At 42.2% G+C, this 60,948-nt stretch overlaps 4 protein-coding genes and 1 long non-coding RNA gene across 9 annotated transcripts; 3 read left to right on the top strand and 2 right to left on the bottom strand.

Annotated features, from left to right (window-relative positions):
* Positions 1 to 481: 481 nt before the first annotated feature.
* Positions 482 to 35,442, bottom strand: LOC132996841 (peripheral plasma membrane protein CASK). Of its 4 annotated transcripts, XM_061067206.1 has the most exons (28): positions 35,140 to 35,442; positions 26,265 to 26,377; positions 22,304 to 22,409; positions 21,219 to 21,296; positions 21,036 to 21,108; positions 16,370 to 16,472; positions 15,313 to 15,488; positions 14,628 to 14,750; positions 14,280 to 14,363; positions 13,706 to 13,805; positions 12,564 to 12,581; positions 10,763 to 10,884; positions 9,984 to 10,061; positions 9,800 to 9,880; positions 8,050 to 8,238; positions 7,892 to 7,970; positions 7,522 to 7,607; positions 7,048 to 7,116; positions 6,883 to 6,951; positions 6,608 to 6,643; positions 6,050 to 6,091; positions 5,574 to 5,770; positions 4,466 to 4,581; positions 3,721 to 3,801; positions 2,390 to 2,470; positions 2,098 to 2,300; positions 1,752 to 1,835; positions 482 to 1,179 (listed from the first exon to the last, which is right to left on the bottom strand). In XM_061067206.1, the coding sequence occupies exons 1-28, from the start codon at positions 35,202 to 35,204 to the stop codon at positions 1,003 to 1,005; spliced, it is 2,829 nt and encodes a 942-aa protein (XP_060923189.1). In that variant the 5' UTR covers positions 35,205 to 35,442; the 3' UTR covers positions 482 to 1,002. The 4 variants fall into 4 exon arrangements, with proteins under 4 accessions (XP_060923189.1, XP_060923190.1, XP_060923191.1 ...); XM_061067207.1 differs by lacking the exon at positions 6,050 to 6,091; XM_061067208.1 differs by lacking the exons at positions 6,050 to 6,091; positions 12,564 to 12,581.
* Positions 17,968 to 20,008, top strand: LOC132996843 (probable G-protein coupled receptor 34). The gene is made up of 2 exons (XM_061067209.1): positions 17,968 to 18,036; positions 18,429 to 20,008. Exon 2 carries the CDS (start codon positions 18,470 to 18,472, stop codon positions 19,715 to 19,717), a length of 1,248 nt encoding a protein of 415 aa, XP_060923192.1. The 5' UTR covers positions 17,968 to 18,036; positions 18,429 to 18,469; the 3' UTR covers positions 19,718 to 20,008.
* Positions 35,443 to 38,346: 2,904 nt separating the features above from the next.
* Positions 38,347 to 41,574, bottom strand: LOC132996815 (uncharacterized). 2 transcript variants are annotated; one of them, XR_009677136.1, is made up of 4 exons: positions 41,342 to 41,574; positions 39,396 to 39,559; positions 38,732 to 38,842; positions 38,347 to 38,607 (listed from the first exon to the last, which is right to left on the bottom strand). It is a non-coding gene; the product is annotated as an uncharacterized LOC132996815 (long non-coding RNA). The 2 variants fall into 2 exon arrangements; XR_009677137.1 differs by lacking the exon at positions 41,342 to 41,574 and adding an exon at positions 41,080 to 41,309.
* Positions 41,575 to 47,282: 5,708 nt separating this feature from the next.
* Positions 47,283 to 49,781, top strand: LOC132997022 (Golgi integral membrane protein 4-like). Its single transcript, XM_061067393.1, has one exon. The coding sequence runs from the start codon at positions 47,283 to 47,285 to the stop codon at positions 49,779 to 49,781; it is 2,499 nt and encodes an 832-aa protein (XP_060923376.1).
* A 3,105-nt stretch (positions 49,782 to 52,886) lies between these two features.
* LOC132996619 (chloride intracellular channel protein 4) lies at positions 52,887 to 57,719 on the top strand. The gene is made up of 6 exons (XM_061066930.1): positions 52,887 to 53,136; positions 54,345 to 54,454; positions 55,241 to 55,366; positions 56,763 to 56,869; positions 56,985 to 57,166; positions 57,286 to 57,719. Exons 1-6 carry the CDS (start codon positions 53,074 to 53,076, stop codon positions 57,445 to 57,447), a joined length of 750 nt encoding a protein of 249 aa, XP_060922913.1. The 5' UTR covers positions 52,887 to 53,073; the 3' UTR covers positions 57,448 to 57,719.
* Positions 57,720 to 60,948: the final 3,229 nt, after the last annotated feature.

Genomic DNA, 60,948 nt, shown 5'->3' with positions numbered 1-60,948 from the left:
TATGCTGTCGGTGCAGCGGCATCCTGCACTTGTGGAGCATACCGAGCTTCTTTTGAGGTTCATATACACTGGCTCTTGGGATTCACTCGTATGACACCACTGGAACATTACACACAATGTAGTTATTCTCTCCCTCCAAAAACAGGAATACTCCTTTTTATATTTTCAAAGACAACAGTTAACACTTTCCAAAACATTTGGCTTAGATGGAAGCATGTCTTGATTTGAACAAGCCTGAGTGAGGAACAAGCTGTTTCATTTGCTCACTTCAGATGTTCCAGATCCGTTGACCGCTGATTAGTACGGAGGGGGGCGGGGTTTGTGAGGACAAGAGGCGAGACAAAATGAAAATGGCCAGGTGAGCGACAATTGCATTTCTTCATAGTCCATTTTGTGCAACGGAGATGTAAACAAAGATTGTCCGGGGGGGGGGGGGGGAGTGTGCTACTTCAACAGACTGACAGGCACAGGAGGCCGGTGAAATAAATAAGGGGGGAAGGAGAAACTGCCAAGTTTCCTGTGCTTTATTTTCTTTTCTTCACTCAGTTGCATTCCGAGCTGAGGGAGTCAAGTTGTCGCCACTATAGCAGCTTCCAATGTGCTTCAGAGTTCGGCTTGTTGGTCACAGGGGCCGAGGTTAGGGGGGGGGGTCAGACACCTTAAAGGTCGCCACACAGGCACCCACATAAGGTCATGCTCACTAGAACCAGTCATTGATTAGAAAAGAAAAATACAAAATATCTACCTCCTCACTTGGACCATTTTCACGTACTTTTTTCAACATTTCTATATATATGTATATGTACACAACAAAGTACGCCTTTCAGGCTGTTGAGAAAAGTGGCGAGGGGCAGGATGAAGTCTGGAGTGTCAGAGTTTCTTCATTTCCGTCTTTTTCAACAAGTTTATCTACAGAGAATGGTATGGTCCTGACGAGTGACATGGATCCAGGGTTCTGATCAAAGTTTCACAGCCACGTGGATCAGAGGTAACCGTCGCGTGTCAGTACACCCAGGAGACAGGCACCCACTGGGAGGTGGTGGACACCAGGTCCACGGCCTCCTCCAGATGGCGGATGGTGTCGTCGATCTCATTGTTGATGATGGTCTGGTCAAAGTAGTGAGCGTAGGTGTGCTGCAGCATCTCCGACTCCTTCTGGAGCCGCTCCAAGGAGTCGTCCTGAGGGGGAAGGGGTTGGGGGAGAAAAGACAGGTTCAGTTCTCTGTGGTCACACTTAAAATTCCAAAAAATATTAAACTATTAAATTGTCCTGTCAAAGTTGAAAGTCTGTTTATGTGACGTAAAATAAGCAATTGTTTAACTGTCATTTAAAAGTATATGCTAATTAGAATAGTAAAATGTACATTTCAATGACGATCATAAAGTAACAAGCTGGCAAATACAAAACGACCAAGGGAAAGTTGCACATCAGAGACAACACAAAGTGCAGAGGATATTTGAGGGATTAGGAGAATGAAAAGGAAAGAGGAGGACAACGACACAACTACAACGTGAATTCCCACCATTGAATACTTACGGGCAGTTTCCTGCACCATTTTGGAACCTCGAGTGCAAATGAAAATAGGCATGCCAAAGAAAACAAGCAGACTTAAAGCAAACGGCATGCAGCGAGAGAAACAAGTCAAGGCACATTTCAGTGGAAGCAAGCTTGCAAAGTGCAATGATAGTTAACAGTCCCACTGGAGGTGAACATGCAGATACGGAGGGGGGCAGAGTTTTTGTGACTGTACCTCGGTCATGCCTGGGGTGATGGTGGGAGCTGCGATGAAGACCACGTAAGGAGCAAACTCTGCGGTCCTGAGGATCTTTAGTGCCTGATGACAGAGAGAGAGAGAGCATTGTTTAACCTGTACTTCTTCCACCTTAACTGGCCACGATGTGACATTTCAAAGTCAACCTGGTTTTGTTCCAGCCTTCAGACATGGAAGTCTTGGGCCAAAAACAAACCCCATGTCATTTAAACTGAGTTTTGCTGGTAAAGTCCTTCACAAAACTACCAAACAAACAGCCATGAGGAATATTGCACTGGTTGTAATTCTGGTCCCTCTATTTCAAGTCTCATATTAAGTACAATACCTGTGGTTCAACGTCCAGGATGGAGATCATGCCCTGCACGTGGATCTGCCGGATGGTCTCCAGCCTGGTGCCGTACATGGCGTCCTCGTGGCTTCCGTACTCCAGGTAGTCGTTGTTGCTGATGTCCTGCATCATCTGCTCGTGAGTCACAAAGAAGTAGTTCTTCCCATTCTCCTCGTCCTTCTTCGGAGGTCGAGTCGTGTCTGAGCAGAGGGAAAGATGGACAGCAAACCGTTTTGTATTTGTCTCTAATATATGCAAGTGGATGAAGCTTGTGCGAGTGTCTCCTTACGGGGGATGGGGTAGGCGAACAAGTCCGGATGTTTGGTGATGAGTGTGTTCTTGATGTGCCTCCTTCCAACGCCGTGTGCACCTGAAAGACAACAGCAGAGAATCCTCTAAATTCTGACTTGTGACGAGAGAAACGTGCAGCTTCTGGGTAAAAGACAATAGTTTTATTTGACTTAGGTCTTTCCCCAATGGATAACTGCCTCTTATGTTACAGCTCAGAAAACTCTGTCTTTTTACAGATGGCTTTAAGGTGTTGATCGCCTGCTGGTCAAAACCTGTTCCTGACTACATTGAATGTGGTTGAAGTTGTGGTGGAGTGCAACTTTAATCTTTCTTTATGCTACTGTCTGGCTTCTGGTGAACATGGTGTCACAAAACGTGAATCTGTTTGCTACAATGTGGGAGATGAGGATTCCAGATTAGTATAGTGGGTCCCCGTGGAGGATCAAACAGTGCAGGTTAAGAGCTGTTAGCTGATTGATCCTGAGGTTTAAAAGGCTGGCTGTGTGTGTGTACTCTTCCTCAGTGCAGTAGGGTATGTCACACTACAAGTCTGCTAGGATTTCATCAGAGTAGAAATTGGCTCTCTGCTTGTCTGATCTGTTAGTGACGCCTTCAATTGCAAGAGCTTTAGGGTTAAAGACAAGCATTTAGGGTTCAAGAGTGCATTTGTATTCAATTCTATGACTTTGGCCTTCAGGTGGGAAGAGTGATGGATGAACCAATGGCCAAGCAGCGTGTGCTGGAGGCGGCCTTGGGTGAAAAAGTAACGTGCGAGCTTGAAGCGTCTTCCAGGGGAGGCTGACAGGGGTTGTTTAGTAACTTTGTGCACATTAATGTTTGGTAATTTGTGTGCTGCACAATCACATGGTAGATGCATATATACACTGTGTATTTCTTTGATCAAATTATTTTTTTCTTCACTCTATAATTGTAATGGTAAGTTTACTGCAACAGTGAGACATATCGTAAAAAAACAATCCTGAAAATCACATATAAAAGTGTATAAATGGATTTGCATTTGATTGTGTGAAATAAGTATTTCAACCCCAAGGTACTTTCTTGGTGCAAGATAACTAATCTAACTGGTGTGGGGGAGCCAAAAGTCTTGCTGGTTGGTAGGGGAACAAATACTTATTTCACTCAATCAAAGCAAAGCATATGTATGTATATTCAGGCCATGGCCTGCAGGAAAGTATTCATTTGTCATTTACAGAAATTGGTTAAAAGTACACCTTCATAAATGGTTGGTAAAATGGTAAATTATCTTTAACAGCATCAGCATTTGTTTACAATAAACACCCACAGATTGAATCCGCTGTCTTTACTCACCGAGCAACACCAGTGTTTTCCTCTTGAACGATGGCAGTTTCACTACTTCCTCATAAGTCACCAGGTCTAGTTGGTCAAACACTGTCAAGGACAAAGTTTACATTTAACACCGTAAATTTTAGGTAAATTAGCAGGATAGACCTAATTTTGTAAACAACTTATGTCAATGCTAGTTACATTTGCTGCAATTCTAATGTTTTATCCCACAGCTTACATCCTGAGCCACATTTGTGTTGGACTATCTGAATATACAAAATATTTGAATTATTGTAATTATTTAACACAACAGCTACTTCAGACTGGGTTAAAACCTGTCTATTTGCACTAACCTTGGTTGGACAAAAGCCAAACTATGCCAACACAACTAACATCTGCTTAATTTACTCAATCAAAAGTCAAGGAGACGTAAGGAAGAGGAGGTACAAGCAGAGAGAGGATAATAACACAGAAGCTGTCTGGGGTTACTTACATGCAGCCATATCATTGGGTAAGAGACAGCATGAAACATGGACAGAGGGTGGGAGTGGAAGGGTTAATAAAGACAAATTGATTAACACACCATAACAGGTTTTTAAAACATCTAAAGCTGTTCATTGCAACAGTGTTAGTCACTGAAATTGAGACAACAGTAGGAGAGGTATGTCAGAGGGAGAAACAACAGAGCATGCAGCAGTTATACAAATTTAAAATCTTTCTTTAGTTTGAACTTATTGTACCTTGTTTTCTACAACATCTCACGTCTTACCTGCATTGTGCTTTGCCAGATACTTGTCCTTGTACTGTTTTTTCTTTTTGCCAAACCAGGTACAGCTGGCCTGCTGTTCCTGTTTGGTCTTCTCCATGGCTATGCAAGCCACACGCCTGAAGACACAGGGGAGGTAAATGCAGTCAATTACAACAGCTAACATCTGATTGGTATAAGGACTTTCTTAGCCAGGACTATTCCAGCACGGTCAGAAGAATCACAAAGCAACAGGCTACAACGGAACCTGCAGCTGCTGCAAGACAAATCAGACTCTGTTATTTCACTGAACAGAGGCTACGTGAACACCTTCACGTCATACAAAACAGAACCAATTAATTAGAATTTAGTTTTGGCTTAAGATAATGAGTGAACAATCATTTTTTGTTGATGTATCCATTATCACCACTATGCTGATGGAGGCGGGGGTGAACAGCATTGCTGACAAATCCAAATACTATCTACCTAAACAGTGTCTGTTGTTTTAAGAAGTAGTCAAACAACATTTCATGCCACATGGGTGTCTTTCAAGTGAGCCCAATGTCAAAACTACATGTTTTTTACCTGAATGTCCACTGTTAGCCACTTTCACATTAACAACCACTATGCTCTCAAACGAGGGGCACAAGATGACATCAGCAATACTCACCAGAGCTTATTTGCATGTGGTTCCAGGGTAGGATCTCAAGGGACATTAAGGATAAAAACATGGTGTAGATGATACCGCAGGAGCAGTATGGAGGCAATTCATGTTTTTCTTACATTTTAAGGCATGGTCCCAGTTGCATCAATTGTATTCGTTTTGGCTGCAATGCTGTTCACCCCTGAAACTCCAAAGTTGATGTGTGGTCTTAAACTGATTGAGGCCTTAGCTATGACAGATACAAGTTTGATTAGCTTTGTAGTGAAGCCATTCCTGAACTCCTGTGTTGTACTGGTAATTATTACCAATACAACACAACTCATTTAATATGTCATTCTGAACTGAACTATGTGCCAAATCTGACAGAATAACCAGGTTCAACTCCTGCCAGGCTTTACAATTTGATCATGTCTCTTTAATACTGTTTACTTTGATACAATATTTTTTCGTTTTAGTAGTTTTGCTCACCACTCCTGCAGCTCGGGCGAGGGGATGAGCCCAGCAGTGGCGTTCTTGGTGTTCTCCAGCTTTCCCTGCCACCAGTTGTGGTCATCCTTGGAGATGATCTGAATGATGTCGCCCACCTGGAAGCGAATGCCCGCCTCCCTGCACGGAATGAGGTCATCTTTCGTCGGGTCGTATTCAAACTGAGCGCGTACGTAGATCTGGGACAGAGACAGAAGACAAATTGTTGCAAACGGGGAAGAAGAGGATCAAGAGAAGCCGCCGCTCACTTGTAATTAGAGGAGAGCAAGGAGCAAGTAAGCTGAAGCAGGAAACGGCACAGACATTGAAATACAGCACGATAAACTTTGCACTTTTTCCGTTGCGCGTTCATAGCCAGCATGGGATCTAGACACAACTACGATGAGGAACCAAACGCTGCGATGGGGGGGGTTGGGGATCTAGTACGTCTACAGAGGCTCCACTCAGACACATCTTACCTTGATGGACAATTTGTCCTTGATAGTAGGAGTTCGGGAGATCTATGGGGTTGAGAGCATCACACTTACACATATATCATGCAGTAGATAATGTTGGAGGGGCGATGAAGGACCCACAATCGGATGCTGAATTTAGAATATTACGACTGTACTGCTTTTTTATACAGTCCAGGCTGCAAATATGTTGACCATAACGCACATTTTTTGCTCTTCAGACTGAAATCTAAAAAAAACTAAATATGTGTAACTGTCAAAATACTTGACGTCAGGACTGCATGTGTGTGTGATCTTAGACACATCGTGCAGCAGGCAAAAATGGCCCAAATGAACAAATGTGACAAGTTAAGGGACGCGTCGACGAGGCAGACTTCCAAACACTTTAAATCTCTAATTATTTACGCATAACAGACGGAGCAAGAAATGCAGCCGGTCCTCAGCTACAATCATCTGCTTCTTTTTAGAGCAGTGAAGGAATCCTTATCAGATCGAGGGGAGTTAGAATCCCACATTGTAGAATAATGGAAAGAATTCATGATGTTAAAGAGGAGGAAATCTCACCTGACGGCCTTTGGGCTGAATCGTCGATGGCAGATCCTAGTTGGGATGACAATAACGGTGAATGTAAGTCTTTGTTTCGCAGGATTGGATTGTCAGAATATGCCTTTATTATGACACTGCTTTGAATCTAAGATATGGTGATCTGATAACACATTCTTTTATTGTAGTTGTCATCAAGTTCCAACACAGATGAGTCAGACTGTATTTACTTTAATATGTTGTTGCTGGTGGATCTGTTAAGGAGTGTGAGACTCAAAGGTGGAGCAGTAACATACCAGGATGGAGCTGGTGACACTAGCATGACCATTAGGAGGCGACTGTTGAGACAAATCGGGCGACTCTTTCTGCAACGGAAAATACAAGGACTTTTTTTTTTTTCTTCACCATGTCCACTCTGCAGATAACCATCAAATCAAATGTGTGTGTATTCAATGTCATACCTCACAGGACATGGACTGGGACCTGTAACTGGGCACAATCTTGAAGGTAATGCTTCCCCTCATCTCTTTCTGTGGGGAAAACACAAAATACATGCGTTTACAATGGTAGCAGAATTTTGCAAAACCTCAACTAAACTTCACCAACAAAGTGCTTCTTCTGCTTGCCACCATGATTTTGATATTTTAGGTACAGAACCAAAGGCCTTTTCTTTCTGGAACAAACTCTTTGAGTATTCTAACTAGTATTTAACATCGATGTGATCAGTATCATGCAAACAACAATCTCTGGCGAGCAGATGAGGGCCACAACCTAGTGTTAACACACTCTGCACCACACATAACATGTGATGATGAGGCCTTTAGCTTCTATAGTATTTATTTTAGATCAAGTTCAACAGTCAATCGTTTGTTTTCTGAGGGTTAAGTAAATTCTTCAACATTCTACAAGTTCTGATTAACGTCTGTGGAACTTACCAGCATCTTTTGGAGCTGTTCTACCGTCTGATTGGCAACGCTGATGCCATTAATTTCCCGGATCTCATCTCCAACATGCAGAGTCCCTGAGGCGGAGCAGAAATAATGAATTAATAATGCCTACAAATTAGACTCTTAAGGGAGGAAACCTCACCGCTTCGCAGAGCAGTGGCCAGAAACCCCAGGGGTTATTGAGACGGCTCGAGGGGGAGCCCAGCTAAACAAGAGCTACATTTCATTATTTCATTTAGCAGATATTTGGAAATCTCTCGACTCGATTTTATTTGGAGAGTACAGCTCAACAGATTGACATTTACTGAGTTAACCAATCAAACATGCATGAGTGGTGAGAGTTTGCATGAGTGCTTACCCTGTCGATGAATCATTCCACCGTGCATGATGCGGGCCACGATGCAGTGGTTGAGTTCGTTCATTTTCAGAGTGATGCCCTGGGAGAGACAGACGGGGGGTCAGAGTGTAAACTGACGACACAAAACAATGTGACTTGAGCTGCAGCTCGCTACGCACCATGGGCTCATCAGTGTTCTTCTGAAACTGCACCAGGCGAACCCTGGTGACGTTCTCCAGGTCCATGTCTCCGTTGGTGCTGTCCGGGGAGTCTCCGTTCAAGTATGGAGAAGTGGGCGGGGGAGTCACCCTCAGCGCATCGTCGCTGTAGACCTCGTGGGCAACGACATCGTGGGTCTGCAGCAGAGCCTGAAAATACACACAGGGCCATAAATCGAAAATAGTCTTGGATCCAACTGCAAAGGTGTGTTTTCTGTTTTTAGTTCTGTTGCTTAACCCAGTGGAGAAGGAAGACCATTAGCATTGCGAGTATAAATGCCATGCTGGGGACATTTCCCACAGCCACAACATATGTCATTTTGTGATTTTTGTAAAATTATGTGATGTTGAGGAAAAGGAATCAGACAAGCTCCTATTAAATATAACCTTATTTTCCTTTACCCTTAAGAGTTGACGAAGATTCACTCTTGTTAAGGATGCCCCACTATCTGTACGTCAAGTTTCGCATAATTTTACTGCAGATATTCTGAGAAGCCTTATTTTCATTATGGCATCAATAACTTGCTACTATTAAATGTGTTTTCTTTTTACATCCTTAAGTGAAGAACAGTTCTAACTTTACTCTTGTTTAGGATGACCCCTCACTGTCTATACATCACGTTTCAATGTAGTAATTTTATTTTGTCTGAACATGCGCTGGTTAAGACCTGACAGGCTCGGGGTCAAGTATCCACTCTCTAGATGGAACATGTGGTTGTACACACACAAACACACTATCACTGTGTGCTGGCACAGCTCCATCGTTGGAAAGAGCATGGCTTACACTAAATCCTCCTCTTTGGCCACTGACCATGTCACTGACACACTGCGTTTGTAGTAAAACACACATTGTTTGCCAAACGATCACATCTGCTCATAATAGCAGCAACGTGTACATGCACGGTGATGACACATGACAGTCATGGAGACTCGATCAGCTGGAAAACATCCTGAATCCTTATACACCAAACAGAAACAAGTGAACTGATTGATGAGGACGAAATGTTCCCTCCCGTGTGCTAAAGCCCTCACATGCACTCTGCTGGCAGCGACGCTAAATGTCTGTGGCAAGATGAGAAACCCAACAGGTCAGAGATCAGGACGCGCTAATTGGATTGAACGAAAATTTAAAGCGTGACAACAGACAGACGGAACTCCTCATCGTCCAACATTTAGCTACTGCGCTGTTTTCTAAGTGACAATAAATCAGAAGAGGACTACAAAGACTTTACAGTAGAGAAGGCAAATAACAAGCCTACTCTTCCTGAACTAATTGCTTTTGTACTGTTGTGTTCTAAACTAATGAAGCAAGCAACACTATCTGTGAGGCAATTACAGGCTCCGAAATGCTTACACCTTTACGTGAGGTCTCAACTTACAGTATCCTCCAAAGTTCTTCTGCTAGCCTCAGCTCTTTTCAGGCCACTACTCTCGCAGGTGATAGCAGTGAAAGTGATTATATATCCACAGTGGAGTCCCTCAGCACATTCCTCCTACTGCGTCCGTCTCCTCTGCACAAGTCTCTCCCTGCCCGAGGGCTCGCCAAGCTCAGGTGCTAAGCAGCTTTGGGGCCAAGGGAGTTATGTGGATGCCAACAACCCAACTTCTAACACAGGAGGTTGGAGTGTCACAAAGCAGCAAGCTCTCCATACACAGACAACACAACCTGTCACAGTGACTAAGGAAGTGTGTGTGTTGTGCATTATCGAACCATAAAGTGTGGCTGCGTGAGGATCCTCCTGAGCTCCTTGGCCTCCATGTTGTCTGTGTAGCAGGAGATGGTTTCCAGTACCTGGTGAGGGGAAAAATCAGATGTCATCGTTTAGTATTTCATTCTGCACAGATATGATAAAACATCTGATTCGTGCACTAGAGTTGACATGGGATTTCCTCACCTCTTTAGCTCTCTGCACTCCGTCACTCGGAGGGTTCCTGATCTGAGGAGACGACCTGGTGTTGATTTTGTCATAAAGCTGAAACAACGACAAACACCTCAGTTAAGACCCACAAGGATTTGCTGGAGATGTTTATCACGCTCAATGATGTAAAACAAAGACAAATAAAGGTGCACTCAGGTAAGTAGATACAGAGGCAGCAAAAAGTTTGGCCACACCTACTACAACTTGTGATGCTTAGAATAGTCCTTAGGACCGGCTGATAATGCTAATTTCAAAGCTTTACAAAAACTCTGTCTCCTCAAACCTTTTACAAATTATCTGCAGCCACTCTTAGAAGCCAAGTCTGATAATTTAAATGTATAATGTGATGGCCACAAAGCAAGACAGAAGAAAAACAACAGAGGAAAGAAACCTAATTATAACGTAATGAATAGCAACAGAAAACTCTGAGGCAGAACTTCTTGTGCGATTGGTAGACATATAAATTGTTGGAGTGGTGTACTACGGTGGAGTGATGCATTTCTGTTTATTACATTATTAAAGTGAAAAAGGTGAAATAAAATAAGTAGTTTGGCAGAAAATATTAAAGAAATTTGTCTTCTTTCACTATTTGCCTTTTTGAAACCAGGTCATCTTCTACTCACGTCACAGTGACAGAAATTTCTCCAGGTTTAACTAAATCGTTTTTCTGCCACTGTACCCGGCCGACTCTTGACTCGGCCTGACACCTGCTGGACATTTCTGCTACTACAGAGGGGGCGCTGCGTTTTACTCACGTCCAGCAGGGTGTGGAGGTGCTGATCCTCAAAGACACTGTGCAGGAAGTCCATGTCTTTCTCGCTGCAGTCCGTCAACGCGTGAATCTCCTCTAGACTGTCCAAAACCTGCGACACTGCCCCTGCACGCACGCACACACACAGAGGTTACACTCAAACACACAAAGACTGAATCACAAGTACACCAAGCAGTCCCTGCAAACGTTCCACACAACACAAAGTGCAAACACTGAACAAGACAAACACGTTACCTGTGACACAAATACAAAGACACAAGCAAATAATAATCACAGACAACAGAAGGCACGACAGGAAACACACAAAACACGCACGTACACAAACACTCAGAACTGTTTAACCCGAAGTACCTGCTGCATCGCCCACACATGCAGCAAAAGCAGAGAAACAGCAGCAACATGGAATCAATAGAACATCGGGAGAAAGTCACTTCAGTAAGTCACAGTGTGGATTATGGATTAGGAGCAGTACACTCAAGGGAAAATAGCAATAAATAAACAGGGTGAAAGAGGTGAAGAATTGAATGAATCAAGTTAATAAATATAATTATAGATGTATGAACTGTCATTGGTGAAAGGTCATTGGTGAAAAAGGCAGATAAGTGACATGTTAAAATGATGATACATTTCCTCACTGAAACCTTCATAGGTTGTGAACTTCAAAAGGTTCTTTGACATATGGAAGACTTTATGACTCAATGTTACATTTGAACCCACACACTGACCTGAACAAAGGTTCCTGGTTATCACTGCATTATCTTTCAAATGATTGTATACATATTTCGTAAATTACAGGTAGAGAGAATTGTTGTTTTCTAATGTTGTACTAACTCCTTTTTTTTAATCAATTGTAACAGAACTGCATGAAACTGAACCGTGGTTTGGTTCGTTTTCAGCACAAAAGCAGTTTTTGGGAAACTTTGTTCTTATAAACTAAATGCAAGAAAGAGACAGCATAAAATTCAATAAATATAAGAAAAACAAACTATATAATGTTTGCTCATACTCATTCCATTACGATATTACAGTGGCAAGGTTCATTCTATTTTCTCCATTCAACTGAAACTACTTCCTGCTGCATTGACAACACCTCGAAGACGGAGTCTGTCTACTCATACTTGACATTGCTTTGTTTGTAGACGCAGCCCACGTAGGTGATGATGGAAAGATGTACGTAATACTGAAGTGCTCTCCCTATTCTACAATGTGAAACTAAACGAAGTTACAAAGACCTTGGTTGGAAAAGGCCCTTTAAGAAAATCAAAAGTTACTATGAAGAATGAAAGAGAAACAGCAGGAAGAGAGAAGAAATAAATCAAATAACGTCACTTAAAATAAAGGCTTCTGCTCTATTTGTAATAATTCATCGACCACACGAATCCAGACGCATGAACATTTAAAAGGCCTAACGACAAACAAAAGGGACTCAGAGTGATAGTGTTTAATTATCACTAAATCATTAATATGACTACATGAATACCAATATTTTGAAGTGTGTGACAGAATGATTTGTGTAGCTTTGAGGAGAAGCCTGATTGTAATTATAATAATAACCAATAATTAATAACCCTGTTGTTAGTCAGAGCAGTGAAACACGCAAGCATCTATTCCTCATACGCTGTTTTTCATTTTGTTCTTATTAGGAGCAAAGGAATAATAAGGACTATCTTTGTAGGGAGACAGGACAGAAGACAGGGGAAGCCAAAAGCAACTGAAAAAGAAGGTGATGATGTCATGAGGATATCACACATCAAGATTCTATGGGTGGGGAGGGGGATACGTACTTTCAGCAGCTAGCAGTCCTAGAAACAGCACGGCAGAGAAAAAAAAAAACAACACCAAAGAAAGAGAGGCTAAGATTAGAGCAGGTTTACAGCCACTACCGATGTAGAGTTTAACACCTCACAAGAAGAAGGAAACAAATAAACAGGGGAGAGAACACAGGCCCTGTTCAGACCTGGTGGTAACAGAGGTCCCAAGTTATCTAATCGCAAGTGGTTAAATTTGCCACTCTGACCACATTCGGAGTTGGTCTGGGACGCAGGTGAGCGCTGTGTGAACTTAAATGCATCCTGTGCCATGTATGAAGGACCGCCTTCTCATCTCTGACCTGCTCACAATGAATCAACATATTTTGACTTGTCTCAATTGATATTTTGATCTGTTTGCAAACCACCGAGACTACGATATCAGCACTGACCAACACGTAATAGGTGAAATCTTTCTTGTTCTCCCCAATCGGACGAGCTTAACGCCGTTCACCAGGTTTGAACGGAGCGAGTGCAGGGAGCCAGAGGGGAAAAGAGGAAAGAGCTGCAACAGATAGAGAGAAATCAGCAAAAGCAGACAAGTCCCCGAATAATCTGCCAAACCGCTGCAAGCATCTACGACTCTACACACAAGTCAGTGACCGGCAGCATGTCTGGTGCCCAACTGCAAAAATAAACACCAGGAAGCATGACTGCAAGAGACTGTCAGCCTCAGCAGAAACAACACACACGGAGAATTGTCTTGCTGCAGCTGCTGCATTTAAAACCCAGAGGACAAAATGTAAAGCTCTGCTAATTGCGCTGATTCATTAGGTGATGATGTAACCCAGTGCTCATTTTCTGCTACTTAAGACAAGGACATGAGAGGTTTCTTTATGTTGATATCTAAAGGGCCTCTTATCAAAGGGAAGTGAAAGTCCATGTCTGAGACAGAGAAGTGAAGCTGTTTCCCAACGTTTGTGTGGAACTTCCTCTGTTTAAACAAAGACAGACAGCTGGAGATCACAGATGCGAGAATAGAATAGAAACCGGGGCGAGAAAGTGAATGTGCCAATTGTGTTCTCTGGTGCAGATCTGACCTTAAATTACTCATCGTAATAATGAATTGTCTGCGTTATCTCCCCTACAATAGATAAGAACTCTTTGTTGTGATTTACCTGAGGAGGTGGGGTCATCTGAGAAGTCATGTAGTTCCTCTGGGGGGTCTCCATAGAAAGAATTAAACTTGTGGCTGGAAACCGCAGCTAGGACTGCACCCTGAACACAGAGCATGGATAATACAGCTATTACACCATGTACAAAATTGTCTCCATTATGACCATATGCACGTTTAAAAACATGACTGCTTCTGGCATATTTTCAAAGAATTGGCTGGATATCACGACAGTTATTCGGTTACTGCACCGATTCAAAGTAGACTTCCTCCAACAGCACATCCTTCCACAACCCTCTTTAAGTTGTATCAGTGGTGGCTTTGAACACATTCAACTTATGAACCATTAATGAGGAATTCTAAAAACAGAGGCAACATTCTCACGGCTCATTCTTCATCCAGCTTTTGTCTGTATTTGAACCTGGGCTTTAATGTTTTCCAAGATTCTCAGCAGACATTAACAAGAAACTGATCTGGGTCCGTGATAATAAGCAGCTGCGGGGGGAGGTGACACACTTCCTCTAATCTCTGATTTTAACAGCGCTCAATCTCGGCTTAATAAACAACACGGTGCTGACCTTCAGCTTCCTCCTGGAGTTGAACTTCCTCAGCTGCTCCACCGTTTCAGGCAGGTGGATCTTGTAGGCATACCTGTCCCTCTCCTAAAACACACAGCAATATAAGCACATAAGCACTACAACACAACGCTTGTGGGTGCACGCACACATACACACACACGCAAGGCAGTCACAGAACGGATGTGAAAGCAGAGGTTTAGTTCCAAGTAGAAGGAAGTGGGCTTGACTAAGCTAAAGGTGATTTTAAGTTGCCAATTTATTATATACTATACTATACACAAATTAAGGTCACAAAAAGAGGTGGAAGTTCAAGGGCAATAATACATCTAACGTCAAAGTAGATCTTGCCTTCAGCCAGGGGTGGTTGAGGGCCTCGTAAACTGTGATCCTCTCGGCAGGGTCCAGCATCAGCATGCGTCTCACCAGGTCTTTGGCGCTCTCCGAGATGTGAGCCCACTGGCGAGGGTTCATCTGGACAAAGACAGAACAGTGGACAGGAGGTGAAGGATGTAATAGGGGAAAAAGAAATCAAATATACTTGAAGTACGTTGAACCAAGTTGCAGTCGTGGCAAAGCTTATTACTTAAGGTTTTACTAGAAAGAATAAAACCTGTCAATTTAGCAGCAGATGTTTAGCAGCAGCAGCATGATGGACGATACCACTGTGTTATCCATCAAGCTGCCTGCAGTGACTGTCTGCCGCAGATTAGTGCACCAAGCAGGAAATTCATCTGCTCAGCTGAAAACAACATTTATCAGACCTGTTTCTCAGCCTCCTCTGCTGATACTGTCGATTTCTTTAGAACCTCACGCTGACTTTTAGTTGGCCAGTGGTATAAAAGCAAAGGAGGGGATTTATATTGAGACAAAGAACCGTTTCTGACGCTGACATTTGACCGGGGACACCTTCACTGAACCACTGTAAAGTAGCATAGTTCACACAATGTTCAGTGAACGCAACCTTGTAGTTGTCGCGCACTGGAGCATAGCGACAAAGAGGAAGTTACTAAAAATAAGTCAGTTATTCGCTTACCTTGTATTTGCCTTTGATGATGGCCTCGAACAAGCGCTCCTTGGTGCCATAGAAAGGAAGGCAGCCAGACAGGAGGATGAAGAGGATGACCCCACATCCCCACACGTCCACAGGTTTGCCGTACGGCTCCCTCTTCACCACCTCCGGGGCCATGAAGTGGGGAGTACCGACTCGGCCTGAAAAGAGCAGGCGGTTTCAGTAATTAACTATTTATAGATATACTGTTGGTGAAAAATCGGAGGTTGAGTTGTTGGGGAAATCTGGAGAGCCAAGTGGTGTGATCAAGGTTTCAGGATGAAATTAAACTAAAGGCAGGAATATGTGAAAGCCTGCGCCTAAACATTATCAAATTTCCTTAGTATTACACAGTTGTATAATTGTTTTTCACTCTATAACTAACAATTGTACTTACTACCTCTGCCAAAGAGATTGTTTTCATCCGTGCCTCTAGTTATTGCATAATCCTACTGACAAACACTCATCAGAATTCCATTAAACTTGGTGGAATGAGGGGAGGTGGGCCAAGAAGGAACACATTCAATTCTGGCACAACTCTGAACAACTTCCTGAATTCAGCCCTTTGTCCATCACTTCCTTTAACAAGGCCAAATGTTCTTCTTGATATTTCCCCCCAATTCCCAGAGGAAAGATTAATGGATCCTGAGGGGGAACAACAGATATATCTAGGGGGCTATGGCTATGAGTTTGTCCAGTTTGGTGTGGGTTCAAATACAATTCTACATTGTATTGTGATTTCATTTGGGTTTTCATCAGCCACCTTACAGTCACCAATGATAGTGACTATCACCAATGTCTAGCTGAGATAGTGTTGATTTAGTAGAGAATCAACTATTTAAATGTATCTTATAGTTTAAAAAAATGTCCAAATCAACACGACTAATTTGGTGTGCAAATTAGGTGGACTGTTTGGCCTCTGTGGAGGTATGAGCTCTAAGGAGTGCTATTCCAGTTGCCTAATTATTTCCATAAGCGTGCACAATATGCACATGTGTAGTGTGAAGGCACGCGTGGGTGTTTTCCAAGTTTGAGACTGTACCTCCAGCTACTAATCCAGACTCTCCCAGCTGTATCGCCACTCCAAACCCTCCCAGCTTGACTGGAGCGGAGTTCTCCTTTGAGGCCAACAGCACACAGTGAGGCTGCAGAGGAAGAAAAAAAAGAAAGGTTCAACAATACGTTTACGACACAAATAAGTATTTTTCAATAGGTTAAAATAAGGACAACCCACGAAGGACGTCACATCCATTAAAACTTCAGACAATCTACCAGGTAACAGATAACGTGGTCATGAACCTTTTTACTGGCAGATAGTCATTTCTTTGCAGCTTACAGCAGCTGTGCAGAGCAATGCTTTGCACCTTTCTGTGCAAAAGTGCAAGATCCCGTATGTTCGATTGACGATAACCACACTTTCACATTGACAAGACAAGATACATGACATTAACCACATGCTTTTTTGAAACGTATACAGACATGAAACAGTTGTTGTCCCTAGACTAAGTCGGTGCATATTTCACGTACTGAACTACTGCGCATGGCAAAACCTCCCTTTCCAGTTAAGTCAAATTTGTATTTGCATGCAAGTCTGTAAAAGCATTGTTTTCACACTGACACCTTATTTGCATGGAAGTTACATTTCAGGGGGGAAGCAGACATAAAAAGATCAGCTTTTTTTCCACTGAAGGTTGAAGCCCATTTTACCAGGCAGCCACACTCACCAGCAGAATAACACAATCATTTCCTCAATCTTTATTATTAAATCACTGCTTCAGTTTCTTCTCTCTCTCTGTCGATTTATACGGTGATGTTATTAACAAGCTGACAACAGGTTTTACTTTATGACAGGACCAGTAAGTGTGTGCAAAAGTAAGCTGGAGAGTTCAACAAGTTCAAGTGTAAATTGATGCCCATATATATATATATATATATATATATATATATATTTCAATAGGTTAAAGTAGGGATCATCTCAGCCAGCCTTAAATCAAATTCACCTATTAAACTGTAAGAGGCACTGCACATAGTTCCCTGACTTGATTGATGTCACTGATCTGTGGGTGCCATATTAAAAGCACCCCTACTGCCTCTGAGAAATAAATGTAGTAGTCCTGCAGATTTGAGTGAAGGAAAGGTGCAAGACAGTGCTGCATGACAGATGAAGATAAGGAACAGGGTAGATGAGATGAGATGTGGTGGTGGTGGTGGTCTCGCTTCCTGTCGTCGCATTTCTATGTTTCGGAATGGGGAAATGGCAGGTTGTGGGGGGGTGTTGACTGAGGCGGAGCGAGATCAGAGAGAGGGAAGAAGACGCAGAAAGAAGAACACCGGCGGACTAAACAGTCGTATATGCAGGAGAAGCGGAGAGAATACAGCTTTTCCGTGAAGAGAGGACGAGGACCTATAGAGAAAACGAGTGAGAGCAGAGGGGAGGACGAAGAGGACCAGACGCTGTCAAAATGGATATGAAAAAGGCTGGCGTCTGCAAGATTTATGACTCATTCAGAGAAAGGTGAAGATAAAAGCGCTGAGGAAAAGGACTGCAGATGTATCATATTTATCACTTATATGTCTCCAGTTTGATTTAACGGGTCACTTTTTTACACTCATTTCTGACAGCTTTTGAAGTTTGATGGAGGAAAACACACACTGGACATTCACACCCGTTCAAGCTGTGCTGTGTCTCCCATGGAGCGGAGATTGCTGGTGAGTGTTCTGCCTTAATCCAAACATCTGTTTGTCAGAGTCAGAGAGAATATTTAAGTAACTTCATCTTGACCTCTTTTTTTTAATGGGGGTGTACATTTTTCAGCATATTGCATTCATTGATACAATTTAAATTTTATACATACTTTAGAAAGTTTCTCTGTGTACATTTGACCTTTAAAACTAAACCCACACACATCTGCGTGATATTCAAATAGGTTTTGTAGTTTCTCAAGAAATACTTCCGTGGGTTCTCCTTACTGCTGATTTTCCTTTGTGTATTTCCTGTGACTTTTTTCAATCGAATTTTATAACTTTTTTTGAACTACTATCCTTGCTATTTGTTCACTGACTATGACCTGACATTGTTTTTTTCCTTCCTTCCTTCTCAGAGCCTGACTGAAAACCCTGAAGTAGTCACTCCTCCGCCGCAATGACGACCTTTTCCCCCGCATCTTCTTTCCTCTTCACTCTTTCAGCTTCTGCATCATCCAACACATCTCTATCTACCTCTGCTTCATCCCTTCCTCTATCAATGTCATCTATTCCCCATTCCTTCTCCCCAAACGAATCTCCTTGTTTACTGGATGTCAAAGCCCTCCGTTGGACGCTGGTAATCTTCTACTCCCTCTTCTTCCTCTTTGGGATTGTGGGTAACCTCTTTGCACTGTGGGTTTTCCTTCGCTTGCACTCGAGCCGCAATTCTGTGAGAGTATTCCTCATCAACTGTGCTGTGGCGGATCTGGTCCTGCTGGCGTGTCTGCCCTTCAGGGTCTTCTACCATATCAATGGCAACAAGTGGGTTCTGGGAAATGTGGCCTGCAAGCTGGTGGGAACTCTATTTTATATGAACATGTACATAAGTATCACGTTACTGGGATTTATCAGCTTGGACAGATACTTAAGGCTGAAGAGGAAAGGTAGAGCGCTGAGAGGCATGTGCGGGAGCAGCCGGTCATCGAGCTGGGTGGCATGTGGGGTTCTGTGGGGTCTGTCACTGATGGCACTGGTGTCCTTGATTGTCAAGGCAGAGGGCAAAAAGGACATCGACCAGTGCTTCGAGTACAAGCAGCTACACGAAGCCAAAGGGAAGGCCTACTTCAACGCTGTGCTGGTGGCGCTGTTCTGGCTCGTCTTCATCATGCTCGTGGTCTCCTATGCGAAGATCGCCTCCCAGTTGCTGAGGGTGTCTAAGGACAGACCGGACTTTGCCAACGCGCGGAAATACAAAAGCACTGCCAAGAAATCCTTCTTCGTCCTCTTTCTGTTCACCGTGTGTTTCGGACCCTACCACGCCTTCCGCCCCTTCTACATCCACTCGCAGCTCAGCACAGAGGTCTCCTGCGACTACAAGCAGCTGATGGACCACACCAACGAGGTGATGCTGTTGTTCTCCGCCTTCAATAGCTGTTTGGATCCGGTCATGTACTTTCTGTTATCTGGCTCGGTTCGCAAAACCGCACTGCAAGCGCTTGGGCAGCGGTTTGGAAACCGCTTTTCCCTCCACGATGCCACATCCAACAGCTCGACGACAGAGTTCAGGCGGGCGTCTGTGCCTCTGGTGTTACCAAAACCTGAACCAAACATCCCCTCCGTCGGACCGAGAGTGAGCATCTGTGTCATCAGCTCCACCCTTGACCGCACAGGATTGACTGTGCTTCCACCTACTGGCCAAAACTGATCCCTAGTATAAACGCCTTATTTTTCTGACATGGGTTGGACTGGAAAAAATGGCATTTAGACTTCACGTGTCAAATTCATTGTGTTCTTTCCGTGTTATCTTCTGTGCTGTAAATGGAAAGTATTTAAATTCTGCTTTAATGCCTGGGAGACAGACTGACAATACAGTCTAATGAGAGACACTGCAGTCAACACTAGGACCAAAGCCTTTCTAGTAATGCAACATATGTTTATTTTCTATCACGCAGTTCTTAATTATCATAGTGGATTAAGTAAACCTGGAGAATAATGTTCAAACAAGTCAAATGATTTTTTGTTGAACGATTCAATAATTTGTAGAATCCTGTTTATTTGAAATTAAAAAGACCTAAATAATTTGTAGAATCCTGTTTATTTCAAATTAAAAAGACCTAAATAATTTGTAGTATCCTGTTCATTTCAAATTAAAGACACCTAAATACAGGCTTAACAATGGAATGTTTTCTTCCTCACACAGTAGCTGTTTAATATACAAATAACAAAGAAATGAGTGACAGGTTCAGTCAACCATTGTACAGCTGTCAGTTTTTACACAAACTGTTTGGCACTTGGAGATGGGTGTTAAAAACAAACACCAACCCTAATGAGCGACCCCCCATTTCACCCCCGTTTGACCTACAAGCACCGATATTCACTGGAAACGAGGCGGGGTGATCCCTTTGTGGGGGGTGTTGTCAAACGGCCGGTGTGTGGATCAAGGGGCTGGGTCAGGGCTGCCCCATCTGCTCTGTTAGTGTTTGCCGCCTGTGTTAGATTGCTAATCCTGCAGGAATCAGTGTCGGATGCTAATCTGGCTATAAGAACACCCAACAAATCCAGACTAGCTGTTTGTCATGCAACCTCAGGTCTGCAGACTCGCAGGTGCTCGTTCCAAAACCCATATTAACAGTTACATCAAATCAGATAGGAAGAAAGCAGCTAATGTCAGCGGGAGGGTTTTCTGGTAAACACTAATGTTTTTCTGCCATCCTCTCCCCACAGACAGTGTAGATAACATCTCAGAATAGATAATGATAGGCTGTGGTATAAAGCATGTTTATCAGGCTTGTTATGAAAAGGTTTCACATCTGCCACCCTCTGCTGTCAGTGGCTTCACAGGTGTACGCCCTTGCCACACTAATACAGACCTTTTGTATTTGTGCCTCTCGTCCACAGGCAAACTGCTTTTTTTTCAAAACTCTGTACTGGGTATGCATGTTTATTGTCTGGCCGGAGATATTGTATAAATCCGCAGTCGTGCAGACAAGGCTTTAGTCTGGGACACATGGGAAAGTTCTCACCTTTACATCGCGATGAATCACATTGTTGTCGTGGCAGTATCGAAGCGCCTCCAAAATCTGCCTCATGTAGTGGCTGCATTGACAGGAAGCAGAAACAAACAGAGATCATCATTGACCACGTCTTCAGACTGTTTATTTCAAACTATATTCATATTTTAAATGCTCCAAGATAGTGTGTCCTACCTGGCCACTGCTTCGCTGTACACAAACCCGGCATCAGCTCTCTTAACAATTTCAAAGCACAGGTCGGCTCCATCCATACTAAGATATTGTGAGAGAAAGGAAAGGGGCAAAATTAGGTTTCTATGAATTATAGACAGTAAAAACAAGAGCAAATAAACTCAAACATAGTGTTTAAAACAGAGTGCACAAAACAACATCCATTAGGGAGCAATTTTATGACCTGCATGTGCACAGCAGCACAATATTTTCATTATTGCCCTTTTCAGTCGGTGCAGTCTCCAGGGAATATATCAAGTCCACACAGAGGAAGCACATTAACCAGGAAAGTTGACAAAAAAATTTGATTTATGGCAAATGTCTGGGGAGAAGTAGAGAGCAGCTTCTTGAGCCTACAATGTATCTTGTGGATTATATATTAAACTTTGATCCATTAGATTACAGCATATTCTAAATGTCTTAACGGTGCAATTGAATACGCCGCAACGTTAAAAAGTCGGACTTATTCAGTACAATTTTTTTCAGAAATATGCTATAAACTCAACAGGGAAATTTGGTCCTGTTAGCTGCTCCATTCTAGACAAATATACAACACAATCACAATATAGAGAAAAACAAAATATAGGTATACTGCTAAAAGTATGAAATAAAATGTTTGTACAAAATGTGTGCATTGTGATACAATATATTAAAATATGAAGGCTAGCACACACAATGACTCTAAAGCCTATCATCTACTCATATATGTATTTTTTTTTTGGTTTCTGTGAAGGAAATGAGTCTGCACAAAAAAGTCTGTAACCACAAAAACGAGGGTGGAGGTGGTGTTAGTGCTAAGGTGTGAAATAACCAGCAGTAGCCATCTGTCAGCTGCTGGTAAATTTAGTCTGTGGCTGTTATATTGTTCTACTTTCTACTCGCTCTGTGCATCACACTCCACTGTGACAACTATTTAGATGAATCAAGAGAAACCGTATCTGGAATGTGGGGCTGAATACCAACTCAAACCCTCAAACTGTTTGAAGTACACATCTGATGTGCGATTACATAATGCATGAAGGCAGGCGGAGTGTGCTGCGTGGACTTACTATTCAAAGACCATGTAGAGCATGCCATCAGAGCTGTAGGTCTCCAGCAGCTCCACGATGTGAGGATGTTTGAGCATGTGGCAGATACTGGCCTCTCGCTTTAGATCTGGAAAACACGAATCAGAAACAGGGTTCGGTGAGATACTGTTTACATCCAGCAAATACTATACACTTTAGGGTGATACCACTTCAGTTGCAGGTTGTGAGTGAATGTGTTGATCCGATTTTCAATTTTGCAAAATGCAAGTAGCATTAGTAATCCAACATTCTACATTTAGGATTAAGATGTGGCTATTCTGTTGTTAAAAACAGTCTTTGTGTGTTAAAATGGGCAAATTTCATTGTGGGCCTCCTCTTTTGGCTCAAACCCAGTAGTTCCAGTGACTTGCATTGAGTGTGCAAAACAATATGTCATTTTCCCAAATACTTCATTTTAAAAACAGGGTAAATGTCTGCAATGAACCAGATGTGACCGAACGCTACTCCCTCCCAAGCATAATATGACGATCATAGAACGGATGAAGAGGGAAGTTATAAAAATATTTTTGACGGTTGAGGGTGATGTGAATATAGAAAATACCAACTGAACCACACACCAGAACGAACAAACTTTCAGCAGAGCATGAAGACTTTTTATTATTGAAATCTCCTTTGCAAAGAAAGACCCAAAAAAATTGAATCTTTTAGGTGAGAAAGTCATTTGAGGTAGAATAACATTTTCTGCTGAGAGTCTCCTTTGCGGTCGGTGGGTGTTTTTATAAATCCTTTCACATCCCTGGGTGGGGAGCTAAGGAGATGAAAAGTGACGAGGACGAGCCCAGCATGACACCTTCCTCCTTTTAAAACCTCAACGTGTGTGCAATACCTCGACTACACCAGCAGAGGTGGCAACAGTGCATTTCATGAACAGTCTAATGGGAGTCTTGAGCTGTTTAGGTTCACATGTTGGTAACAGAGAGACAAGTGATACTAATAGAATACGTTTAGCTGCACATCTGGCCCAGACTCATTCAAACCACCCCCTCTCTTTAACACTACGTCCTGTGAATACAACGTTACTCTCTCGTCTTCTGACTGCCTCATATAAGACAACACCACAGACGGTAAAACACCGCCGAGCGTCACGGTCTCTCGTCCTTTTTTAACGAAAAGGAAACGCACAGTATTGAGTCGATAGACTATCTGACCACCCGTCTCGCCAGTCGTCAGAGACGCAGAGATGTGCTGCTGTTGAGCTCCTCACTCTATAAAAACCTCATTTCCACAGTGCACTCCCCATCTGCAAGTCAACTGATCTGTGTGTGCCTGTGTGTGTGTGTGTGCTCATTGTGTCGTGACAGCCCCGGATCATTATGCAACACGGAGAAATGACGCCGTGTCCCCACTACAGGGCCCCCTTTCTCTCGCTCCTTTGCTTTCATTATTTCTCTCCCCTTTACTCTCGTCCTTGGCCCGTCTCATCGAGTGTCTGTTCTAGAAGTTGACAATGATGGCCAGTGTCCGCACGGCAACAAGGAAACCGCTCAGACAGACAGATGGGGGCTGGGGGGGGTGCTAGAGAGGCCTGCATCAGACTGAATGAAGCCAGTGCCATTCACCGGGGCAATTCCAAATCAATTATTGTATGGAAGGTCTGAGGTTTGTTCGCTTTGTAAAGCTATATGAAATGATTTCACACCGAGGTACACATTCCACGGAAGAAATCATGTACTTTTGTTTACAGCACATTGACACCGACTTCTCAATAATAGCTCTCAGATCTCAATGTCTTTCCAAGTCAACATCTTAATTGCAGTCTTCCTTCGTGTATAAAACCTGTTTTTAAACTGAGATATATCGGGGTACTGATGGATTATGTTGCATCTAACTGATAATATTGCACTAATAAAATGCAATTTTCAATTTGTGTTGAAATGCATACTCAAAGATTTAACAAAAAGGTGCTATATGTAAGTTTATAGCATCAACTGCTGTTTACTTAAGAGTCTAGCAGAAAATAATAATATGAATATATTTGACGCCTCTGTTCTAAACACCCAAGGACACCTTATCATGTGACACACGTAAACACTAGAATAATTTAATTAATACCAAAGGTTTCAGCATTAAACTTGAAAAAGCTACAAAAAATGTTGCTTTTTCAGTGGCAAAGAAAATTAATTTCTGCAAACCCACACACTCACTCATTTACTCAGAACACTCATACTCTTGAGTACACTATTAATCGTAGTTTCTGTACGACTCCCTGACAAATATATTCATAAATAACTACGGGTGTTTGTTATTCAGCTTGTAGCTCAGGCCCAGCCAGCAGCTCTCCATTTCCATTTCACTCACATTTATGCTGATGCGTGTTCTTTCCTAATAAGCTAAAGTATATGGTCTGAAGAAACCACTCTCCGAACCTGGCTGCACTCCACTTCTCTACCTTGTCACTTTGAGTGGCCGCTTGCTCATTTCTGTGGAAAAAGGGTATTTTTTTTTCTTTTTCTACACCTCGGTGAATCTTCCCACTGACACAGTTAAAGTTTCAGTCCTGATGCAAATAAATGTGCACTTTATATTTAGTATCTGCTGAGGAGATGGTGCATGTCAATGTCACTTCGGTTTTTTGCAAAGTCGCATATTGTTGCCCATAGGAAACTAGATATTTCAGGAAGAATACATAATATAATCTGGAATACACAATAATTTTAATAATGGTAACGTGTACATTTTATATTTGTGCATCAAAACCAATATTTTGTTTATTTCTCTGCACACATATAGTAAAAGTTGAGGAGATGCCGAGCTATGTCTTTATTTCACATACATGATGACGCAAGTGTCCGATTAACCCGCTTTCAAACCCGTTTTTTAAATTCTTATGAAGCTTAAATTCAATCAAACAGATGACATAACCTCCACGCCAACTCAGACACTACTTCATTGCCTGATTGAGAGAATTAAATTAAAGTTTCATGGAAAAATGTTCATGAGTTCTGCACAGGACACAAAATGCTAACGGAACCAACGTACTGATCACGTTACATATTACTTGCTTTAAAGTCCAATAGAGAACAATTTATTTTTTACAATGAAATAAAACAAACTACAGCTATATATCCAATTTGGCTTCATAAGAATCACATCATAATCCCTCAGGGACATTCTCGTTTTGTGTATTTTCGATACCACACGCAAGCTAAATATTACCGAGCTTGCCCCAACTGACCAGTAACCACAGGGTGAAGTGACTGAGGAAACTCACGCTACTATTTTAAACCACTCCAGAAGGAAGAAAAGCCTGTCGGTGCAGGTGGTTTATTGTTTTGAGTGATTAAATTTAGACTGTGGATCATGATTGACAACATGCTGACCAGAGTTATTTAGAGCGCAGACTTTGGTTTGGGAGACCTTTGTGAAAGTGTCCACTTTTTCCTCCCTCAGGCCATTTCCTTGTCTTGCTGTTATTGGCTGCCACACTAATCTCTGGCTGGGACCTCACAGATGGCACAGGGTGAACGCCAAAATTACCACCGACATACACACACACACACCTATGATCTTTTTCTCCATCTCTCTCCCTTTCTCTCCTACACACACACACAACTCAGCATGACAAAGCACAAAACCACATGATGAAAGATGCTACATCAAAAATACTCACCATCACAATCTAACCAATACATTACACACAGACAAATGCATAGAGACCTATTAAGGTGTGCTAGTGCCATTATACACCCTTGTATCTGACCTAATGTTGGCTATCCGAGCCAAATTTTGTATTTTCTCTGGTGAGTGTGGTTTGCGTTACAGCACAGATACGTGTGCACAACTTGAAAGATGTAAGTAAGTCTGTTTGAATGTGTGATCCCTGGTTATGGTGCCTATCCTCTCTTGTCCTGATTCTGTTAACCGCCCATCTGATGCTTGAGTGACCACAAGATTTAAACGCAGGTCTGCTGTGTTTGCTCACCCTCTGTGCTGAGGCCGGGGCTGGAGGTGAAGCTGGCCACGTCCACGATCTTTACGGCGAACTGCTGGCCCGTGTCCCTGTTGATGCAGCGCCGCACCACGCTGAAGGGACCCCTGCAAAACAAAGACACGCTCGAGTTAATCGCAGACACCTACAACAACACACAAAGCACAAATCTCTGTGCACACATGAGTCCTCGGATTCAAACACACAGGGATAGCTTGCGCTTGGCGGAAACATATGTGCACATAATCACAGGCGCACAACCACACACACACAGCATCCGCGTGCAATGGGCAGACACAGTGCAGTTTTTAGTATTGTGGATTTACAGTGGGTGGTTAATGCATCGTAACCTCCGTCCTTGTGCCAGTGGGAATTATAGAGCAGTGGTGTGCTGCACAGCTGTAAAGGCGAAAATAAAAGCTTTATTATTCGGACCTGAGTGAGGGAGACCTACCCTTCCATGTTTATTTCTGTTGAAAGGAGGTGGCACTAGGGCTGACATATGGAATATAGATGACATCACCACCTTTGTTCAACAGTAGTGCTCAAGATTGTGTGTTAAAGATGAACACAGTGACTTCACAACCCAAGAGGAAGATTTCTAATAGATTTTTTGTTGAAAGAAATAAAATCTAAAGCACAGGCATAAAATATTCTGAGTTTAAGACACTTTAAATCAAATACACAATTAATCAAAAATGTATGTATGAAGTTAAATTTTCTGTAAAGTGATTAACCGCTCAACTACACCCTGGTCTGTTGTATACAACCCTGGTCTTCACTACAGACCGTAGACTGTATAAAAAAGGCAGACAACGCGTCTCCACTCCGTCCTGCTATCCAGAAATGAAGCCAAGACTTCCAGGATGCAAACGCAGCCATCTCGCGCAATCTGAGCCAAAGTAGGAGGAAGCGGAGACTCCTTGTCCAGCCATGCTACAGACCTATTCACACATGTGTACTCAAACCAAATAGAGTGGCACTCCACACAGGACAAGCTCATGTGCACATTGTAATACGTTTTATTTCCACAGTCTCCCAGATGTATTTAATAATTATTTCTCACTATGCCAAAGCAGCGAGCAAGAGATTAAATCAGTAGCAAAGTGGCGGGAATGAATACTGAAAGCCGAGACGTTGCACTCCTGGCTCACTGAGTTACACATACACAGACACACACACTAAAACCTGCCGTGTTACAGCTGTCTCTACTTATCCCAAAGTCTACAATGCTTAAAGGCGGCACCAATACTACAGGAGACGCGCACACATCAACAGATGACACAAACTTTAAGAAGCAAAGTGGTGGACATTAACAGGCTTAAACCTAATTAGCTAATGAACTTGCCTGAGCCAAAGCTACAGTAACAGCAACCCACTTTACAGTTTGTTCAGCTGATTCCCTCAGTCACATCTGCTGTGATGATTAACCCAAACAAACGTGGGGAGCTTGTGCACACACTGGGTCGAGGACCGTAAAAACACGACACTCTTCCATTCGGAGACTGCAGGAATCCTGAAGACGATCTGAAACCCCCCGTGACCTTTGCCCTGCTGGGTTAATGGCCTGTAACAGCTGGGTTTTCCATTAAAACAGAGAGTCTTGGGGGTGAGGGGTGTGATTTGAGTGCACGCGGTAGCTTCCGACACCCCCGTTCTAACTTTACAATCTTTTCACATCTGTGTTTGACTGGCTCGACTCCAAACCTTCACCAGAGGCTTCTAGCTTCATGGATACAAATGATGCAGTGAGGGTACAGCCGTCTTGGCGCAGATCTAATGTGTGTCAATAAAACTCATTACCACCATTAACCAATGAGGTGGGGTGGGGTGATCCTGCCAGGTTTTATGCATTAACCCCATTTGTAATCTTGGGTGTAAATGCAAGGGATCTGCATGAAGAATCAATGCGTGAATGGGGGTGAGGGAGGGGGATGTGGCCACTGTTTCATTTAATAAATTAAATTGAAATTGAAGCATTAAATGACCATTCATCCTCGTACAGTAGCTATTATAGAGGCATTAAAAGTACGAGAGAGACCAACAAAGAGCGAGTGTGTGTGTGCGCCTCAAAGCGAGGGAACCGAAGAGGCTGCATGCTGCACTGACATCACCACAGCTGTGCTGAGTGGGCTCATACAAAACGCCCACACATGGCTCACATCCGACAGCGGCGCACATCAAACATTAGCCCGGAGTGGCAATCTCTGCAGAGTGCTCATTGGTTCATTTCAACTCTCTCCTCCGTGTAAATCAAAGAGTGGAAGTTGGGTTAGATTTTTAACATCCTCGCTGGCCTTGAGCCGAATTTACGCCGAGATCTGCGTTTTTTTTCCCTCTCTCCTAAACAGGGCCAGGGCACATCTGTAGCTGCAGACTCAACATCACCAGTAATGCTCTCCTGAGAGCAACTAGCTTTGCTTAAAGCAGCATTTTGCTCCTCAGCTGTGGCCAGCAGCTAGTATAATTCACTCGGTTAGTCTGTCCTAAACATTTTGGGGGGAGAAATGTTTGTGCAGCTGTGAGATACAGGAAAATGGTTTGTAAGAGTTCATCAGGTTTGGAAACTACTGGTGCTGCTGGGCTCTAATACCAAGTCAGGTAAATTGCATCTCATCAGGGTTTGCCACAAGGTAAATTATCATCAGTCGCATTAGCTGCTTTCTGACTAATTTCCGCCGTCCATTGCTCAGAAATTTTACAGAAATGTTCCTGCCATCCGCCTTGTAAAATATCTGGAATATGTCAGAGTATTCCCATGTGAGAACACAAGGAAACGTCGGCAAAATTCATAGCGAGCTAGTGAATGCGTTGATGACGTTTCTAACATGCGACGGAGGTGAAACTCGAAGAATACAAATATCTCAGAAAAAGAGGAGCCATTCATGTAGGTGATGTCAAATTGGAACGACAAGGAGAATTTCTTATCTCTAAAAACCACACTGCATCTACTTTACACATATCATATCATTTATAAATAATGACACAATGAATTCAATAGTGAATCCTGATCAGTATGTTTTTTGCAAAGCTGTGTTTACATCTATGTCTCTGAATTGTTCAATGTGACCTACTGTGACAACTCAAGCATCTGATCGGAATCTAATGCCTCTGTATACACACAGTTGACGGTGGTCTTTTAATGAGCTTTTACAGATGTACGTGCTGTGAGAGCAGACGAATGCAGTCGATGAAAGAGATTTTAACAGACTGACTCCAGGATAAGTACTGTTTGCCCTACTGCCCAAACTGTGCAAACTGCAAAGCTGTTAATTTAACAAGTTCAGCAAAGTTCACTTCAGTTCCACCACGGCCTTTGAATGTCTAAGCAACAATAATCCAGAGCACTTCCTTCCCACTTCATTGCAAATGAGGGGAAACAACCCTTTGAATATTAGTGGGGGACATTAGCATTCAGGTTGCAAACTGAAATTTAGAGCAAAGATGCCCTCCGGAGTTTCTAAAGCTTTGGCAGTAAATCCTCTCGCATACATAAATCAGAAGAGGGTCCAGGTTTGTAGAGTCTGGCCCTGTAGCCTGAAGGAAGTTTCAACTTTACACCATCCATTCACAACTATTGATCCGCTGTGTGTGGGAAGCTGAAAGCAGGAGAACCGTACATGGAGGGGAAGGTTAATATTTAGACAGAGTAATATATTGCACAGGCCGGGCAGAGTAAAGAAAAGCAGTCTAAGCTATAAGAGACACAACATGACTTCACTACCAAACCAAACGACCTGATAAGACTTTATAACGGTACATTTTGAGGGAGGAAAACGTGGCTCTCGGCATCTTCCTTTCGAAAACAGATGGGAATCTGACACGTTTAATAATATGATACTTTGGTGATCCCAGCAGGAATTCAGTGATCCTGCTTCAGGACACTACAGCTCAGTGGATGCTTGCCAAGCTGGGGGCTTTAACCCTGGGTGTTTCCAGCTGAACATTCTCTGCAGCCCATTTACATACAGGAGGGAGCTAAATATTAGAATGATCCAACTTACAAAGTACACCTAAATCACGACAGAGATGAAGTAACACCTTTGACACAATTTCTTCAGCGAGTGAACATAATAAAGCTGCACAAAGGCTGCAGAGGTGAGCCTAATAAAAAGGAACATCAGTGAAAACATTGCCCACATCTAGCTTCTTTAGTGTGCTGATGTGTGACTCGCCTCCATTCTTTACCATTGTAAATGTAATATTTAAGAAAACTCCAAGCTGCACTACCTTTAAAACATCTTTATTAATATTAACATAGCACGGTCATACTAAGTCAAAACTCTGATGCCTCAACACGAAACACTTGAGAGTTTGGGTTTAATATGACCCTGCCGTTTTAATAAAGGCCTTTGACTTCTCGACAAGGAGAGTGCCATGTTTCTAATGCAAAGAGCACCTCAGACGAAACAGAAAAAACATTTGGTAAATTTAAGATGATCTTAAAGTTTTTTATTGTTGGTTTATTTCCTACTGTTTTACTGTGGGACACATTGATCAATCGCAAAACAAAAGATTATTTTCAATAATTTGTCTTCTGCAGGCCTAAAATATACAGATTACAAAACCAGAATAATAGCCCTCACATTAGCATCTGAAAATAACTTTTTATATACACATACTGCAGACTTTAGATCATCTGACAAATCAGTCACCATTTAGAGTCCAATACTCTAAACTCTGCCAATTCATGAATTTAGATATATTCTAATAACTTTAGTTGCAATATCGGTTCTGTGCGATAATAAAGAGGTTACCACTTTCCTATTAGTCTGGTATTGACTGGTTGTGGATTTTGTCTTGGTCAGTAGCTTTGCAAGTTAAAACTGCAAAAATAAAAAAAGTGACAGCTACATTTTAATTTCCTTGCGAGCACTTTGGGTTTCTGTCAGGGGAGACACTATCATTGGAGGTCTATAAAACAATCAATTAAATTTAAATTTTAAATGTTGTCCAAGGAATTTAATTATCTAACCCAAAATAAGCCAGAGGACTGATCACTTCATTGGTCTAGAGTGAGTTGCACATCCCAATATCCTTGGCTCTAATGAGCACCCGAGGGCTGGTATAAAGAGCACTGTCTCCAATAGCGCTTCTCAACAACCTAAGTCCTATTTAAACAGAATCACTCCTGACAGAAATGGATTAAATTGCTTCGGTGCTTTGCCAACACTTCAACTAAAGCTGAAATCTCAAAAACAGGCCTGTGGTTAGCACATTATGTTCGAGTCACATCTTCGTCACGTTTTCTATGTAAACTACAGGGTCTGCACAGCCCTCTCCGTTCAATAGCCTGTGTCGTCTTTCACTGGAGTTTATCACGCCAGAAATTGGATTGACACCTGACCTGGCGGATCTCCCTCTACTGAAATAAGGTAAGTATAACCACGGGGGAGTTGAATGGACATTTATATGCACGCTATCTAAAATCACACATATTCAGTGTGTAATTTTATAGGAATGTTCCAGACACGTATACAAGTTCTTACACTTGCCGTGAAACTTTAAGCCCTGGTGCATCAGATCTTAAACATTACTTAAAGTTCTTAATGTTTTTGACTTATTGTGCTGTGGTTTCTGGAAGCACACTAAGTTCCCTGCACTGCAAGCAACACAAAAGCACACGTTTGTTGTAAAATAATGAGGAAGGCGGCAGTGCTGAAACAAGAGGATCCCGGTGGGTGAGGAGCCTCTGTTGGCACTTCTGTGTGTGCCGTAAACACAACCGGAGCTTATAATAATCACAGAAAGCGGTTACATCTTGGAAAAAGTAATCAAGACGAGAAAAATACCATCAAAAGGAGAAAGTCAGGTCATATTAAATCCATAACTTCTTCTAAAGTACTTACGAACCGTCTTTCAGTAGAGATCACCCAAATCATGGCTCTCTTTACAATCCTACTTTCAAAATAGATGATTACTGAGCAGGGAAGTGCTCCCCCCAGCGCTCTCAATCCCACCCAGCCAGACTGCTCCTCTCCAACACAAGCCGATCAGGGACAATAATAGACGACTTCTCTGAACAACAATAGAAGACTGACGGAGGGGCAGGCCGGATAATAGGGTTTATGTACAAGTTTGAGAGGCGCTGGGGTTAAAGGTCAACGACAGACACGCTTGCTACAGCGGCACAGACGTCTTCAAATAATGACACAAAATAATTGGGACAATTCTCCCGTTTTATGGGGGAAAAAAACAGTAATTACTACAAAAATCATAGGGATGAGTTGATTGCAGCCACTAATGATTAATAGAGCCTGACAAATATCAGTTGGCTGATAATAACGGCAGATAAGAGCCTTTCATAAACATATAAATGATATGAGCCAATATAAAACTAGTTTTTGTAGAAAAGATAATGCATTTATAATTATAACATAAAATATATATAGTTTTTTTATATATTTCAAGTTTTTTATTCATAGTTATTTATAAAAAATGTATAAAGTTAATGGTTAAACTGTAATAAATTTATTTCTAAACAGCAGCACCGAGATCATAAAATAATGTCACACAAATCGCTGTAGACTGTACAGACTGCAGAAGGGATTGGTTTATTTGTGGCTCTGCATTTGTTTCAATGTTAATTCAAGTTTGGGGGATTTGGTTGTATTTGCTTTTTATTCAATTATTTATTGTTAAAATTATGGTTAAGCTGTAAAATATCAAGCCTCAATTACATGTCCTTGCCATAATGGTTTGAAAATAACACCTACAGAAATAATTCCAGGACAAATTGTTTTTGATAAAAATAATTAGCCGATTTAATCGGTATTAGAAATGTTATACTCCGTAATACAATGCGGCAACTATCTATTTCAGTCAGACTTTAATGATTCCAGTAATTTTTCATTTTTGCACCCTGAAAAGACTGTTTGGCGAAATTCTTATGTTTATGTCTAATTGAAAAAAGCCAGTTGTAGCAACCAATTCAGTCGGAATCGAAAAATGATTTACTGAATTTCTTTCAAGGTGGACAAACATGAACTAAAGAGGTATTTAAAGCCCGGAAGAGGCGATAATTAACATCAGATCATCAAGCAATTTAAAGGAATAAATTAATTTTTATCCTGCCTTCACTCATTTTGTGTAAATCTGGTTGTCTTCAGATACAAAACTTACTTTGGCTAAAATGTAGGAGAAGGTATATCCTCTTACCAGAAACTACAATAATAGAATATGGTTAGGTGTTGGCTCCCTGTGGCCATAGAACATTTTAACTTTGAATGAATTATCATCCTCAGGTTCTGCTGTTTGTCGTGTTGACAACAACCTACAGTGGTGCCCACATTAAAACATGAGGTTACAAACAAAGTGGGAGAGTGCTGCAGCCAGTGTCTGCTGGCATTATTTATATCCTTAGCCTCAGGGCCATCCCATTCCCAGCTCCACTTGTCTCCATTGATCTGCCTCAGCCTCCCTCCAACCCCAGGACTGAGGAAAAATGACCCCCCTGTCCCTCCAGCACTCCTGCCTTTCTTCCTACAACACATCCCAAGACACCAGGTCTCAACACACTTGATCCATCAACTGCAGTTTCACAAAAGAACTGGCAGGATAAGAGGGATTTTGCGGGATTTACGGTGACATAAATGTGGCATCTTGCTCTTCTTTAGGAGAGCTTAAGATATGCTCGGGCCCAGACTACTGCTCACTCGTGTATTACTCTTCTACTGACTTGTCTGGACTGTGTCACCACACCTACAGAGCTGCACTAGCTTGGATATATTTACCTCTACAACTGTGGTCCATGCAGGAGCACCACACAGGTTTTACCATGCAATTAACATAGACAAAATACAAGATGTGGATGATAAAATGGCTTAACACGCGTCGGACAGCTGACAGCTAACTAAAGAAAAGTTGCATGTTATTTTGTCCATGCCAATCATGCACAGCATTTGGTGGATGGAAAGACAATATTTCCACTTTCCAGTATAAACCAATAACAGTGATTTGTGCCGTCACTAACGTGTCTAGTCCGGCTCCTTGTATCCGTTGCTGGGACTTCAAGGTAGTGGTCCTGGACCAGCCATCTATTAGTAACCAAGGCAACAGGAATTCCCGGGATAAAGAACAGGGCCTGGGGGTCTAGAGAGAGCGGGCCTCTTTGCCCTACAACAAACTTAATGGATGCTCAGGTTTGCAATAAGAGAAGTGTGCAGGGGGGAGGGGACTGACGGGTAGCCCGGGACTCTGATGGGCCTGTCAGCCTTCCTGTCTCACTTTCTAGGAGGCATGGAGGAGCCATGTCTGACCACACAGCAGAAACAGAAACAGTTTTCAATATTATTGGCATCTTGTGGTGTACGTGCCCCTGCAGGTGTGCTGCTGCCTATGAAAACACAACTATCTGAATCTGTATGCAGGTATGGCTACTGTCACACAGGAGGATTAGAGGGAAAATCCAGTGTGCAAATCACTGAACTCGTGCATATGCTTCCTCCACTGCAAAAACTGATCATGCATTTCATCACCAACAGCAAGAAACGGCTAAATATTGTAGAAATACTGCAAAAACTCTAATCAGGTAAGATCATGTCTGATATGCAATGCAGCAGCCTTGCAAATTTATTTTTCCTTCATGGAGGTCATCAAAACACGAAATCATGGGTTTTCTATTAAACCCCATTCACGGTTAAATTGCACTTTTGAGGACTAACCTGGCCTCACCCACCCAGTGAACTTTCCCCTTGAAGATCCTGCAGGCCTAAACGCCACAGCCGCCACATTGAGCATGGCCCCTGCAGCTGTGTTGTGTGCGTGTGTGTGCGTGTGGCAAAGGGTGGAGGGGAATAATGTAAACACACAAAATAGCCAAATAAACAAGACAAGCCCAAGTGTGCATGCATGCATTGCCAGTACTTACTTTCCGATCACCTCGCACAGCTCGTAGACATCCTCGAACAACACGTCGTCGTCCGCCATGGTCATGCAGGTAAAGGAGGATGCTCTCCTCGGGAGGTTTGGGGGGAATCAATAATAACGTGGTTCTCCTGCTGAATGGTGATGCTGCTGCACACCGCTGGCGATTCAAACCCCCTCCTCCTCCAAAATGTCAGTGTCAGGGTGAGAAACCACTCGAGAGAGGCCGAGCAGTCCGAGTTGCCCAGCTAGCAGCATTAGCTCGCGTCTGAGGCTGTCACTCCCGCGGCCCCACCTTCTCCTCTCCTCCCGGTAGCCTGGCTAGCCAGCGAGCTAGCTCAAGCAGCATCCACGGAGCCGAGCCCAGGGCGTGGAGGTGTCCTCGCTCGTTTGCAGAGGAGAAGCAGTCCGCTCTGCATGCCTTGCTGCCGGGTAGTGCCAGGTGCGAAACCCCCGCGGTAACATCCACAGGCACGAAGCCGAGACGCTCCCCTTCTTCAACCCGCAAGCTAACGGGGGCTCTGGAGAAAATGGTCGGCTAGCCTGGTTAGCAGTCGACGGAATCACCGGTTGGTTCTCGCCGTGGACACCCAGTCGTCTCGGCGACGGCTTATCCCGGAGGAAACGCGAGGGGACCGGGGTGCAGTGTGCTTCAGCTTCCCGGGCCCGAGTGGGAGAGCTCCGGGCTCATGTCGACGACGGTGTCCGCTGCACGCACCGTCCGTGCCGGGTTATTCGTCAGGGCTCCAGCGCAGCCTCCGCTCCGGTTCCCGTGCTGTGGCTCTCGGATGCTGGCTGGCTTCGACTGGCTGCCCCCCCACCGACTTCCAACAGGCACCAGGCCCCGCCCTCTGTCGTCCAAGGAAACTGGTGCAGCCGGAGCCAAAATGGCGTCCCCCCTCTCCGTTCGGCAACACGGGCCCGAGCCAAGATGGCGTCCCGCGTGGCGTCAGATTTAGTCTCAGTTTCCTAATCACCTCCAGCGTGCCCGGCGCATGCGCGCAGCGTCCAAAGCCCATCACCTTACGTCAGCCTTTCCCTTGCTTATCTCCATCCTTTCAACATGCAGTTTTATTCCTCTCTGAATACATACCCTTCGTCAGTAATAACCTGGTCCCAGTATTCTGCCTGTCAGCCACACCAACACACGTTTTACTGCATTTCACCTCACACAGAATATAAATGTGGAAAATTGCAACATGCAGTGATTCCCAAATTCCCATGGGTCGTTAGGGAGGTTCCCTCAGCAAAGTGAGGGGCAGCGTAGGTTCCATTTAATAAGATAATGATACAGATGGGATTGTTATGATGATCAACTTTAATCACTGGCCTCTGTGTGATTATAAAACCAATCTGAAGCATTTATTCCACAATTTAAGCAAAGCGCCCTGAAGGCATTAGATGTGATACGTGTGCAATTTTACTTTGAGTTGCTTTATCTCCACGCTATGTATCTGCAGGTGCAGGATTTCTGCAGGTGCATGGACGCAGGTGGTTTCCTCAGGTGTGGGAGGATGAACCCTGAGATGTGTTGATGACGCCACCTAGAGGTGATGAAAGGAATCATACACCTCCTACCATGCACAGCGGGAGCACAGAGTGAAAGGTGGAGAATAAGATAAGACAAGACAAACAAAATGTAGAGATGACATTTTGGACATCCTGGTTCTGTAACCAGTGCTTCTGTACCCTTAAACACAATTATCACTCAATATAATTTCAAAAAGTGAAATAAAGTGTCTGTTTATTTTGCCACAAACACACTATGAAATAAATGTTACTTCTAATATATCAGAAATTTGTTAAATAAAATTTAATTTTAACATGATTTAATGAAAACTGAAATTAATATTTCAAGTATCTGTGACACTGACACCATCAACGTTGACACAGTAGCGCAAACTGGTTGCAGCACAAGGGGGTCATGTAATAAGAATTCAAATAATATAATAGAAAATACATATTAGAATAGAATATGTATTGCAATGTAGGATGTTCTATAAATATGCAATATAGAATGTGATATGTGATTGTGCCGTTTTAAGGCTTTGTGCATTCTGATTGCTGGCGACCCAATGTTTGAAGGTTTGACTTATCAGTGTAAGAATATACTTATAAAACATCCTATCTATTTCGTTATTCCAAGGGAAAGTATATATATAAACACTTCATAATCAGGATGACTTTTCTCTCAGGTGAAGAAACGAACTAAAGAGAAGAACTAACCAAAACAAAGTTTGAGTTGAGACCCTATGGTTCAGACACGAAATAAATAAATGTGTTTTCAGGAAGAAAGTTGAACCTGCAGATGGGGATAAACAAAGACATCGAGTGCCACTAGAGTGTGCTGTTCTCAAATGGCACCCTCTGCAGTTTCTATGGCGCTGTAACCCTTCTGTTCGTCATCTGAGAACTTCCCCCATTGGTTGAAGCCCACTCCAGCAGGTACCAATACCACGATTGGCCGTTGATGTGGTCATTTTAGTGTATGTATGGCAGTGCATGTGCTGTAAAACAAGCCTTCTGTGCAAATATGCTTCCAAAAACATACTGATGCATACACACAAGCTTTCATAGATATTAGTAATTAGTAGACAGAAAGAATAAATGACAATACGGTGAGACAAAAAGAAGAGTAGAAATGAAATGAGGGAAACACCGTACATGGGGAGGAATGGGAAAGTGCACTGTTCCCATGGTAACTGGGAGGGGAACTGTATTGTGGTGGCATGTAGAATCTGCAGTTTGGGAAGCGTGTGCACACACCTATAGAACCTTGTCTTGTTTTCTTAAGAGGATGCGTTGAACTGCAGTCAAGTAAATTATAAGATATATTAATTCTCAACAGCTGCAAATTTAGCCATGACCGCAATACATCTACAGTATTTTACCTTACTAAATTCTAACTATAAACTAATCTTTGTTTTGGATTAGGTTTGTTTTCCACAAACAGAAGTTCTAATTATTTTGGTGGTTGTGTTACTAATTTTTTTATATATATATATATATATATATATATATATATAAATAAAAAAAATGTACTTCCTTCCTTTAAATACTCTTGCATTCCTATGCAGTTGCATTTTTATATTTCGTTCCAGGGTAAACTGTGTAAAGTTGATAAACTTGTACAAACTGTTAAATCATATATCAAAAATGTGTCAATTCTCCATCAACTGCCAAGAAACATGATAACAATAATAACATGCAATTGGACAATCAAACTTGCTTTATTCAAACTCCAATATTTGACAGTAATTGGGTTTTGCTGTGTTGTTTTCTTTAACTAGTCTGTGTTACTTGCATCGATGAAAATGGTATTCAATTCCTCCCAGTTTCCAGAAATTAAGCCTTGGTCTAGCGGTAAGGATTCCTGGTTTTCACGCAAATAGATATTGTGTAGAAACATCATCCACGTATCCTTTCTGTACCAAGGACGTCGGCGACGACCAGACATCAGCTTCTTCTTTTCCTGGAATTACACAAAAAAACTGTAAAATCCAAAGTACCTGTTATACTAAGAGAGGAAGCTTCAACAAGTTTATAGAGAACCATTTCCCCAAATCAGTTTTCAAAATGTAAAATGTCTGATCTACCTCACTTCAGATGAGCTAGGGCTGACAGGGGGGGTGCTGCAGGGCCCGGGGTTGCCATTCTGTGTCAATGGCATCCATGACAAGATCCTCAGCTCTCCATTGTATCTGATTCTGTAAAAAATTAATACACAAACAAATCCGTCGTCAGGAGGCATGCAACAGTGACATGGTCACGTGTTTTCAGTTTAGATTTAATTTTGTTTCTTTGAGTTTGATTTAATTTCATGAATTTGACCTTTTAATAAAAAATATTTCACACTTGATTACAAACATCTCAGTAATAAAGATAAAAAAGTATTATTACACCCTTATTATAAATTATATTTAATTATAGACAGATAACCAAGGAGACTGTACAAGCATCTATAAATCATCTATGAATAAATAATTAAAAAACACAATAAATGGGTCATTCTAACCAAAACAACGAGGGATGGACTACAGTGAGACACGAGAGGCAACGTTGGGTTTGATATTCTCACATAAATAAATGTTCCATAACATCAAGACTCATTAGGGTTTCAACAGATTCAATGTGAGACTTTAAAAGACCCTGATGAAGATGTGAGGGACTGGGAGCATCTGCAGTAAACACACCTATAGATGGATCTGTGGGGGGGTCTGGTGCCGACTGGGGGGTTGTTTTTTTGTATTTAAATATCACCTTTCTAGCATTGATGACCACTAGCGGGTGTCTGGAAAGAGAGGAAGTGGGGGTGCTGAACGCACCCAGCTCTTGGGCCCGGGGTTGCTAGGCCCATTTATTTTGGGCCTGGCAGTGTCAATGGCATCCATGACAAGATCCTCAGCTCTCTATTGTATCTGATTCTGTAAAAAATTAATACACAAACAAATCCGTCGTCAGGAGGCATGCAACAGTGACATGGTCACATGTTTTCAGTTTAGATTTAATTTTGTTTCTTTGAGTTTGATTTAATTTCATGAATTTTACCTTTTAATAAAAAATATTTCACACTTGATTACATACATCTCACTAATAAAGATAAAAAAGTGTTATTAAACCCTTATTATTAATTATATTTAATTATAGACAGAAAACAAGGAGACTGTACAAGCATCTATAAATCATCTATGAATAAATAATTAAAAAACACAAAAAATGGGTAATTCTAACCAAAACAATGAGGGATGGACTACAGTGAGACACGAGAGGCAACGCTTGGTTTGATATTCTCACATAAATAAATGTTCCATAACATCAAGACTCATCAGGGTTTCAACAGATTCAATGTGAGACTTTTAAAGACCCTGATGAAGATGTGAGGGACTGGGAGCGTCTGCAGTAAACACACCTGTAGAGGGATCTGGGGGGGGTCAATAATTAACATAAATGGGTAGTTGACAAATAAGGGTGAAACAGTATTTTTTTAATAAAGTTCTAATGAGGATTACAGTTGTATGAAATTATAATGTTCAAATGCTGAATTTTTTTAAACTGCTAGTGTTCCGTGGATTTTTTGTATAATTTCATTGTGGTGTGACTGGCCGTCACACCGCAGGACATTTTCATCCTTGTGGCCATTTTAAGTGATTGCTATACAAGACTGACCTTAGCCATTATGCTAACTGAATAATAACACAGTTTAACCTTAATATGTTTAATTAAATAAAAAATTTGTACAATTTTTTAAAAAATTTGTACAATTTTTTTTCTTTCAAATTTTTAACTACAGCCGTCACCCTAAAGGACTTTCAAAAAATGACACATTCATTGTCTGACAGAAAGAGTGACATTTATGAAATAAATCAGAGGTTAACAGTCACCTTTCAACATACACAGTACATTCCAACATCTGGGGGGCTTCCTGGTAGTGGGATAAACTAAAGGCCCCTATAGTTGTCCATGTAACTGCAGTTTCAAAAGTCGGATTTTCCATGTCACGCCACAGGACAGCATCTGTGTTACGAAAGTAATTTCGCTGTAAAAACTAATATACTAGTTTTGTGCATATCGAAACCTAGTATTAATAAAGTCATTATATACAATAAAATGCCAAGGCAGTTATTACCTGCTCCAGATATTTCTGGTTTATTTTGTTAATATGTAAGTTTAATGCTTCACCTATGTGACGGTCACACCGCAGGACATTTTGCGTATTCACCTTAAAATATAATCAAAACATAACAGATATTTCATACAAATTCATAAGTTTAAAACAAAGTACCATAATATGCATCACATCCATGTGTTGTTTAAGGGGTTAAATGCATCTAAATAGACATTCACACTTAGTTACAGAAAAATCATGCGTCATGTCATCCACCCATATACAATAAACTTTACATAAATTAAACAATCTACACAAGATATACATAAACTCACACACCTCCAGTTGTGGAAACAAACCGTGTCTGCATGAAGTTGCTGCGTGCTCATGATATACCTAGCTTAACTTAGCTTTCAGCTAACAGCACCATGTTAGCTAAGCATGCTAACAGCACCTAGCTTAACTTAGCTTTCAGCTAACAGCACGGTGTTCGTTAGGTGTTCTGTCCCACAAATGTTAACTATGTTTAGCTTTGCAACAGTTCAGATGTGTGTTGTGCCGGGGGTCAGAGAGTGATTCCCCCGGAAGTTACGCAATTTACCTGCGAGCACGCCATCCAGCTTCGGGAGCCACGCCAGGAGCTAAGTGGCTAACACGGGGGAAGTGGACAGCCTTCACGCCAGCCCATCACGCCAGCTTACCTCCTCATCTGATATCGTCATATCAACAGACTTTCACCGTAACGGACGACATGGACAACCCGAGTGAGCTCAGCGGCAAGCTCCGTGTGCACGCACGCATCACGTGCATCATCCAACTCAAAGCATTGTTGCCAACTCCTCAGTAAGGAAAGCAGCTATTGGCTGTCCTAAAAATCGCTAGAAGTCGCTAAATTACGTCATCGCCTAATTTGCATAACTGTAATGGTCGCTGTGGGAAGTACAAAAAGTGAGAAAAAAATACCCTAAATATGTTTAGAAGTATATATGAGCTTTCTTCTACAGAAGCGTATTGCATTCACTTGAAAAACAAAATTCTGTTTTTTTTAGATAATTATCTTATCCGAGATAAGATCTCAATAAAATAAAAAACAGAACTCTTTTTTTCTCAAGTGAATGCAATACACTTCCTTATTCTTCTGTTGATTCTTTTTTTTTTTTTTTTTTTATCTTGCCGTTGAAATAGACCATCTAGAGGTGTGGAAATGTCTTGATTCTTAGATGCATCACGATGTTGACTGCATCGATTAAGAGACTGAACTCAATGACTCATGTTTTCCAGTGACAGTGAAGATACATTGACACTTACATCTCACTCTGTAAGCCAGGGCAGGATCAGCGCCGGCTTTGCACATGTGCAATTCATTTGCAGTCTGCTCTCCTCTCTGCTCTGACTGCAGCCACTGGGAGACTGACGGCCTTTGAGTGCTCTGGGACGGCAGAGGGGCTCACGGCAGCACCCGCTGCTCGTTGAGGACAGTAACTGCAGAATGATACGTGCTTTCACGTCAGTCTCCAAAACACCAGAAAGTTTCCAATAACACCAGAAAAAGTCGCTAGTTTGTCACTAAAAAGCTTTTGACAAAATGAGTCGCCATGAGGGTTTGGAAAGTCGCCAGATATAGAGACAAAGTCGCCAAGTTGGCAACACTGGCTCAAAGGCAAGTTTAGCGGTGGCCATGGCCAGAGCAAAAGCTGACAGTGCTCAAGCCAGAGCAGCACACTCCAAGAGGGAAATCGAGCTGAAAGTCGAGCAGGCATGCATTCAAGCTACTCTGGATGCATTAAAGGAAGAAAAGGAAAGAGATGCTGCCATAGCTGAAGCTTAACACGTTACAAGCTGGTTTATTAGAACTTGATGTTAATGTGCCCAGCAGAAGCCCTGGTCCAGTGTCTCAGGAAATGAAATACCAGCGCACTGTTGATTATGTTGAATGGCAAGCTGCCACAAGCACAGGTGAATTACCTATGAAAATAAATGACATTGTTGCCCCTCATCAAAGCAAACCACAATTATACAATGAAGATGATGATGTAAAGCCAACACTACATTTCTCACACAAAGGTTTTTCCAGAACACAACCTGCTGCTCCTGCCTACACTAGCCTCATCAAACATCACAGGCTCCTCAGGATCGTGGATCACCACCACAACAGAACATCGATGATCATTCCCCACTTCCTGAGCAAAGAAGCTCTTGCAGATCCAGTTATAATCAGCCCCAAACAACTATGGATCTGGCTAAATATCTTGCACGCAGCAACCTAGTAACCTCAGGCCTCACCACATTTGATGACCAACCAATTAACTATTGGGCGTGGAAAGCATTCTTTCTGACGGCTATTGCTGGTTTTAGACCTATCTGCTGGTGAAGAACTTGACCTGCTATCCAAGTATCTGGGTAAAGAGTCAGCAGAACAGGTGAGAAGACTCAAAGCAGTCAACGTCAGAAACCCAAATGCTGGACTGTTAATGGCATGGGAGAGACTCGAGGAAATCTACGGCTCACCGGAAGCTATTGAACAAGCCCTCTTCAACAAGCTGGAAAGCTTTCCCAAGTTTACCACAAGAGAACCACAGAGACTCAGAGAACTGGCAGACCTGCTGTTAGAGCTGGAAGCAGCAAAGAGAGACGGCTCCCTCCCAGGCCTGCTGTACTTGGACACCTCCAGGGGGGTAAATCCAATCATCGAAAAACTCCCACACAACATTCAGGAAAAGTGGATGTCTTTTGGTTCGAAGTTCAAACGTGATCATCGTGTCAGTTTCCCACCGTTCTCTGTATTAGTAGACTTTGTTCGCACAGAAGCAAAAACTCGCACTGATCCCAGCTTTAATCTCTTCACGCCAGTCTCTATGGAGAGAAAGAATAAATGGGACAGACCTGTGAAAAGGCCTGTATATGTGCACAAGACACAAGTTTCACCTTCAGAAAGATCTGAGTTCAGAGATGACAATAAATCAGCAGATCCGAACATACATTGTCCCCTGCATAACAAACCACATCCTTTAAGGAAATGCAGAAGCTTTAGAGAGAAGAGTCTAGAGGAACGCAAACAGCTTTTAAAGGAAAACTATGTATGCTTCCGCTGGTGCTCATCCACAGATCATCTCGCCAGGAACTGCCCAGCTGAAGTCCAATGTATGGAGTGTGGCAGCACCGGTCATGTGACAGCGCTCCACCCAGGACCACCTGCCTGGAAATCCAAGACGTCTCCTCCCTCTTCAGAGTATGGCGGGGAGGAAGACAAAGCGGACATCCAGGAGGTCACATCAAGGTGCACACAGGTGTGTGGTGAAGGAGTAAGCTCCAGAGCATGCTCCAAGATATGCCTCGTAAGCGTGTATCCAGCCGGACACAGAGGAGAGGCCAAGAAAATGTATGCAATGCTGGATGAGCAAAGCAACCGCTGCTTGGCAAGCTCCAAGTTCTTTGACATTTTCAAAATCTCAGGGTCCTCCTACCCTTACACATTGAAAACATGTGCTGGACAAAAAGAGACAACGGGCAGGAGAGCCTGTGGGTTCACCGTGGAGTCAGCAGATGAGAAACTAAGCTTTCCTCTACCCACACTTCTAGAGTGCAACCAAATTCCTAACAACTGCTCTGAGATACCTACCCCGACTGCAGCTCGCCACCATACTCACCTGAAGCACATCGCCGACATGATACCACCCCTCGATCCGGACGCCGACATACTCCTCCTACTGGGCAGAGACATCCTCAGTGTCCACAAGGCCCGTGAACAGATAAGTGGTCCAGGAAACGCTCCGTTCGCTCAAAGGCTGGACCTGGGATGGGTTGTCGTCGGTGACGTGTGCTTTGCAGGAGCCCACAGACCATCAGAGGTGAGCAGCTACAAGACATCCATTTTGGATAATTGTCGGGCCAGCCATCTGCAGCCATGCAGCAGCCAAATCAGGGTAAAAGAGATCTTCAGTCAAGCACCTAAGCATTCACATCATGCTGCACTGACCCCCTCGTACTGCTTAACGACACATCATGATGACAGCTTAGGACAAACGATCTTCACTCGAACTGCTGATGAAGATAAACTTGCACCATCAGTGGAGGACACGTCGTTTCTCCAGACCATGAAAGCTGAGCTCCATCAAGAGAGCTCGAACAGCTGGGTGGAGCCATTACCCTTAGGTCAAAGGTCACCAAGAAAGAGACTGCCTTATAAGAAAAAACAGGCACACAACCGCCTTGTGTCACTGCGGTGCACACTCCAAAAACGGCCGCAGATGAAGGCCCATTTCATCGAATCCATGGAAAACAAAAGACACACAGAAGTTGCTCCACCTCTGAAACAAGGACCAGAGTGCTGGTATCTACACCCGTTTGGCGTATATCACTCTAAGAAGCCAGATAAGATCCGTGTGGGATACATCCACAATAGGACCCAACGCATCCGCCAGTCACCATGTCCTGGCCAATGGAAGTGCATCCATACGGACCTGCATCCATACGGACCTGAATCCAGCGGACGTCGGATCAAGATCGGTGCCACCAGCTCTCTTAAAGCATGTGGTGCACCCTCAACGAGAAACTGACTTGTTAAATTATATGGGATCTTTAAATTTGGCAACACAACAAACTAACGTGAAATCATTACAACAACATTATATAACATGTACACTAACTTCTGATGTTATTTACAACTTCAAACTGATAAAAGTCAGAAGAGCGAGGAGAGTACGTACCTTCACCGACAGAGTCCACGGAAAAGAGAAAGCTTCGCCCATGGAAGCGCAGGTAATGTCATTGTCATTGTCAAAGTAAAACTCCCATTCCACTTCCGCCAGTACTCCCCCCAAGGAGTCTTGCACACTTACAGGGTGTTCAACATACTTATATAGAACTATGACAATACCTGATGCTGAAAACTCAACAAGAAACAACAAAAATAACAACATCAAAGTGGCGAGTCCCCCTTCAAAATAAAAATGTCTACTTTAGTAGCTGTGGGAATTTCCTGTTATTCAATACATATATAGCGCAACAACAAAATACTATCCAACTAAGGATCAGGATAAACGCGAGGTAATCAGTCACACGCTCACCCATGGGAAAACGTGCCATATACACATTTTAAGGCTGTGGAATAAACACAGTGGAATAAACATAGTGTCAGTAATACCTAAGTGTACCTAAGATAACAGATAACAGCAACTTTTTTGCCACAGGGAGGCGCCATAGACAAGTAGGAGCCAGAATTCATTCCTGCCAATAGCAATCAGGAAGCTGAAAGGACAATAGTGTTTTGCAGTCTTCCTCTGTATTGTTTTTGTAAATACAGTCTGTTCTACCATTACCTGTGTATTTTATGTCAAATATAACTTTCCACAAACACTAACTAACCAACTAATTAGGGTCAAGAGTCTCAAAACATTATGTTGGGGTTTATTTTGTTTGCTGCTCCACTCATTATGCAGGTGAGAGGCTAGTTGCAGTCTCTCCCTTATGCGAGGCTGTACTTAAAATCGCTTTTTGGAAAAAATACTGCAATTGGCATTGTAATCTTGATTTATGGAAAGTGAGCATAAATAATAATGTGGAGAAAAAAACTTAATTCCCCAAATTTCCGCATTTCGTATTTTCATACAGCCTTGTTCTCACTATAAGAGAGCAACAGCATAGTGCCATACCGAATTTAATTTCACTAAACAAGATTATACAACAGCTTTAGAAATTAAAGTGTGGAAATACAAAGCAAACAATTGAAAAACTAGCACCATAAGCAAACTTTTGGAGGGTTATTTAGCTGGAAATTTGGAGTTAGTATATGCTAATATGTGTGTCTGGCATACGTAGACTTTATGTGTTTTTTAGGAACTTAATTAAGTGGTGCTGGTCCCTGGTGGTTTAAGCTCCCGGTCATGTGGGGATCAGCCTCTTTTTAATCCTCTGGACAGAGAGAGGGACAGAGGGAGAGAGAGAGGTCTAACTGTTCTTAAGGTGCAGTACAGTTTTGAGAGCCCTATAGGGACAAGCAAGGCAAAAAAGGAGTTTGTAATTACAGACCCTAAACCTGTATGCCTAAATAATACTCATTGTCTTACAATCGATTGAGTTTGTAAGACATCTCTCTAGCCTGGAAATTTGGACCTTCCTGGGAATCATATTGACTTTCCACAATTTTCAATGTTTTCAAACATTCCCAGAAGCATCTTGGATTTATTCTGAAAACCTGGACTCCTCTGAAACCACCCTTCACATTGCAAGTTGGGAGCTATTCCAGGATTTGAGTCATCGTGCGACCTGGGAAACACTTGGAAACTTTCTTTCTGCTCCTTATTTCTTGCTCTGAAACAAACCGTGAGATACTTTGTTTATGGTTTTTGAAATACTGGGTCTAGTCTATATTTTCGAACGTTGGCGTTACCTTTTGACATAATCTGGGAACTGTTACCATTCTACAATTTTATTCTCAGTAGCTCTAAAATCAATTGTACATCCGTGGAACTGCATACTGATCCTGCAAGATTAGCAACTAACTCTTCCTGAATAAGAGTCCCTTCTTTTCCTAGCAATTTCCTATGGCTCAATCAGGCTCCTGCCCAAACCAAGACATATCAAATGCTGCCATTGTCCACAGCCCACTGGGTGTTTGTTCAGACCTGGATACCCAGAAAGGAAGAGAGGGTGAGGAAGGAGAAGAGGAAGATGATGAGGTGGAACTAGCTGAGGAGGTAGGGGAGGATGTTTTGATGATGGCTGAAGCAGGACAGGAGCGTGAAAAAGACGAACCTGGATCACAGGATGAAAGGGAGGATGTGAGGATTATACAAGAGGATCAGTTACCAAATGGAGTATATAAAGAGGGGGAGGGAGGGAGTGAAACACTACAGGAAAAAGGGGAGGGAGGACTAGAAACGGCAGATGAAGAGCACGAAAAGATAGACGACCAATCAAGACAGAAAGAATGTAAAGACAAAGAAGAAGAAGAAGAAGAAGAAGAAGAAGAGCTCAAAGACACAAAGGCAATGACTGATAGTCCATGTCAGTTTTCGTCACTCAGTATTTTCTCTCAAGATCAGATATTTGGAGAAAATGAGGATGCAGAAAGTAAAGAGAATACCCAAGAGGCCTTCATTGAAAGTTCCAAAACAGAGACAAGGGAGGAAGAGACTAATGAAGGAGATGATGGGTTAGAAGACCACCAGATTGTGTCCACTGCAGATGATACAGATAAACTTCAAGAATTAAGTATTATAGAGGAGTCAGGGGATGATGTGCAGTTGTCTACTGATGACACCGACAAAACAGAAGTTGTTCTTCTCACTAAAAATGAGGTGACAGAAATCATTGAGGATTCAACAACAGATTCAATCTTTGTTACCACAAGCCCAGATGATCAAGTCAACATTCAAAATTATCTATGCCAAACCTCTGTTGACAATAGTGGCACACCATTCAAATCACCTGGTATAATGGAGCTGGTGGACATTCCGACCAACCAGTTGGCCAGTGAGAATCAAGATGGCATGACTAATACAGATGAGAAGATCAACCCAGAATCCGGCAAAGAGGAATTTGAGCCAACTAATAACAACATTATCTGGCAACATAAGGATCTAATAGAAGCCAACATTGAGGATGAAGGAACCATGGAGTTAATGATGGATGCAATAATCGCTCCTGATGTTCCAGACATGGTGGGTGAAGCAAATCTAGAGATAGAGCAAACAGAGTTAGCTGTTGTACCTCACGAAGAGCCGTCACAGACAGATGGATGGACTGACGAAGGGATTATCCAGAAAGAGCAAGAGCAACAGGTTGGGGTTAATTCTCATGATGAGGCAGGAAGACTTATAGAGGAGGAGGAGAACACGAGTCATGTTATTCAAGAGTTAATGGGTGAGGAAGTGTACAGTGGGAGAGGTGATGAAGAAATGCAGGAAGGATCTATTGTTAAGCTTGAAACCCAGGCTATGGCAGGCCCTCCAGAACCAGAAGGGCAGAGTGCAGAGGAGCTACCTTTAGACACACAGCAAGATGTGCCTTTGGATCAGGTGGAGGAGGCCTTTGAACTGGAAGAAGAGGGTGAAGTTGAACTAGACCAGCCAGGAGGTGAAGTCACGTCAGAGGAGAAGGATTCCACAAAACAGGTTGGTGGTGGTGATTTTCAGCAACATCTTTCCCAACTGCTCATAGAAGCATGGGCCGACAACCTGAGAGAACATCCAAGAGAGAAGACTGATGAGAGTCAACTAGACGAATTGGTGGGAGGAGTAGAGACAGCAGAAGAACCTGTGACAGTTTTAGATGATGAGATTGAAGTGACTAGTGATCTTGATGATCAAAAGCCTTCCATCCATTCAGTCCCTTCTGAAGAACGCATAATGGAGACAAAGGAGGAATGTCAAAAGAGAGAAGTTGAGATGGTTGAACTAAGTGAAGGAAAAGATGAGAAGCAAAAAGATGAAGACGGAGAGGAAGAGAAGGAAAATAACCAAAAAGATGACAACACAGCAGAAGAGTTAGATACAAATGGAAGAGTTAAAGGACTGCAGCAAGAAATGGAGAATGGTATCTTGTCTCCCGAGCCACAACCAGTCAGGAAAGAGGAATGGGGGACAGCAAGATTGCTGTCACCGAGGAGAAATCAGCCTGAGGACGAGAGAGCACCAGAAATGAAAGACTGGAGGAAAGATTTGAAGCCAGTGAAAAAAGACAAATGGGACACTGACAGCGGAAGGAAGGAATGGAGGAAGGAAGCATCACCGGAGGAGAAGAGTCTGCTAAGGAGAGAGGACTGGATGAAAGAGCTGAAGTCAGTGATAAAAGATGAATCCCTGCCCAAAAAAAGAGATGAGCATGTGAAGAGAAAGCGAGTTGTGCTGCTCGAGGACGGCCATTCATACTTCCCACAGCGGGAGGAGATGACTGAGGAGAAGAACGAGGAGGTGAAACACATCCCCCACAGGAGAATGAACAGCCCTTTCTCTCCTGTTCACAGGAACAGCAGAACACCCCAAGATCAGGACTATGAGATCTCACTCTATGTCAAGGTAATGAGCCTCTTTAAAACTTAGATATGTACACATGTCGAATGGCCACCCTGAGTCAATAACACTTTAGGTTGAAAACTGAGGGTTCCTCCATTATCCAATCCAGTACAACATTTTTGTAGTTATTTAATAAGTTATTATTTTTCCTGTATTCCACTTTGATACACATCAATGCTCAAGAATACACTGACACCACCGTAACCTACAACTGTTGGGTTCACCGATAATGAAGTGTGTTGACATGTTGCAGGTATAGTCCATTACTAAAACTGAATGCTGTGGATTGAAAAACTCATCAATGGGCTTCATGCAGGATCCACTCACTATACAGTGAGTGGAAAAAACAGTTTCTTCATTAACAGCCGTTCAGAGTCTTTTCTTTATGGGCGACCCATAATCGATCAATCAATGGTCCTCCTGGTTGTCCATCAGTCCAGCTTCTCCTCCACAGCTTTGTTATATTCATTCAGCGTAGGAAATCAGTTTGGTAACTATATTATTTCTGAAAGAACATTGGTATCCATCTGGGTAAGTGTCAGTGCACTTGTACCTTTTGGCACTATACAGGCCCAAGCTGTAAGCTTGCTCCAGGCTCTACTCGACTGCCCTCAGGCCAGATAAAAGCAGCTAATGAACAGCTTTGGACCAGTGTACTTTGACTGACATTTATCAAGAGACCATCATCAATCTTAGGACATTCTTTGGTCAAGCTATGGTCCAATGGACATGATCCCAGACAAGCACTCCTGAAGGACGCCGATTGAAAAAAAGAACCATGGCACATAAGGCTAGCAGCTGTACACTATACATACTGTACACTTCTCATGTATATTTTGAATAGTAATGCTCTTAGAAAAACCTCTTCTCCTTTCAGACAAGCATGCATTCATGAAAGCTGTTGAGAACACCAAGTACTTATGGAGAGTTGAACTGGTTAAGATGATCTATGCGTTGGCATTTTATTAAGTAGTCAACTTTGTTTTGTGGGTGTGTGTGTTTGTGTGTGTTTGTGTGTGTTTACGTGCGCTTGCGTGTGTTTGTGTTTGCTTGTGTGTGCGATACAGAAAGAGCAAGTGAGGGAGACAACCTATCTTGATCTGCTTACCTTATCCCATTAAGACAGTGATATCCTAATCCATCTGGCAAGGTATCCTACATTGCTGCACGCATGCAATTCTAAAAGTAGTGGACAAAGTAACTCGAATGAACTATACTTGATCATGACAGGTTTTGCAAATTCAGCTTCCTTGTTAGAAATGTGATCTTTGTTTTGTGATATTTATAGCAGTAAGTTTTTATTTCCCTAACCTCTGCAATAAATGCTAATGTATAGATCGTCTCAACCTGCACAAATACACACAGAGAGGTTTTGCTCTGTGGTTAAGCAGCACATTCCTAACTGAGGTGAGAATAAAAGCCATCTGAGGGGCAGCAGAGAGGTTTAACACCAAGAAAAAAAATGCACTAATATCTGAGAGCTGCTTCACACATACACACAGCAAGCTTGTTCTCTGTGGGAGCTCACAGTCAAACAATGGCTTCCTTTGTCAGCGACTCTGCTGGCAGCATAGACTGAAGTGGATGGAAATATTATGGAAAAGGTCAAGCATCTTTCTGGGTTTCTTGGACTCAGCAGCCCTCAATGTACATAGCTCAGACTGGCTTTGTTCACCCCCACTGAGACAAAAGACCAATAAACAATACATTTATAGCACAAAATGACGTTTAAGATAGATATTATCATAAATACAGACTACATGATTACAGCCTCTAGGATGTATCCAAGGAACCAGGTTCAGGGTACTAATGGCTGAATAGTACAACAGTTCTATGCTGTTGCCAGTAGCATGCAGGGTTAATCTCTGCATTCTCACGCTACAAGCTGATTAGCCTGCTGTTTGGTCCTGAGAGGTCTGGTCACACAGCGGTGCAACAACAACACAAGCTCTCCTCCAAATAAATACTGCCTTAACATAATGTTGGACAGGCGGTAAACAAGCTCAACAAAGACAAAAAGAACAAGTATCCATGATTCCTCACTGTTTTAATAATATCTAAGGCCTATATTTGACTATTATTAAAATCAGGTCTGTTTCCAGTTAGTCGGTCTACTGTTGATCCTTTGAGCTGCACTTAGCCTAACCCCCCGGCAGGCCCCCGAAAATAAATAAAAGCATTCTTAGTGTGGCAGGTGTGCTTTGAATTCTGAGAGGAGATTGAAATAAAAGGGAGCAATAAGGAGTCTTTTTACCTTTGGTCATGACTCATTGGAATGTATGTTAAGGTGGAAAGAGGGATATGAAGGCGAGAAGTTTTGGGAGGTCAGAGGACAGAGAGAGATTTTGGAATTAGACAAATGATCCATTAAAGGTCAGAGGACAGAGACTGTATGTAAAGATGGACTTCAGGTCTCCTCCAAATGTCTGTCTGTATGTGGAGACCATATCTCGAAAATGTGTTTATTCTATCAGCATCACACCTTTGAAAATGTTTTATTTTATATGTATTTTGACTATATGTCCGATCTGCCAACATGGATGAGGTGGGGTTTATGATTACCCACGATATCCAGCCACCAGGGGAAGACTGTGATGCTTTGGCTTAGCTTTGATGAAGCTGTATTGTCGCCCATCTTAAACAATGATCAGTCATTCGCTGTTGCACCAGCTGCAGAGTCTAGAATGGTGATGCCTTCATTGATGTTGGAACCTGTAATGCTTGAACAGTGTTGTGTTCACTTGGGCCTGCTGTTGTCTGGTGTTTTTAAAATGAATTTTGTATAACTTAACTGCATGAAGTAAAGCTATGGAGTCTTAACGCCCTTTTGAAGTGGAACTTGCATCTTGTGACGGTCATGAGTAATATTCAGGGACTCCATATACCTGTAGTGGGACCATTTTGTCAGTTATTGTTTAGAGGATTTATGAGAAAAAGTTAAAAATGGCTGAAGCAAGTGGAGGATCAGATCTGACTCCAAGAAGAATTCAGAATCCTGCTTAATGTCAGACTGATGGGCCGCTGGGATGGGTCCATTTGTAAGTGTGTGTGTGTGTGTGTTTGCTGGGGTTGAGATTCCATCGCCACCCACTCCTCTCTGAAAAATTGTGAGCCTCTGTTCTGCGCCTTCCAACTTCACACAAAACTGACCACGAGTCAGAGACACACAGACACACACAAACGTGGAACTGGTGTTTTGTTTTCATGGCTTAATTGGAAGATGACCAAGCGGGCGACACGGATTAATTGTGGATTATACTTGGGAGGCTAAGAAAAATGTCTCTTGAGTGATTTGAGTGTGACACATGGACTGTCCACCATGTCCTGGTACGACGTAACAGTTAAAAAACTTGGCTTTCCTACCATTGAGTTGTTTGTTAAGGTAAGTGATGTTGTAAATATGTACATCCTCCTGATTATATTCACTGAGCATTGTTTTTGAAAAGTCAGTGTCATGTCGGGTGCTAAATGCTCATACTTCTATGTTTACCATTCGGAGCAATAGTTTACCAAAGTATCTTAAACTCAAGGTACAGTTACTACCCTTTTACAGGCTTTTAACTACATCTTATGGGCTTCATCCACATAGTGTCTCGGTTGGCTCAGGTTTCATGTGACCCAAGTTGATAACAAGTGTGGGGGATATGGAGGAAGGGGCCTGTCTCTGTTTGACTCAGTGGTCGATGACCTCTGGCCCCTGTCCAGTGGAAGCTGTGACTAGCTGTGGTGTTCACAATTGTGATGTCTGTGGTGGTCAGTCAGCGTCTGGTCCAGTGTCCTCGCTTATAGTATTTTTGGAATATTTTGTATATTTACACTTGCACAAATACACCACATGAAAGTCTGTGTAAACCTGCTTTGCAATAAAACCAGACTGATTCTAATTCTGATTGCTGTGTTCTACACTTCATGATAAGTTTTTGGATACTTAAGGTCGTACACTCACATTTAGTAAACTGTGTGTACAGCACCCACTGGCATAGTGTGTGAAGTCTGACAGGTCAGTGTTGTTGTCAAATGACGAGGAAAAGGATGATTGCATAATTTGTCCTGTGTGTGTGCTCTCTGTGCCATGCAAGCACAGACATCTTCTCCATTCATGTTCACAAGTTTGCAAATGTAGTCAAATGCAGTTGCTTCCCTTTCCACTTACATAACCAAGAGGGCTGATGGACTCACACTCTCCAGTGCGTGGGTCTGTCAAAAGAGTCTGTGTTTGGGATTGCCGGTGGCGCCTCACTTATTGTCTGATGGGACAAACATAAATGGTAGAATGATTTCACTCTTCTTTTATGTTTAATATTTCTGGGATCGCCTTCTGTATAGCTTCATTATCAGATGCATTGTTTTGGCAGACGATTTTAGTCATTCTACAGATATGCTCTGACACTCAGGATTTGAAGATGATCTAAAATATGCTCTTTTTTCCGAACTGGCATGGGTGTGTGTGCATGTGTGGGTGTGTCTCTATTGTATGCATGCATTCCCGTGTGTGTGTGTGTGTGTGTGTGTGTGTGTGTGTGTGTGTGTGTGTGTGTGTGTGTGTGTGTGTGTGTGTGTGTGTGTGTGTGTGTGTGTGTGTGTGTGTAGGCAGGAAGTGACGGGGAGAGCATTGGTAACTGTCCATTCTCTCAGAGACTCTTCATGATCCTGTGGCTTAAAGGAGTCATCTTCAACGTCACCACTGTGGACCTCAAACGGTAATCTATCCATCTAAACATTCACTCCTAATTTTATGAGAGAATTATTAATATAGTTAAAATAACAGAAAATTTGGAATAAAAAATAAGGTATACTTTAAGTAAAAACAGTTTAAAAATCAGATGCTGTCCTATGACTAAGATCTGGGTTGGTAACTTTTTAGATAATATAAATCAACTTTTCAGTCCCCCAAAGTAAAGGGCCTTGAGATAATGTATATTATGATTCAGCGCTGTGCAAAAAATATTGTATTAAATTGAATCCATTTCTGCTCAGTTCGGTTCTGCTCATTTCCTAAAGTAAAACATTTTTAAAACTAAAAAAGACTGGACTGACATCTGTATACTTGTCTTTCAGTTTCAAGCAGCAGTGATCACGACCCATGTTAAAATGAAATGAAAACTGAGATAACAGTTGACATATCTACACGTTTGTATCCTGATTCAGGAAAACAGAACCTCCAGCCAAAAAAATAATAATTATAAAAACGAATTTTCATTCCACAAGTAACACTATAAACTGATATCTATTCCATTTACAGTTATAAAAAGCTATATATTTTATATTACACCCATTTTTATCATGTTCCAATCTGTCACATGGCTATTTTGGCCCAATTGAGAGACAAACCCGTGGTAGAAGTCATGATATATAAAAGATAGGGATACAGATATCTGACCACACTGGTTTAAACAACAGTTCTGTGAAATATCTGTTTAACACAGTGAAGTGTGCAATTGTTGTCATCGCAAACTTTGTGATCGTCTGTGTTTTACCTTTTTCAGAAAGCCGGCTGACCTGCAGGACTTGGCTCCAGGAACCAACCCTCCGTTTGTGACCTTCAACGGCGAGGTCAAGGTGGACGTCAACATGATCGAGGAGTTCCTGGAGGAGAAACTGACCCCCCCGCGGTACACAAACACACATGGTGTATTCAGATGGGTGGCCATTAAAAAAAATTTAAAAAACGGAATAAATGAGTGGAGTAGAGACATGGCGAATGCAGATGATTCATAACATAACAAATAAGCATTTTACATCCAATCATCAATTCATCCAATCAACTCTGACGGAGAATGCAGGATGTGATCAGGCTGTAGCTTGAAGTCCATAAATCCATCATTACAAAGATTAATGCATATTTGAGGACTCGCTCTGTAATGTTGTTGGGGATTTGTCCATGGTTATGGTCACTCATCCCCTCAGAGGGATGTGTCGTGATTAATCAATCCAAATATATTCTGAGTGATCACTGTTATCCTATAATGGGAGTGGTCTTGTCCCCACGCTATGAATCCCCAGTTTCACCTCTGTCCCAACAAAAACAATTAATTCTTTTTTCCAGTTTCTGTCTTTGTGACTTAAATTAAACAAAAACAAACATGTAAGGTGACAAATAAGGTGCCAGATATTTGCCCAGTGTCAGTTAGGGGCTTTAACAGATCACAGTGTAGCGACATATGACTGTTTAGGTCGTTATTTGAGGACATGTTAGTCCTGGAGTTAGCTCCAGAAGGTTATGATTGGCTTCATGAGTACTTAAGACCTTTTCTAAAACGAAAATCCCAACTACATTTTTTCCTTGAGACACACACAGTTAATCTTTTCTGGTTGTTTTTAGGCCACAGCTTCCATTGTTCTCTTCGGGCTTATTCAATTCCTTACAAAATCTTTCCCTGTTACTGTGTCAGGGATTTGGGGAAACAATAAGCAATAGGACCCAAATGCAGAGTATAAACAAAATAGTTATTTAATAGAAACGGTCTTTAACCAGACAAACCAACGGAAGCACTAAAGGGAGAAACAAAAAACACAAGGAAGCTTACAAATGGGATTCAGAGGTGCAGAGCCTCAAGAGGACAGAACACGGGAGATCAGGACAGGAAAGCAGGACAGCAGGACACGACATCACCTTGAACGACAAACAATCTGACAGAGGACAAAGGGGAGCACAGAGACTTATATACACACACCAGGAAGGCAGGTGCAATTTAACACATTGTAACACATGAGGACTGGGGCAGCAAATAACAGGACAGGAAGTGAAGACAGAAAAACACACAAGAAACAGAGCCTACAAAATAAAAATTGGAAACAGAAAACACTCTTAACAAAGAGGCTGAAAACTAAAATGCCAGACCGTGACATATTGCTTGCACCATATTTTGCCTTCTTCAAAACTTACCTATGATTCCAAATGTATTATTCTTACACTCAGGTAAGTTCCCACTGTATCAGTACAGTACTGAAAATGAGCCTCAATGATAAAAGTTTGAGGCTGACTCTCTGATGTCTGTTTAACGCTAGCTACCCCAGACTGGCTCCCAAACATCGAGAGGCCAACACAGCCGGCATCGACGTGTTTGCAAAGTTCTCAGCTTACATCAAAAACCCGAGAAAAGACACCAACGACGGTAAGAGAAGATTATATAGAACCGTTTCCTTAACGGTGTTTTGTGGTTGAGACCTAGAATGATTTCGCCATTTGTCCACTTCTCTTTTTCTCCGTACCTCTGTGAATCCATCCAGTCTTAGAGAAAGCCTTGCTAAAGTCTCTTCGGCGTCTTGACGACTTCCTTCGGACTCCCCTGCCTGAGGAGATCGATGCTTACGCCCCGGGCGACCTGCCCGAGTCTTCCAGGAGCTTCCTAGACGGGGCTGAGCTCACCCTGGCTGACTGCAACCTCCTTCCTAAACTACACATCCTCAAGGTTCAGCCTAGTTTTTATTTGTCAGCTCTACATCCAGATAACCTGTGTGGAGTTTGAGAGTATTTGGACTGTTCCCATCTCCTTTCAACTCCATTCTGTCCCCATTTTTCTGTTTCTAGGTCGTAGCTAAGAAATACCGCGGCTTTGAGATCCCGGCGGAGATGACGGGGGTGTGGCGGTATCTCAACTGCGCCTATCAGAGGGAGGAGTTCACCAGCACGTGCCCCGCCGAGCGGGAGATCGAATTTGCCTACCTGGATGTAGCAAAGCAGATCAAATAAGGAGGCGAAGGAAAGAATGGAGATGGGTGAATGCAATAAAACAGGGAGGAATGAAAAAGCAGTAGGTCTCTCAACAATTGCTACAACAGAAAACGTGAAAAGCACCTAGAAGTTAGAAATAAAGAGTAGTAGAAGAGACAGAAATACGACTGTAAGGTGTCTGGGTGCAGCAAATTGTGAAGAGTGGGAGGGAGGAGGAAGATGAAGAGATGCAAAAGCATCAAAACATCTATTCATTCTATGTATGCTGGTTGTAAGTGTGTGTGTGTGTGTGTGTGTGTGTGTGTGTGTGTGTGTGTGTGTGTGTGTGCTCTCACAGGTTGGGTTGCACTGTGATCTGAAGTATCTTTATGCTAATCGTTCTACAAGTAATCTATAAATTAGAGATCTGCTTGCAGAATTAATTCCCGATTCACTTTTGATTCACTTTTCAGACGATGGCAGGACCAGGTTCACTGCGAGAAACAAAAGAATTAGCAGACATATACAGCATGTAAGCATTATAACCCGAAATCAACTTTTAGTAAACCCTTTGATTAACACTTTGTCTCTAAATTTGAAAATAAATATACACGTGCAATGAGAGTCTGCTATTTCAGTCTCGCTCACATTCACGCCTGTGATAAATTTAGAAACTTATGGTTTCAGTCTTTTCTGTGTGATATGAGTTTTAATAGCTTCTAACACTGGTAATATAATTATGTTCCAGCCTTATCTCAGTCTCATTCAAACATAAACTTAGTCACAGTCAATCCAATAACTGCATTTTAGAAGTGGTACATGTAAAATACTAATGTCTATACATGTATAAAATGACATAATATTTAAAAGGAAGCTAATTAGGACATACGTAAATCATAATGTCTTGTAGAGAAAGCATTGCATTGTGGGGACTGCTGAGATGTATTTGATTCATTAAAAATGACTCATTTTGTTTGCTGTGTTTTAAACAAAATAAAATTTGGCCCACTTAACATTTAACTGAAAGTATTTTGGGGAGGACAGAATCAAGAATGAAGGAGAAATCCTCCCCAAACCCTCACATCTGATTCAGACAACTTATAAAGGTTTGTCCTTTTTTAAAATTCAACATTACAGTCCAACATTTACTGAACCCTGACGCTATATGCTGTGTTCTGGCCTTATATCCTCTCTGGGGGGGATAATCTTTATTAAATATTGATTTTATCACTGTGTGAGTTGTCTTCAATGATTCTCGGTATGTCTGTCTTAATCATTTCTTGGCAATTCTCAATTATGTGACCTTGTCATTCAATAAGAATAATTGGTGTACATACTCGAAAAGGACACTTATTGGTTGAAGTTAAAAAAATTCAGTGTAAAATAATGATGTTGAATGTAACACCAAAGTTCAGTCATTAATGTCACTGACTCGTGGGCGCCTCTCAGTGGTAACTTGCAATACTGTCATGTTATCGGATCAGCAGTAGCTTCATATTTAGTTTGAACTAAAAGAATGTGCATCACACACACACACACACACACACACAGACAGACAGAGTGGCTACCATACCTACACAGTATTTAGGTACTGCAGAACCTATGCTTTATAACCCATGGGAAGCTCACTTTTTAAATGAACACATTGTAAATACATCAATTTATACATTTTCTATCATCAAACTATGATGTTGTTGGAGACTTAACTATAAGAGACTTTATAAAATCTGTTGCTTTTACCACTATGATTTGTACTAACACTTTGTTAATACTGTAGTTACTAAAGGTACATTGTTTTAATGGTTTCTTTGTCATATTCTTAAAAGCAATACTTCATGACTCCTTGCTCAAAGAATCCAAAATAATTGTATATGCAAGAGAAAGTATATTTAACACATTTTACACACGTGTAAAGACACGAGCATGTGCAGACTCACGCACTCATCACTGGGGCAACAGTGATAAGTGACCTCTGTTGAAACCCCCCCGAATGTAATGACCCAGAGTTTACACACCCAGACAGCAAACACATACAGCTCAATTACCATAGAAACATCCGCAGGAAGAATGCCCCACTGTTCTTACCCCGTTGAGACTAATAACACTGTGTAAAGCCACACTTCAAATACTTCGACTTCAGAGGTGCAGCACAAAACACAATAAATCTACAGTTTGGGAAATAAATGAATTACCCAGAGTTCATCCATCAATGTCCAATCAGAGTTATAGTCCAGGGGAAGAGCTGATTTAGATTAAAACTACTGGTTCTTATTGCAATACTTAAATGGAGCAATATATTGCTGCTATGGTCTTTAGTGATATGAGGTTCATCTTACAGCTAATTTTGCTGTACTTTTATTTTGTACAGATGCCATGTGCTAAATTATTTGAAAATACTTGTCAACATTTGCAAATTATTAAAGGTTTGTACACCTTAGTTCCTCACCTATTTCTGAAGTTAGCCATTACTTTGTTTTAAGGTGAAATAACAAGGTGTATTTAGTTGTTTCTATATTTCTACAAAACAAAGAGTAAAACTTGAACCTTGATGAATATTCAAAATAAATTAAAACATAAAAATGTTATTAGTTTCAGAGCCCCCACTCCGTTGAATACATCATCTTAATTTCATGACCATTTTCTGGGGTGTGATAAAATTGTCGAAAGAATAATCTTCTCTAAGCAATTAAACACTGTAAAGGAAGCTGACGTTTAAAATTAAGTCTTATTGTTATTCTTTCTAGTCATATGACCTGTCTACATAATGAACAACTAACAAGAGTGTCATTGTAGAAAAATAAAATATCATCTTTATTGTGACAGCGGGGTTTTGCCATGCCAGAGATGAACTTTATTTTGAAATTTGCGCACACACATACAAAAACGACGTGTGTTTGTCTCAAAGAGAAAAGAGAGGGTTAACAGGCATTCATGCGCCGGGTGACAAGCGCACATCGTCTTCTTTGATTGGTCAGTCGTGTTAATTAATGAGCGAATGAAAAGGTCCGAGTCAAGGCTGGCGCCGGTGTTGGACGGAGGGGGCCACAGGGCTCTCTGATGCCATGGTGACAGTCTCTTAGCACTCATAGGTCAGAGAAGAGACAGAGGAGAGGAGATGGGCGGCGGGGACGGAGGGATGAATACGGAGGTATGAAGGGATGTATGAAACCACAGCTCAAGCACGTTCAGCCGCTGAAGGCCGATGCCGATACTCGTATTTTTGGATGCATCTGTTAGATATATCTTCACACATTTCCATCCAAATAAAACAAATTAACAAGTTACTGACATCCACCATATTGCTCTCAAGCTGTTGGGTGCACATATAATGTAATACAGCTGCCGTCACTAACAATGAGCCTGGCAGTGATGGTATAACATAAAGTTGCAGATGCAGCAATAAAAATGACAAAAACAGGGAGTTTTGTTAATTTGGAAAACAAAACAAGGAGATATATATTAATCAATAGGTTATGGTGGCAGATATGCATTATATTATGGCAAACTTAGCAGAACTCCTATTTGCCGTGAAGACTAAGA

Source organism: Limanda limanda, chromosome 23 (assembly GCF_963576545.1).
Source record: "Limanda limanda chromosome 23, fLimLim1.1, whole genome shotgun sequence".
NCBI lineage: Eukaryota > Metazoa > Chordata > Actinopteri > Pleuronectiformes > Pleuronectidae > Limanda > Limanda limanda.
This window is presented reverse-complemented; position numbering and strand designations above follow the sequence as displayed.

What these genes read in the sequence shown, in the direction of transcription:
- LOC132996843 (XM_061067209.1), top strand. Translation starts at nt 18,470, where the DNA reads ATGACGACCTTTTCCCCCGCATCTTCTTTCCTCTTCACTCTTTCAGCT.
- LOC132996841 (XM_061067206.1), bottom strand. Translation starts at nt 35,204, where the DNA reads ATGACCATGGCGGACGACGACGTGTTGTTCGAGGATGTCTACGAGCTG. An exon ending in GTCTGGATTAGTAGCTGGAG is followed by an intron (nt 15,489 to 16,369) that starts GTACAGTCTCAA and finishes TGCTCTTTTCAG; the next exon opens with GCCGAGTCGGTACTCCCCAC. An exon ending in TCAACCACCCCTGGCTGAAG is followed by an intron (nt 14,364 to 14,627) that starts GCAAGATCTACT and finishes TGTGTGTTTTAG; the next exon opens with GAGAGGGACAGGTATGCCTA.
- LOC132997022 (XM_061067393.1), top strand. Translation starts at nt 47,283, where the DNA reads ATGGCTCAATCAGGCTCCTGCCCAAACCAAGACATATCAAATGCTGCC.
- LOC132996619 (XM_061066930.1), top strand. Translation starts at nt 53,074, where the DNA reads ATGTCCTGGTACGACGTAACAGTTAAAAAACTTGGCTTTCCTACCATT. An exon ending in GAGAAAAGACACCAACGACG is followed by an intron (nt 56,870 to 56,984) that starts GTAAGAGAAGAT and finishes GAATCCATCCAG; the next exon opens with TCTTAGAGAAAGCCTTGCTA. An exon ending in CTAAACTACACATCCTCAAG is followed by an intron (nt 57,167 to 57,285) that starts GTTCAGCCTAGT and finishes TTCTGTTTCTAG; the next exon opens with GTCGTAGCTAAGAAATACCG.